The sequence below is a fragment of the Bombus flavifrons genome, chromosome 15, assembly GCF_040668555.2.
Source record: "Bombus flavifrons isolate JBK064 chromosome 15, iyBomFlav1_principal, whole genome shotgun sequence".
In the NCBI taxonomy this organism is placed as follows: domain Eukaryota; kingdom Metazoa; phylum Arthropoda; class Insecta; order Hymenoptera; family Apidae; genus Bombus; species Bombus flavifrons.
The window spans coordinates 420,095-492,183 of NC_138456.1; the positions used below are offsets into that span (position 1 = coordinate 420,095).

General features: G+C 37.7%; 2 protein-coding genes, 1 long non-coding RNA gene and 1 pseudogene across 5 annotated transcripts; 2 read left to right on the forward strand and 2 right to left on the reverse strand.

Annotated features, from left to right (window-relative positions):
* Positions 1-3,856: 3,856 nt before the first annotated feature.
* Positions 3,857-5,261, forward strand: LOC138187570 (uncharacterized). Its single transcript, XM_069128490.1, has 2 exons — positions 3,857-5,048; positions 5,125-5,261. Exons 1-2 carry the CDS (start codon positions 4,026-4,028, stop codon positions 5,155-5,157), a joined length of 1,056 nt encoding a protein of 351 aa, XP_068984591.1. The 5' UTR covers positions 3,857-4,025; the 3' UTR covers positions 5,158-5,261.
* Positions 5,262-27,066: 21,805 nt separating this feature from the next.
* LOC138187524 (uncharacterized) lies at positions 27,067-37,739 on the reverse strand. Of its 3 annotated transcripts, none has more exons than XM_069128428.1 (5): positions 37,482-37,739; positions 29,471-29,604; positions 28,506-28,768; positions 27,670-27,927; positions 27,067-27,252 (listed from the first exon to the last, which is right to left on the reverse strand). In XM_069128428.1, the coding sequence occupies exons 1-5, from the start codon at positions 37,503-37,505 to the stop codon at positions 27,098-27,100; spliced, it is 834 nt and encodes a 277-aa protein (XP_068984529.1). In that variant the 5' UTR covers positions 37,506-37,739; the 3' UTR covers positions 27,067-27,097. The 3 variants fall into 3 exon arrangements, with proteins under 3 accessions (XP_068984529.1, XP_068984528.1, XP_068984527.1); XM_069128427.1 differs by lacking the exon at positions 37,482-37,739 and adding an exon at positions 33,717-33,872 and having other exon boundaries at positions 27,691-27,927; XM_069128426.1 differs by lacking the exon at positions 37,482-37,739 and adding an exon at positions 33,717-33,872.
* A 7,908-nt stretch (positions 37,740-45,647) lies between these two features.
* Positions 45,648-47,484, reverse strand: LOC138187572 (uncharacterized). Its single transcript, XR_011175207.1, has 3 exons — positions 46,734-47,484; positions 46,387-46,459; positions 45,648-45,758 (listed from the first exon to the last, which is right to left on the reverse strand). It is a non-coding gene; the product is annotated as an uncharacterized LOC138187572 (long non-coding RNA).
* Positions 47,485-65,310: 17,826 nt separating this feature from the next.
* On the forward strand, positions 65,311-67,156 carry LOC138187562 (alpha-glucosidase pseudogene; annotated as a pseudogene).
* The last annotated feature ends 4,933 nt before the right edge of the window (positions 67,157-72,089 follow it).

The following is a 72,089-nucleotide window of genomic DNA, read 5'->3' on the forward strand; positions in this document are numbered from 1 at the left end:
TAGGGTTATCTGAAAATACAAAAATCCTTGTCTTCGACGGAGTCAGCATAATATCGCCGTTTAGAAAGATGATTCCGGAAGAAGCATTAGACGCGCAAGCAAACTATGTTATGCAAATAAAAGACACAAAAGAATTTGAAGAAAATAACAAGTTATTGTCCTGTGGCGGATCGGTACCAACAGGACGCCGAAAGGTGGAGGCATCAACGCGGTCGTAACACCTCCCGGGCGATCCGGGTACCAACCACCAACACCAGAGGGCCATTACGACGACAACGAGTCTGTCTCGCTAGCGGTCGAATACAATACAGTGTCACGATACAAATACCGCACCTAGCTAGACTCCCTCTACGTTTAAGGCGGGGACTACCGGTAGTCCCGGGACGAAACGCTCATTCCCTTTCCACCAGGCAGCAACCACCAATTACTCCTATTCCCCAAAGTCCAAATTGTCCCGACTAACCTCAGCTATGTATAGAATGCTTTAAAGTTTTACATTCTAAATAATTTTCTTGATAAACCATTTTCGTATTACTTTTATAACAATTCAATAGTTTTATTATTATGGAGTATCTTTTCAAATACATACGACGATCCTTCGCAAGTAGTCAAATAAGCGACACCCGAATACGGGTTACGCGGCCCTATCGGAAATTTTGCTGACACCCGAATACGGGTGTCGTGGCAGTCAACGTGTTAACACAGCGAATAATCGTTTTATTGGTAATACTTCCACGCTTGGAAAATAATTGTTTTATCATTAATAACTTTGTGATATCATAAGTGTAGAATAAGCAAGAACGAATACGTCAATTGGCAACGGTGTTTTCTGTGGATAGCCAGCGTGGTTTCGTAGATCTCTCCCAAAGATGGGCAATATTTGCTAGGAATTGGAAGAGAAACACGAAAACCCGTAGGTGTTTTCGGTCATTGAAAGCACTGTAATCTGCGCAACGTCTTCGCCTATGTTAAGATCACTAGTTAATACAGCGAACGGTCGTTATGAGTTCTACGTACGTAGGTACGTAGAGAGTGGCGGGCTGAATACCGTCCAGGGCAACAAAGTCAATTTCAAGTTGAAACCTAAGGCAGATGCTTCGAAATCCACGATGTTCGAACTATCCAGGAGCAGTTTTTCCTCAATCAGCGCTCCCACCGATGAACTCGCTAGTAAGGACGAACCAGCGCATTTATTGCATAGTCCCAGCATAGTGACACTTCCTGGAAAGAAACACGACCTAATGCTGGCCAACTGCCCCCTGAAACCAGAGTCCAGTCTGGACAATCCGTTTAACGCACCAGCGAACGCTATCACATATAATGCGATAATGTCAAGAAGACAATTTCGGAAAAATCCAGCACCGGATAAAGATCGACACAATGAAGCAGAATGGCTACAAACGCCTGCAGCTGTAAATCCTAATCCACTGCATCCAATCGAGTGGAAGGAATATAACAAACGGAAGGTATGATGCCTCTGATTTCGTCTTCCCCGAAGAATTGGGCCAAGAGACTCGGCACTATCGAGACGAAGAAGAATCCATGGGCAAAGCCAGTACAACCAACAAGGATCATCATCAAGAAAACGCAATTCGGTTAGGTCAACGGAGAGAGCCCTGTCTCCCAATCAGCCGTAAACATCCTTCACGCCTTCACGCCTTCACGTCGGATTTACATGTGGATCTCCTGCTTTAATGAAATCATCGGGGTGTTCAACGATACTTCCAGTTTCGATGTGTTCCACGACACTTTCTGGGTTGTGCACTTCAACTGGAAATTTCTTGGCAACGACGGCAACGGCGGCGATCCAGACTACGAGGTAAACAACGTGCCCTCAACGCAACAGCTCTTCGGCCGTGTCATCAAGTTCACTCCGGAGACTACTACTACATCATCCAGACGGGCACAGTCATACGGAAACGAGCATCCTGTACCGAGGCTTCAAGCGGCTCATCTCACTACCGAGCCAACCCAATCCAGCGGACTACGGCCAAACCACAATCGATAAGGAGTAGGATGGGAAATCCAATTAATTTCTCTTTATATAACTTTTAATGGGTACCCTCTCAACGGGGGGAGGATGTTACGTCCGGTGATTCTTTACGTAGCCCGGAATCCATCCCTCAGTCGTGGCGGCCACTCGCTACGTCAATATAATTAGTGGGACCGTAATAATCATAAGGAACTGTCGTAAAACTAAGCATTTCAATTTGCCCGTTAAGGCCGTTAAGTGGTATAAAACATCTTCGAGTCAGGAGATTCCTTATGGTTATTGCTCCTGTTAGGGAAGTGATACATTTACACTGTACATGAGAGAGTGTGTGTAAGGGTCAGAGGGCGTCCAGGTCTTAGTTGAGACAAAACACTGTCGTTAAGAAGCATCTGGAAGAGTCGGTTGACAACAAGCGTGCGTGCGAGTAGGATTACGAGGTCTTCAGAGTATAAGATATGTGTATAACTGTTGTGTGCTAAATAAAGTAAACTATTTGTATTTCCGAATCCCACCTATATCTTAACATGGTAGCAGAGCGTGGTTTATAGTTTTGCAAGTTATTGAGTGCGTGGCTTTTCAATCTTGCGAGTTAGTTCGAGTGAGTTTCAATAAGGGAAGAAACGTTCAAAGAAAGAAGAGAAAAGATATACTTCGAGCACGTGGGAACGCTTGAGTAAGATATAAGGAATCAATTAAAATGGAGAGATCGAAAATCATGATACCTATATTCGATGGTGAGGATTACGGTATATGGAAGCAGAGAATAACAATGTTTTTGAAGTATAAGGAATGTGATATTGTTATAACGAGAGTGAAGACCGAAACAGATAATCCAGACTGGGACAAAAAGGATCTGAAAGCGACAAATATAATTTATAGCGCCATAACAAATAGACAATTGGAATATATTAGGGAAGAAAAAACGGCGTATGAAATAGTAAAAAAGTTCGATGGAATATACTTGAAAGAGTCGACGGCACTACAGATCGTGTGCAGAAGGAGATTGGAAAACATAAGACTGGAGAACTACAGTGATTCAGCATCATTCTTTAACGACTTCGAAAAATTAACAAATGAATTGAAAAGTGCGGGCGCACAAGTAAGTGAGAGGGAAAAGCTGAATTACATGCTGAATACGTTACCCGAAGAATACAGCTACATAGCGGACATAATAGACGCATTGAAAGAAGAGAATCAAACGGTAGCGTATGTGAAAAATAAAATAGAAATAGCAGAGAAGAAAAATAAATCCAATCGAGGAGAAAGGCAAACCAACGCCTTTTCTGCAAAAAAGGAAGGATGCTTCAGATGTGGAAGATTAGGACACTTTGCGAGAGAGTGTCAAAATGGCGTCCAAGCGGGAAGCAGTAACGGCTATTGGCATGGGCCAACACGTGGTCGCAGCAGAGGACAAGGAAACAAAGGAAATACGAGCAGGGGACGTGGAAACTTCCATCGTCAATCGGCACGAGCGAGCATGGTAACTCAGGGGCAGGCACATGGATAGTGTCACGACCGGCTCACTTTAAAATCGGAGATAAAGATGTGGCGGCACTCGGCGACAATGTATATCGCTGAAGTGCCTAATGAACCATCAACATCCCAACGGTCCTTCCACCGAAGGTTCTAGAAGAAAGAGCACGTGGCAACGGCCGCGGACGCCTAGCAAATGCATGGACGGTGGGGATGTTGAGGGATGACAAAAGAAAGTGATCGGATCCGATCGAAAGTCAAAAAATCATAAGAGCTTCAGTCTTAAAAGGTCACGCTTAGAGCTCGGAGGTAGATTGTAAAACCAAGTGCTAGAAGAAAAATAAAGTTTCTTTTTTTTATTCTTTTTTGTTGTTCTTTTGTGTAATTTTACGTGACATTTTGGCGATCCTGCCAGGATAGTGAAAAGTGTTTGTTCGGAAACCAAAAGACATTCATCATCTACGGAAGATAGAATTATTTGGGACTACGGTCATCCGCAACAACAAAGTAACTATCACGAACCAAGCGAAGTGACAATAAAAGTGAAATCAGCGCAATAATGTCTAAGGCAAACGAATCTCAAACTTCAACCTCAACTGACCCAATGTTGCGAGCAATATGGGACAGTATTCAAAAACAGAACGAGAATATTGCCCTTTTACGAGAGGAAATGTTACGTTTGTCTATGCAAAATGACGAAGAGAACAGACACAGGGCAGCAGAAATCGAGAATCTCGGGAAAACCGTCGCAGCGCTACAGACTGGGTTCGGATCCCCTGCGACCGATGACTTTGCTTCCATTATCACCGAAGACAATGAAAGTGCATCGACAGCAATCAATCGCACCGGGAATATGGCAAAAGCACGCAAACTGTCAGGGTTAGCAGCTCCAGACATCCCACCTGTTCACCTCAACATCGAACAACCCGAGGTGGAAGAAAGAGGCTATTTTCCGCCCGCTTCTCCCACTCTACGAGCTAAGGATGCAATACGCTACATCCCAACGCTCAACGGAGATGATGATGTAGGAGTTGAAGACTTCATCAAAGAAGTGAGAAGTATGAAGGATCGCTGTATGGAGCAAGATCTGTTGCTAAAAGCAATAAAAGTGGAAAAAATCGTGGGGAAAGCAGCCCAAAGTATTCGCAACATTCCTATTGAGTGTTACAGTGATCTGTACGACGCACTAAGAAATAACTTAGCAGCACAAGTGACTTCGGATGAGTACCAAGAACAATTACGAGAGTTGAGACAGGGGCGCGAGGAATCAGTGCAAAGTTTTAATATTCGGTTTAGAAGAATACTCAACCGTTTGCTGTACGCAGTAACTAATGAGTACCCACAACCACTGACACGTAAAATTATGACCGAAGAAATCACGAAGAAGACTGTTCGTGTGTACCTAAAGGGACTCAGACGCGACATAGGGCGAATATTATTAAGCAGTGAACCCTTGAATCTTTCGGAAGCTGAAAAAAAGGCAGCCGATGTAGAACGCTACTTGCGAGAAGAACGACAACCTAATTGGTCATGTAATCGCTTACCTTCCGCTAGTAATCGCGCAAACAACCAGCCAATGCAGGTAAGACGACCTAATGTACCATCAAGATCGCCTAACACGCCAGCAGCTCAGAAACCTGCTACATTTAACCAAATAGAAAATAGACCACCTGCTGAACGCGCGCAGATGAAGTGCTTTAAGTGCGGAAAGCTGGGACATATTGCCAACAAGTGTCAAAATTTTCTACTACCGAGCCAGCGCGATCGACCACCCGCAAGGATTCAGGCAGTCCAGGAAAGGGGCGAAATACAAGAAACAACATCGAACCAGGAGATGGACGAACCGTACGAGACGTACGAGTCAACATCGCCACGGGAAGACTACTCGCAATACCTTTGTCAACCCGAACCGAAGAGCGAGTATTTCTGGTCGACACAGGAGCAGGGATAAACCTGGTGAAACGTAACAAAACTGTCAACGCGATACAAATAGGGCCTAAACAAAAATTTTCTATGGGACGAGACAAATACGAAACTAACGAATACGTAACGAAACGAATTTTTGGACAAAATCACATTTTTCACATAGTACCGAACAACTTCCCTATTATCGAAGATGGAATCATTGGGCTACCATGTTTAGAGAAGTATAACTATTCAATATCCAATGACAAAATCCGACTAAACGACAAAACCATTTTATTTCAGAAACCAATACACTTAACTCCTGGAGAAAACAGAGTTCAAACAATCTATCTGGAAGGCAAACCAACTAAAGTATGTTTTATCAACACTGGTGAGCAAAACATTGAAATTTCTAGCAATATTCAAAATTCTCATGACTTTTCCAACGTATCAAAACTAAAAAGCCTAGTGAGAACAGATCACATTGAAAAACCAATCCGTGAATCCATCGAAAAGATTATTCTCCATTATATTGACATCTTTAATTTAGAAACCGATCTTTTGCCCTGTACTAATTTAACTCAGCACACAATTTCGTTAACTAAAGACAAAATTATTAACACACGATCGTATAGACCACCGGAATGTCACCGTGACGAGATTTCGCGACAAATAGGAGACATGTTGAAGAAAAATATTATAGAAGAATCCGAATCTCCTTATAACTCTCCGGTATGGGTAGTTCCAAAAAAATTAGACGCCTCAGGAAAACAGAAATGGAGGATAGTTATCGATTTCAGGAAACTAAATGAACTCACAGAACAAGACGCTTACCCTTTACCCGATATAGACGACATTTTAACACAACTAGGAAACGCAAAATTCTTTTCGGCACTTGATTTATCCTCAGGATTCCACCAAATTCCAATGAACGAGAAATCTAAAAAATACACCGCTTTTTTGACACCGCAAGGGCATTTTCAGTTCAATCGAATGCCATTCGGACTTAAAAACGCACCCGCTACCTTTCAAAGATTAATGGACAGAGCCTTGACTGGACTTGTAGGAAAATACTGCTTTGTTTATTTGGACGACATAGTGATATTCGGAAAAACGATTCAAGAACATAACGAAAACCTCGCGATAGTATTTCAGAGACTCAGAGAATTAGGACTTAAATTGCAACCGGACAAATGTGAATTCGTAAAACCGGAACTAGAATACTTAGGCCATGTAGTTTCATCCGAAGGAGTTAAACCAAACCCCAAGAAATTAGACGCTGTAAAAAACTTTCGATTACCCCGCAATGCCACGGACGTGAAATCATTCTTAGGTTTAGCAGGTTATTACCGCAAATTCATTCGAAACTTTTCCAAAATCGCGAAAAGCCTTACAGACTTAACAAAAAAGGACACACCATTTCATTGGACTGACAAACACCAGACTAGCTTTGATACTTTAAAAGACAAACTCTGTAATTTCCCAATATTAGCTTATCCAGACTTTAACAAAATCTTTACCCTAACTACCGACGCAAGTAACGAAGGACTAGGAGCAATACTGTCACAGGACGGTCATCCTTGTTGTTACATTTCAAGAACACTGAATCCACCCGAACGAAACTATACCACGACAGAAAAAGAGCTTTTAGCCATCGTATGGGCCGTGAAAAGATTAAGGCAATACTTGTTAGGACGACGCTTCATTATTCGAACCGACCACCAAGCTCTTAAGTGGTTGCACAATTGCAAAGACCCTTCTAGCAGACTGATTCGTTGGAGACTTAAACTCGAAGAATATGACTATGAAATCGAATATACAAAAGGTAAAGATAACACAGCTGCAGATGCTTTATCCAGAGTTCACGCGGTAACTCGCGACGAAGTAGTTAACCTCGACCTAGTAATTGATCACACTAATTCATTCAACGCATGGAAAGACAACAACGAAAATCCGAAACTCTTAGAAATTAAACCGAATGACCAAACATTTTACCAGTTAACTCGAAACGACTTAGGAGAATACGACGAGACACTTTGGATCAGAAGACTTTACAAAATTCTTAAAGATACAACAAAAATCGGCATAGGAAATAACGATTTCACTGAATTAGAGAAAACGCAGATTAAACTCATGCTAATATATTTTAACGACACGTACAAGAAAATTACTTATGCACCTAATCCCATCTTAAAACTAGATGAAAACGAAATACTACAAGCAATAAAGGAAAACCATAACGACACCGTAGGACATTTAGGGATACAAAAAACGTATCAACGGATCAAGGATAAATTCAAAATTTCCGGACTTTTAGAAAGAGTAGAAAACTTTGTGAAAACATGCGACACATGTCAAAAGGAGAAACTAACACGTATCAGGCCCAAAGAATCCCCACAAATCTCAGACACGCCACTTAACCCTAACGACAAAATCGCTATGGACATCATAGGACCGATGACGAAAACCAAACGCGGAAACCAATACATACTTTCAATTCACGATGAACTTACGAAATATCTGATACTAGTTCCCCTTAAAACGCAACGAACTGAATCCATAATTAATGCGCTCATTGAACACTATATTTACATATTTTCGGCACCAAAAACGATCCTAACAGACCAGGGACAAAATTTTGTTAGCGATTTAATGACGAAATTTGAAGAAGCTTTTAAAATCAAACACATCAAAACAACTTCATTTCACCCACAGAGTAACGGATCTCTCGAAAGAACGCATGCCTCAGTTAAAGATTTAATTCGTACTGCATTACACGACAATGACAAAGAATGGGACGAAGTACTTAATTTCATTTGTTTAGGGTACAACACCGCGAAACATGAAGGAACAGGATTCTCTCCCTTTGAATTGACCTTTGGGCGAAAAGCTAACTTACCTTCCGCAATATCCAAATTCCCCACACTTACCTATGATGATATGTACTCACTTTGGCAAAAACAGTTGAATAAATATTGGGAAACAGCTCACAAAACGCTTATTCAGAATAAGCAACGATACAAGCGAGACCAAGAAAGAAAGATTGTTAAAACTCAGACCGTGTTTAGAAAAGGAGACTTTGTTTTAATTCACAACGACCATAAAAGAGATAAGTTGGACATTGAATGGTTAGGACCTTACAGGATTAACGATGTGAAAACTCCTTATTACATTATTTCTATCGACAATGCTAAGAAAAAGATACATGGTAACCGACTGAAAGCGTACTTTTTTCAGGATAATGCTGACCCTAGCACTAGTAATAATACCCTTAATTAGATGCCTTAAATTCACGGGATAGGAATTACGCTTTGTAAACAAACCCAACCAATTCACGATCGAAAACTACAACATGATTACGCTTCTGAAATTATTAGCTTCCCGAACACTAACAAATATTGTAAAATTGCTATATTTAAGATTAACGAAATAACTTTTGTACCATTACATGAAGAAAACCAATTCATAGTGATCCCTGAAAAAAAAAAGGGCGTAAACATATCCTTCGATCTACATTTAAATAATTCCATTCTACTAAGATCTTAGAGGACCAAGATCAATCTAACCAGGGGGGTATGTCACGACCGGCTCACTTTAAAATCGGAGATAAAGATGTGGCGGCACTCGGCGACAATGTATATCGCTGAAGTGCCTAATGAACCATCAACATCCCAACGGTCCTTCCACCGAAGGTTCTAGAAGAAAGAGCACGTGGCAACGGCCGCGAACGCCTAGCAAATGCATGGACGGTGGGGATGTTGAGGGATGACAAAAGAAAGTGATCGGATCCGATCGAAAGTCAAAAAATCATAAGAGCTTCAGTCTTAAAAGGTCACGCTTAGAGCTCGGAGGTAGATTGTAAAACCAAGTGCTAGAAGAAAAATAAAGTTTCTTTTTTTTATTCTTTTTTGTTGTTCTTTTGTGTAATTTTACGTGACAATAGCAACGGCGCACGCAGCACACAACAGCGAGACGAATGAGATAAGTGAGAACGAAATAATGTGGCTATTAGATAGCGGTTGTACCGATCATATAATTAATAATGCAAAGTATTTTGAGAAATGTATTGACCTTAAAGAACCAGTAGATACATATTTAGGCGATAATAGACCGATAAAAGCGACAAAAGTTGGGAATGTTATAAGTTATTTTGAAGCTTTCGGAAAACAAAATAAAATAAATATGAGGAAAGTATTTTATGTGAAGGAAATGTCCGCAAATTTGATCAGTTTAGGTAAACTAACAGATAATAAGAATATGGTTATTACAAAAGGAAATATTGCGAAAATAATAGATGTAAACAATAGACTTACGGCTGTAGCGTTCAAAGAGAATGGGACATATAGAATGAAAAGTATATTGAAAGGGAAGGAACACTTAGTAAACAGTGCCAAATGTAGTGGTATGAGTAAAAGAGAAAGAGAAAGAGATAGGAAACGTGAAAGAGATAGGGACCGTGACAGGGAAAGAGAAAGAGAAAGAGATAGGGAACGTGAGAGAGATAGGGCAGATTATGCCACACATATAAAACAACATATTAAAGTAGGTGAAAAAATGGTACCAGATGGATTACCACCAGACAATAAAACCAAACTTGATTTGGATTCTGACGAAGATGAAGAAGAAGAACAATATTCAGATGGAGATGATGATTACGAGCCACTAGCATATATTGTGAAAAAGCTTCCAAAACCACTTAAGCCATCAGAACGCGAAGAGGAACAAGAAAGATCAGAAAAGGAAAACAGCAGTGTAATTCACACAAAGTAATATTGTAAAGTAGATATCCCTTGTACATTTGAGGAGGCGATTTGTTGTGAAAATAGTGAAGATGGTAAGAATGAAGAAAATTATAAGAAGAGGAAAAAGAATAGAAAATTGGAGAAGGATAATGACGAAGATAGAAGCAGGGAAGGTGAAGTATCTGCGAGGAACAAGGGCGAAAAATGTAACAAAAGTAGAACGAAGCGAGGAAAAGAAAGAGATAAACAAAAAAATAGGACATTGTAAATAAAAGAGAAAAGAGAGCGATGTTGCAAAGAATATGATATGTAGAATGAATGAATAGAGTTTGTAAATTATCGAGAGCGATTTATGGGTTAAAAGAAAGTCCGAGGGATTGGTATGAGTGTTTTGATAGGTATGTGACGAGATTAGGTTTTAAGAAGAATAATGTAGAATTGTGCTTATATACTCATGGAGAGGGAGAAAATGTTGTTTATTTGCTAATATATGTAAACGATTTGTTAATCTGTAGTAAAATAAAAAAAAGGTTTATTAACAGATAAATTTAAAATGAAAAGATCTAGGCGAAGTGAAAGAATATCTTGGAAAGTTATAGTGTGAATTATCTGAGTAGATTTCAATATTGTTGTAACGAGACACATTTTAAATATGCCCTGCGAATATTGAAATATTTGTACCGGACTAGAGATTTAGGGCTACATTATAAAAGGAATGAAAAGTGCGAAACGATAGACTGTTATGTGGACGCCGATTGGGCAGGAGATCATATAGATAGGAAATCGACTTCTGGGTATGTAATTAGATTGTATGGAAATGTAATTGGATGGAAGTCTAAAAAACAAAGGTGTGTGACAAAAGCCTCAACGTATGCAGAGTATGTAGCTCTATCGGAAGCGGTGAGCGAAGTAATGGCTATCAGAGAATTAATGAAAATCTTCGATGTAAATCTAGACGATAACCCTGTAAAAATTTATGAGGATAACTCTGGAGTAATGAGTATAGCAAAATACGGAACTTTTACAAAAAATTCGAAACACATTGAAGTTCATTACCACTACGTTCACGAGTACGTAAAGGAAAATAAGATAAACATAATAAAAGTAAGTACAGAAGAAAACACTGCGGATATTTTTTACGAAGGCACCGTGTAGAAAGAAATTCGAAAGGTTTAGGTCATGGATGAATGTAAAATAAGAGAAATGTAAATAAAGCGATAAGTGTTAAATATTTTGTTAATTCGACAAGTATGTAAATAAAATTAAGTGTACAGTATAAATGTAAGGAGGCGTGTTAGGGAAGTGATACATTTACACTGTACATGAGAGTGTGTGTGTAAGGGTCAGAGGGCGTCCAGGTCTTAGTTGAGACAAAACACTGCCGTTAGAAGATTCTGGAGAGTCGGTTGGCGACAAGCGTGCGTGCAAGACGTTCTTCAGAGTGTAATATAGATGTATAGCTGTTGTGTGTGAAATAAAGTCAGTTATTTGTATTTCCAAATCCTCTGATTTCCTTAACAGCTCCATCAGGTAAAAAGTGGGGAAACGTGGGTTTTCCCATTTTTCCCGGGATTAACACCCGCAAGTGGCCGGTGATGGGACGAGCAACACCCAGCAAGAGCATTGTCACTGAACTTCACTGGTTCAACATTTTCAGAGCAGTCAACATCTCTGCACAAGGTTCACTTCTTTAACTCAGTCAACATCTCTACATTCTCTATATCTACTTTTGATCACCCATCTAATTAACATATAAATACGCACCGAGCATAAGCATCTTGTCTACAAGTTGTTGGAATAAAGAATAAATTATAACTTGCCACCTCAGCGTTATAATCAATTCAACTACCTCTATTACCTTAAACGAAATAGGGGATTGATCAGTTTCATAGCGTCCATTGTATAATCGTAACTAGAATTTACGACTCCTGTTGACGCACTTCCTTGAGATCGCGTCTCTCCGCGAACGATCAAACAACCGGTAATGGTCGAAAATGCCATAACCGGTAAGAAACTGCATCGTGTAGCAATCTATATTGCGCTCTTTCCTATAAAAAAAACTATTAGGTCTATTATTAATATCTTTGTCTAATTGTCAGGATTATAAAATGCCCATTCTATCCTCCACTAATCTTCTGCTTCCTAGTTCTAATTTATCTGGTCAGCCTCGGTCAAAAATTCTTCTCGCAAATGTTGTACGTCCTGTCCGGTTAGTACGGCGAGGCTCTTCCTTAGCTCGTATTCTTTCACCCGCTATGTATGGGCATACTGCTCGTCACGACACATAGGACCTAGTGAAACACCGTTCATCGTACGTCGTCGATGTGCGTATTAGCCATCTGTGATCTTTTCAAAATATTTTTATCCTTTTCGACGCTCAGACGGAGGTAATACAATAGAGAAGGATAAGAAGTCTGCGTATCAATAGGAGAAGAAGCCTGCATTCATATGCAACTTAATACAATAAATGACAAAGAGAATTTCACGTAAAATAAAAAAAAAGAAATCGGAGATGAAAACAAAAATAAAATATAAAAAAATTAAAGAGAATTTATTTTTAACACTTGGTTTACGCTAATTACGATTTGCTTCTGAACTCCGGCTGTGATTTTCCAAGATTGAAGCTCTTACAATTTGACTCTTGATCGGCTCTGTTTCTTTTTCCTTTGTCACCCTTCAATATTCCCACTATCCACGCGTTTGTTAGGCGAATGTTCTCGAACATTCGGCGGAAGGACCGTTGGGATATCGATGGCTCATTAGGCACTTTGGCGATATATATTGTCGCCGAGTGCCGCCACATCTTTATCTCCGTCAACAGTCCATCGAATTTGAAGTGTGTCGGTCGTGATAAGGACAAAGAAAATGAAGGAGTACTAGAATATGTAATGCTTTCCTCTAAACTTTCGTAACCAGGAAGAAAGTATTAATGTCTGATGTGGCAGAAAACACATCGTTTTATGAAAAGACGTCAATTACGTACTTTTCCGGCTATATCATGAATCATACAATGAAAAATATGATTGCATTGAATGTCGCAATAAAATTATGAAAATCCCGTTGGATTACATCTGTAGCGACACAGGAGTCAAAGGACGACACGAATCAAGTGCGACTCATGCTGTTGTTTTACCTCAGGACACTGACTCAGCCTTGACGCAGAAATGTAATGATAAACAAATTCCGGGCAAAACAATGTCGCCGCTACATGCAACCGTCGAATGAAGACGAATTTGAATTTTCCGACTCTCCCCTGACCAGTATAAATAAAAGGGCGCGATCGCGAACGATTTAGTATCGAACAGCATCGTACAGTATCGTACAGTATCTACAGAGTATCTCCGAGTATCTCACGAGTATTTATCGAGTTACGCTACGAGCATTAACGAGTATTTATTCCGCGATTTTATTCTGCAATTTATATTTTGTACTAACGACTCGCGTATTCGGTTGTATGTTAATTTATTTATTTATTTATTTATTTATTCGAAATATATTTGACGGATTGCGACAGCAATCTCTCGCTCTCGTTATTTCACATTATCTATCCTCGACCAATCCTCCACACATCGAAAAAATTTTTTTTTTATTTAATTGTTTACATTCACAATTCGTGCAGTTTGGACATTTGGTAGAATTTTTTAGCTGTTAGATTATCATGTGGGTGGCTACCCCCAGTGGGATACCATCTTCGTGTTTGTTAGGCTGCTAATTTCCTCTTTGACGTATCATGCGTATCTTTGACGTTTCTAACGTATCATGGGGCGTTTACTATTGTTCTAAGAATTTTAGCTTGTAATGTCCCTATTTTGTTTATATGGCTCATTGCTGCTGTCCCCCATAGTGGTATTCCGTACGTCCAGATTGGTTTTATGATCGTTTTGTATATTTTTAATTTATTTTCTATGCCTAATTTGGATTTTCGACCTGTTAGCCAATGCATTTGTCTCCTTGTTGTCTGTATTTTGTCTATTATTGATTTAGTATGCTGTTTCCATGTGAGTTGTGTTTCTAGGTGGAGTCCTAGGTATTTGACTTGCCATGTTTGCGGTAAGTGGGTGCCGTTCAGTAGGATGTTTAGTGGTGTCTGTTTTCGCAGTGTGAATGTAATATGGTTGCATTTATCGGGGTTTACTTTCATTTGTTTACTTTGCAGCCACTTTTCTATTTTTGTGATATGTTCTTGTAGTAATTTGACTGCTGTTTCTGGGTTAGTGTGCCTGACTAGTACGGCTGTGTCGTCAACGAATGTTTGCTATTGGTAGTTGTTGGTATGTTGGCCGTGTATAGTGTGTATAGTGTTGGTCCTAAGACGCTTCCTTGCGGAACCCCTGCCTTGATGTCTTTGACTTCAGAGTATGTCACCATGATTTTTATTACGAAGGTTCTGCTGCTTAAGTAAGATTTTATTGATTGGTATATTTGCTCTGGGAATTGTTTTCTGATTGTTTGTAGTAGGCTTTCGTGGTTTATTTTGTCAAATGCTTTATCTATGTTCATATAGAGGTCTGTGCAGTATTATTTTTTTTTAATGCTAGTATTATTTCATTAATGAGCCTGTGCATTTGCTCTATCGTGGAGTGTTTGTTTCTGAATCCAAATTGGTGATCTGGTATTAATTTTTCCTTCTCCATTATTGGTTTTATGCGGTCGTATATTATTTTCTCTAGTATTTTGGAAAATACAGGAAGTAGTGATATTGGTCTGTAAGATGTAGTTTGATGTGAGTCTTTGCCTGGCTTAGGTAACATTATGATCTGTGCCAGTTCCCATAGTTTAGGAAAGTATTGAATTCTTAGTATTGCATTGAATATTATTGTCATTAGTCTTATCGCTTTTGGCGGAAGGTTTTTCAAGATTTTACCATTGATTAGGTCGATTCCTGGTGCTTTATTATTTTTTATTTTCTCGATTATGTTTCTAATTTCTTGTGCTGTTGTTTTAGGTATGGTGTAGTGTTTGTCAGTTGAGGTACTACTGGTTTGCGCATCCTCATCCGTATGGTATTTGGGGTTGCTGTTGTTGATATTATGTGGTGTAAATGTGTAGTAAAGGTGGTTAGAAAATTCTTCAGCTTGCTCTTCGTTGCTTCTTGCCCATGTGTTGTGTGCTTTTCTGATTGCTGGGACTAGTTTTATTGGTTTCTTTATTTTTTTCGTGGCTTTCCATAGGGAGTAGTTGGAGTTCTCGTGTGCAGAGAGTGACGCTATGAATTCTATGAATTCGTTATTGTTGTACTCTTTTATTTTGTTTTTTATTTCCTTTGCAAGTTTAGATAATTTTTGTTTTTTCGTGTTCTATGTTTTTGCCATCTTGCATTCGCTTTTCTTTTTTCTCTAATTTTTTCATGTATGTCTGGTGGAATTATTTTTGTTTGTCCGTTGGTTAGTTCAGGTATAGTGGTTGTCCATGTTGCTTCTTGGATAGTTTCTGTCAATGCTGTTACTGCCTGTTCGATGTGTTCGAATGTTTTCAATCGGATGTTGCAGTTGGTTTTGCTCTCGATTATTTCTTTAAAAGTTTGCCATTTGGTGGTTTTGCTACATAATGTCTCTGGATTGCTATAAAGTATTGGTTTGTTTCTGTATGTAATTATTATGGGTGTATGATCTAAGCTCGAGGCTGGGTGTTATTTTTAGTTTATTTGCGTTTAGTCCCTTTGTAACCGCAATGTCGAGTAGGTCAGGAATTTTGCTCAGATTTGTCGGCCAGTAAGTCGGTCTTCCTGTGGATAATATATTGAGGTTGTTGTTTCTAATGTATTTTTCCAGGGTTATACCTACCTGCTAGTTTGTACTGTGACGGTGGTTGCTTGGGTATATTCCTTTCTTACTTTGCTGTGTAAGTGATGTTTGATATAGTTTCTTATTATCACTGCAGTCCCTCCGTGTGCTTTTCCTGAGGGGTGTTTGGTATCATATATGGTGTAGTACGGTATTTTCATGTAGCTTTTTGGAGTGAAGTGTGCTTCTGAAACTAGTAATATGTCTATATTGTTGTTATACAGGAATGTTTTAGTTTCTAGGGCCCGTTGTTGTAGGCCGTTTGAGTTTCAGGCTGCTATTTTTAGCGTGTCCGTTTTTATTTTTTGCTTAGCATGTTTGTAAGAAGTTGTAGCATGACTGTGATTTGTTGCATTTGCTGTCTGAGAACTGCGTTTTGTTCGCTTATCATTTTTGTTAGCATTTCGGTGTTTTTGATGGATTGTTTGAGCAGTTCCTTGATTTCTGTAGTGTCGTTGCTGTTACTGTTCTGATTTTGGTTGCCTAAGGATGGCGATTGGTTGACTACTTGCGCGTAACTTCGCCTACCAACGGTGTTGGTGTTACTGTGGTTATTGTTCATTACGTGCTGTAGATTTGGTGTTGTCACAGTTTCTGTGCTATCCTGTTGCGCGTGAAAGTTGTTGTGTCCTGTTTCGAAGCGGCCGAAACAGTTTACGTTGCAGTTGCTTTCCGACTACACAGCCTTTGTAGCTAGCTGGATGATTTTCATTGCAGTTATAGTATTTTACTTCATTTATTTTTCCTATGTATGGACAGTTTGTTGTTAGGTGCTTTTCTGACAATTTGACACTCGCCGGGATTCTGTTGCAGTAATTTTTTGTGTGTCCATATTGCTGACACCGTGTGCATTGCGGTATGTCTTTTTTATGTCTTGGTGGCACCACTGTTACTATTGTGTTTAGAATCTTTTTAATTGCAAAAATTTCTTTGTTATTGTTTTTAGGTTCGAGTTCTATTAGGAATAGCGGTAATGGTTGTTTAGTACCGTACCTGGTTATGTTGTTTATTGCTCTTACCTGATGCCCGATTTTAGCTAGTTCCTCGCATATGTTACTTGTATTTGTTTTTAAATGTAATCCTCTGATTACTGCTTTATAACTTTTATCAGCTTTGAGCTGGTAAGTGTGATACCCGGCGTTTTTTTCTTTTAGTGCTTTTGTCACTTTTCTGAAAATTTCTGGGGTTTTCGTTTGTATTTTTACCTGATCTTGTTTTAATTGTTTTATACTGTAATTTTCTTTTCCTGCCGTGTTGTTAAGTAGTTCAATGATAGGGTCTATTATTTGGGCTTCAATGTAAATTGGCGGTGGATTATTGGTTTTTCCGGCCGAGTCTGTTTCTTTCTCTTCTGGCAGTGCGCTGAAGGAGTTTCGGAGAGTGATTTCTTGTAGCCATTGTTGTTTTTTTGCTTCTATAGCTTTCCTAACGTTTGTGTTTGATGTTATTTTTCGTTTTTTGTTGTAACTTGCCACCTACCAGCTTTTATCCTGATGGGTTAGATCGTTACTCATTTTATTCTCTTCATTGTTTTGTATTGGTTCCATTTCAATTTCGTTTGTAGTTGAGCACTTCTGTTCTTCGTTTATTGATTGGCTTGGTTTTAATATGTTTGTTGCTTTGTTTATGTAGTATGTTTCATCTTTACTAATTATTTTTATCGGTGGGGTGTGATATTGCATTTTAGATTTGATAATAGTCTTCTTAGTAGAAGACACGGATTTCCACCATTTGGCTATGGGCGTTGACGTTCGTAACTTTCTTTTCTCCACTTGCCGCACTTTCTCTGAAGCACTGTTTTACACGTCCGTTTAGCTCGGCTGCTCAGGCAGAACTGACATCGAAAATTAGGAACAATATTTTGTAGGCTAGAAATATTCGGATGACGGCGAAGATACTCCAGCAATCATAAAATTGTCAAGAGCGACTGATGAAATCGTAAAAATTATTACACTGCAATTCCAAATTTATAATGAATATTGGAAAAATTTTTGGAGTTCACAAAATTTATTGCACAAATTATGTATTAAAGGAGAAAATAGAACAAACGCCCAGTATCCTATATGTTTTAAAAGAGAAGAAAGTAGCTGCCAACATCGAGTAGCAGCTTTAAAACATTTAGTTAAGGTGAAAATACATGACCAAGTATGGAGAAGAAATGAAGAAGCGAAAGTTGCACAAAGATGGGCTAAGAGACAAACTAAAAAATTATATTTCACCGGTAAAAATTGTGCAACTAAAAAATCCCTTGTGGATGTATTATTAGAAGAATCAAGAAAAGGAGAGGTGAGGCTTCGTTGCAGAAGGCGAAAGTGCGATTTCCTACTAGGAACTCTCTTATTCATATGCTAAGACAGAACGATCACTATGAAGTCAGTCTATAATTCGATCGTGTTCCAAATTCCACAGTTTTTGAAGAATCAGTCCTTTCAATGATTGTAGGAATACCCGAAGGAATTTTTCGTTAAAGGAGATTTCTGTTAAAGTTGAAGAAGATCCACACCTGAGAAGACATCAAGAAAAAAGGACGCAGATCTCAAGAGTCGAGAGGAAGGGCCAGGAGCAGCTGGGATTTTCTCGAAAGCAGAAATTTACACCTGAATAATACAAATATCAGACTCAAACGCTTTGGGTGGCCAATCTTTATATGGACTATTGGTACAGAGATATACATACATATTAGATATATTTAATATTTGTAGATTCATTGCCTATTTTCTTTGTTTTTTTCGGTTAATAAATGCTGTTGTCAAATTGTTAAATTCTAGAACGCAATGAATATGTACGTACAGGGTGTTAGGTTACAAGCATAAGAAAATTTATTTAAAGCCGAAGTCAGACGAAGATCAAGAATACAAAAATTGCGTTTTAAATTTTGTTTTTTAGTTATTGAAAATTAAATATCAGCCAAAATATCCCTAAATGCTATTATATTATATTATACAAGAAGCAACATCGGCAACTACTTTTTTAACATATTAAACAACATACTAAACAGTAACATACTAAATCAATTATAGAGACAAAATACAGATAAAAGGAAGACAGATGTACTGGCTAACTGGTCGAAACTCTAAACTCAGCATGGAAAATAAACTCAAAATTTACAAAATGATAATAAAACCAATGTGGACGTACGGAATGTCACGTCCTGCGATCCACACGATCCGTAGCGCGAAAGTAAATTTGATAATTTAAAACGAGGTAATTTAAAACGTTTATTTGAAACCATGTTTACAGTATTTTAAGTGAAAGGCAGTTAAAGCCGCTAAATGCTATATCTTGCGAAAACTTTGTTATTTGATGTGGGTTTGGGGTTGATAAATAATCGATTCACACAGATTCGATTTTCTCCGATATATTTCTCCGCCTCGTACAACACGTCTTAACACACAGAATACACTTGGTCAATTAACACGTGGTCGACTTCTAAGATAAAAGAGCGTCGTTAGAAGTCGTACCAACTTAGCTTGTAGTAACTAGCGATCATACCAACCTAACCTTTCTCAACAAACTTATCTAACCATGTTTTTATATTTTCCTAATTATGTTTCTATAACGGTGTTAAGACAATTTAAATTGTAAACAATGTCGGCAGTTGTACAAACGTTGGGAATCTTCCCAAACATTTTCAAAAGAAAGACCCCCGACGTTTTTTCATCTCCGACGGTTATAAATGTAGCGACTCAGAGAAATCAGTGAGAATATTTACCGTTCGATAATCGAGTAAGAATATTTACCGTTCGTTTATCGAGTAGAATATTTACCGTTCGTTTATCGAGTAAGAACAATCATTACTGTTCGTCTATCGAGTAATTACCGTTCGTGTATCGAATAATATTAATTAATTACCGTTCTATCGAAGAGTTAGTTATGATTTCGTCAACCGAAGAATTTTATATCCGTCAATCTGTCAGTCAATTGTCAATATCGAAATCAAGTAAGATTTGAATAAATCATTACATATTGTAAATTTCCTTTCGAACGACTTTAATCTTCTCCCGTGCCAGTATTCCCGCACATAGCAGGTTAGCCGAAAGTGGAGCTTATTGCCAGTTGCATTAAACGTCAGTTAACGCTACCTTCTCGTCGGCAACTAAATAGAACGTAACGCGGAATACCACTGTGGGGGACAACAGCAATGAGTCACATAAATAAATTAAGTCACTACAATCGAAAATACTCAGAGCAATAGTCAACGTTATGTTATGTCAAAAACGAGCATATACGTAAAGATCTAAAATTAGCAACGGTCACAGAAGAAATCGGCAGGTACGCAAAAAAATACAAGGAAAGAATGGCAACATATCCAAATCAACTGGCTGCTGAAGCGAACAAAATTCTTATAAGAAGAAGACTAAAGAGGAAACAGCCCACTGACCTCACTAAAGAAATAAAATAGACAAACTCGAAGATGGTATCCTGCTGGGGGTAGCCATCCACATGTTATTTGTTGAGAAATGTTAAGTTGGTATGATCGCTGGTTACTACAAACTTAAGTTGGTACGACTTCTAACGACGCTCTTTTGTCTTAGAAGTCGACCACGTTGTTCTATTGACTTGAAGACTCCTGTGTGGTAAGACGTGTTATAAGACTGAACTGTTAGACTAAATATATTGGAGAAAACGAATCTAAGTGAATCGTTATTTTATAAACCCAAAACCTTATTAAATAACAGGTTATGGGCCCAGGGCAGTAAACTGCGGGGAAAAACGTTATTATTTTTGAGTTTTTTGTGTTTTACGAGATAATCCGAGAAGAGACCACGCCATGGCCGATCACGACAGAGTAAGTGATGTGGACAGCGATATGAAGCCGGTCCTAAAAAGTGACAATTACGAGTATTGGAAGACAATGACGGAAGCCTCGCTGGTTTTCCTGGGTTGCTGGGAGGCAATAGAACCAGGATTTACGGCAGCGCAAAGGCTGGACCCAGAATGCATGAGGAAGGACAGCATGGCACGTGTGTATCTTTTCCGACATGTTCGCCCCGAATTTATCGGAGATATTAAGTCCTTGAAGACAGCGAGGGATTGCTGGAAGGCGCTGGAGGATGTCCATGGGAGGTCCACGTCGATGGACACTGTCCTTTACATACGGGAACTGGGTACCATGGAAAAAACCCCTGATATGAAGGTCGGAAAATACTGCGGTAAGATACACGACCTATGCGAAAAAATTTCCAACGCAGGTCTAAGAATCGATGATCACGTGATGGCGTGCTTCATCTTAGCCGGCCTCGTGTCGGACCCAAACTACGCGACATACCTGAGGACGGTAAGGCTCGATAAGAATCTAACATCGAGGGCCGTGAAATCCGATCTCCTACTTGAGGAAAGGAGAATGGAAGCGGCTATGGGTCCATCCGAAAAGAATAGTGCAATGGCGGCTTGCAGACAATCGCAGACCAAGCCCCAACAAGGTCAAGATGGCGCTAAGAAGAAGTACAAAAACCCAAAAGATAAAAAATGCTACAAATGTGGAAAACGAGGCCACATATCGTACAACTGCCAAGAGGGAAAGGAAGACAAGGAAGGGAAAGACCCAGAAAACAAGGTGGAAGATAAACCGAAGTCCAAGGGACTTATCTCCACACTGGCTTTATCATCTATCAACCACGTGGAAAGGGACAGGATCAGCTATCTCGACTCGGGAGCCTCAAACCATATGACTCCGGATAGATATCGGTTCGTGGACTTCGTGCCTGCGGCCGGACAGATTCGGATTGGTAAGGGATACCTGGAAGTCAAAGGAAAAGGCACGATCGTCGTGAAGATGACCAAGGCTTGCGGCGGGTGGAGTCTATCCTTGTCGAACGCCCTGTGGGTACCCGATTTGGATGTAAATCTAATATCGATCAGGCAATTGGCAGTGAAAGGCGTCACCACAGTATGTACGAAGGATGAGGCCGTCGGCACACATGATGATGGGGACATGGTATTCAACGCAAAGGTAGGAGACAACGTGTACTACCTAGAGACAATACCACCTGAGAGGCATGCAGCAAACGTTTCCATGGGGAACGATCAAGAAGAACCTGGAAATGACAACGACCACGCCGAGATTATTGAAGCTAAGGCGTACAAGGGTATCGTATCATGGCATGAGAGGTTAGGTCATCTACATGGGAATGCGATGAGAAAAATCCCTGTAAGGAGCGTGAAGGAGGATTCTAGGATGCACGAGGAACCATGCGGGGTCTGCGTGAAAGGGAAAATGACGAAAGTACCTTTTCCGAAGACCGCCCACCACATGTGTCGGCGTCCTCTAGAAATAATTCACAGCGATATTAGTGGCAGAACACAATGTAAATCGCTGGGCGGAGGTAATTATTTCGTAACGTTCATAGATGATTTTTCCCGTTTCACGCACGTCAGGATCATCAGTAGGAAGAATGAAGTACTCAAGTGTTTCAAGGAGTACCAGGCGGAAGTGGAGGCCTTACATCAATATAAGATAAGTGCACTTCAAACAGATAACGGGGGTGAGTACACTGGAGAAACTTTTGAGAACTACCTAAAGGAGAAAGGTATCTTACACAGGAAAACTGTCCCTAGAAACCCTGAACAAAATGGGGTCTCCGAACGAGCGAACAGAACCCTGGTCGAGATGTCCAGATGTTTACTCATCCAATCTGGACTCCCTGACTATCTGTGGGGGGAGGCTGTGAACACGTCATGCCACATAAGGAACCTATGCCCATCCGCTGCCATCGGAGACAAGATCCCACTGGAATTATGGAGGGGTAAGAGATGTGACCTCCAAGGGGAGATAAACAGACTGCGAGTGTTTGGATGCAGAGTCTGGTATCTAAAGAGTCCAAGCGGAGGAAAATTCGAGAGCAGAGCGGATGAGGGGATATTTGTGGGATATGACAGACAGGTCAAGGGTTATAGGATTTACCTACCGAAGACCCAAAAGGTGATAATATCCTGTCACGTCAGATTCGAAGAGAACACGTTCCCCTACAAGAGCGCTAAGGTGGAAACGAACCATATAAAGGATAAGTCCTCGGAATGGATATGGGATGTAGAAACCTTTGAACATAGGGGAGAAGCCGGTCAAACTGACGTCGAGACACAGAGTGATGGAGAAAACGACGAAGGGGAAACCGACTACTTTATGGATAGTTTAACGTGTGAGGACGATCCAGTGGATACTGTGAGTGTACCGTTTGTGCCGAGGAGGTCGGCAAGGCTACACGAACCAAGAACATGTGATTGTTGTGCTCGCACTGCGATTGTTTGTAAATCTCAGAACATGTGTGTACCTGTGAATGTGCATGAAGCCCTGAGAGGGCCAGACGCTCAAAAGTGGACTGATGCAATAAAAAAGGAACTAGACAATCTAAAAAGTAAGGATATGTGGGACATCGTGCAAAGACCCTTAGATAAAAACGTTATAGACTGTAAGTGGGTGCTTGCGATAAAGAGAGACCCTGATAGATATAAGGCTAGGTTAGTAGCTCGGGGATTCTGGCAGAGGCCTGGAGTAGATTATTCAGAAACCTTTAGTCCGATAGTAAAACGCAGAACTCTAAGAATTCTGCTTGCTCTATGTGCGGAGAATGAGTGGGTTTACGAGCACATCGATGTGGAATGTGCATATCTCAACAGCCCTCTGGATGAGGATATATACATGGAGCAACAGAACTCTTTAGAGTTCCAGGCAAAGACAGAACTAAATTTGTGTGTAAGCTCAAAAGGAGCCTGTATGGACTAAAACAAGCTGGAAGAATGTGGTTTAGGCACATCAATAGCATTTTAAGGGGTATGAGTCTGAGCCCATGCGTGAGTGATCCATGTGTGTATGTGGATGCGTCAAAAAGGTTGATCGTAGCTGTGTATGTGGACGACATCCTTGTGTTTGGGACGAATGAGTGGATTGAGATATTCAAAACTAGGATTAAGGACAAACTAGATGTTAGGATGCTAGGTGTAGACACTCAATTTCTGTCCATCCACCTGAGTAAGCCAAACAGCATCACGGTAGTATTCGATCAATCTGTACAGATAGGTCAAATACTGGATCTGTTTGACATTACTCACGAGGCTGGAGTGGTGGGAGTGTCGACACCGCTAGCTAGGGAATGTGAGGCTGGTTTTGATATTGAACGCGATGAGCCTTTCGACAGCAAATTATATGAACAAGCTGTGGGGCACATTATGTATGTCGCTACTGTAAGTCGTCCTGATGTCGCGTGTGCAATAGGAAAATTGAGCCAAAGATGCGCGAATCCGACTGTATCCGACTGGAAAGCAGTGAAGCGGGTATTCAGATATTTATTAAAGACCAAAGACTTAACGTTAGTATACCAGAGGACCGGGCAACCTCTGAAAGTATTTTGCGACTCGGATTTTGCGGGTTGTACGGTAGACAGGAAATCCAGGAGCGGATATGTGTTCATACTCGCTGGCGCGGCGATATCCTGGCTATCCAAAAAACAACCGATTATAGCTCAGTCGACGTGCGAAGCGGAATTCGTGGCAATGCAGGAAGCAGCAAGGGAAACAGTGTGGATTTCTTTACTGTTAAAGGAATTGGGTCAACTGTCGTATTGTCCTCGTCCCTGTAAAATATTCTGCGATAATATCGGAGCTATTTCATGGTCAAGGGACGAAATAGTTGCCGAGAGTTCTAAGCACGTCCAAGTGCGATACTTTTACGTTAAGAACTGCGTATCGAGGGGGATACTAGAATATATTTATGTACCTAGTCCGGAGAATGTCGCTGACATTCTTACCAAAGGGTTAAATAGGATTAAGACTCAGCAATTTACCAAAGCTATGGGGCTTGTAGAAACTAGCGATCAAAGGGGAGTGTTGAGAAATGTTAAGTTGGTATGATCGCTGGTTACTACAAACTTAAGTTGGTACGACTTCTAACGACGCTCTTTTGTCTTAGAAGTCGACCACGTTGTTCTATTGACTTGAAGACTCCTGTGTGGTAAGACGTGTTATAAGACTGAACTGTTAGACTAAATATATTGGAGAAAACGAATCTAAGTGAATCGTTATTTTATAAACCCAAAACCTTATTAAATAACATTATTTAGCAATAAAACTAGAAAAATTTACCGGCTGTCCAGCTGGACAGATAATAAAAAAAAAACATATAATCTTTATATTCGTCATGATGAACTTTTTCGACGCGTGGTCATCGAATTTTTGTAGTCATATCTTTTTATCACGTTTCAGTCTTTATACTGATTCCATATTCCATATTTCTTAATTTGTTGGGATTTCTTAATAAAGAAAATGTGCTGATATAAGGAAGAGATGAAATATTTATTAAAAACTTGATAATTCCTTTCTTTCTCTTTATCGTTACTTCAGCTTACTACGCTATTGTGACATCATTTACCTCTCAACCCCGTCAAAGATAAGACCTCGACTCCCGTGTGACATCAATCACATCTCAACCTACATCAGGGATAAGACATCGACCGCCGAACTTCGGATTCCTTTGGACACATCACCACCTTATCATAGCACACACCAAAGCTGTGACGCACCTTAGTCCACATCAGAGATAGGATATCGATCCCCGACCTTCGGACACTTTTCCACATCATAACCTACACCTAGCCCCTCAAAATCCTAAAACCGAAACGTATATAAACCGAGACTTCACCCAGCTCGGGCAGTTCTTGTTCTAGTTGCTGTTCTTGTACAACACCCCTTTTTCGGTTCAGCGTTATTCTACTGTTGTAAGTGCCAAAATTATAATAAAGTTCGATAAAAGGAAATTAATAGTTGGGTTACGACTCAGCTTTCTTTTCTCTTACAACCCAAGTATCGATTTTACGTGACACTATCGTGACCTATCGACTTAATTTATTTTTTAATTTTGACACCAATCTCCAGTAATAAGCAGAATAACAGATTTATCTTTCGTCTATAAAATAACAATTAAAAATACATATCATTTTATATTGAGAAGAGAATTATTGAATGCTCAAAAATTGCTATACGCGTGAGGAAATATATTTTACATGATTTTTACAAATTACTGAAGATCATAAGATTTTTATACGGTGGTATTATGAGGTATGTATAGTAGAACTAGAACGAAATGATTCTAGAACCTCAATTTGCCAGCAATTCGCTATAACATTCGTTAAAAATTAAGGTACTGATGAGTTATCCATTTTAACTCGAGCCTGTGCTTGTGAAACAACTCCCATTCTTTGTCGATTAGTTCGAACGGACTCAAACACTGCATTATGAGAATTAAATTAATTTCTATTTTTTTAAATAGGTCTGTCTAAATATGAATTCTGTGAAGTATTTTACTTTATCTCAATTCCTTTCCTTGTTTCTTATTCTTATATTCGCCGTATTCATAGCAGAGCGACCCAAAATCAGATCGTCAATAAGAAAGTTATCATCAATAAATTTTAAAGTACGCGTAGTAAAATGTTTAATGCGATAAAAACGAAAATTACCAGACAAAATAGGAAAAGGACCTAGATGCTTGTAAGAATGTGAACAATTTCATTGTAATTCGCTAATATCTCTGGAAGTTGAGTGCGATTTTAGATAAAAAGAAAATTATATTGTAATTATATTTCAGATGGGCATAATCTAAATTATCAGTTAATAAAAAAAACTTAAGGTATTTTATTTTATGGTGTCAGTCACCGATAATTGACTGAACTTTCCGACTATATAATGACTGTGTAAAAACATGTAAATACAACACGTAATACGTATCATATTTTATGCAATATAATAGTATAGAATTAATTGTATATTTCATTGTACATTTTGAGTTAAAGTAAAGTAATCTGTATGAATGAAAAAGCAAACGATATCGGCGTTCTATGGTGTTAATAACATAGAGGTTGTTAATTGTTTTGTATTCTAATTTGACACCTTTTTACATAAAAAATATAGACCTGTTATAAATCTTAATAGATTATACTTAACTCATATCAAATAAGATTTACAAAATTATTTAAAAATATAATTTTGGGCTACAATTGATATATTATAGGATCGTACGCATACAACTAATTTGAATGAAATTACTTAGGTATATTATATTATCCTATTATTAATTTATATTTTGTATTTTAGTTGATAAAATTACTAATATATTCTAAAACTTAATACACGTTCGCTTCTAAATCTCAGTTATTCTTAGACAACATTTTAATCTAGAGAATTACGAAGTGAAATGAAATTTATTAAAATTTTTAACAAGTATTTATTTTTATATTTTTTATTTCGTTTCTAAACTTCTTCTCCAACGTTTTTGTATCAGCTTCTTTTATTAATTTTACCAATTCATTGACTAACTTATGATTACCGGCTGCCAATACTTTTGGTGACATGATATTGAATTCCCCTCCTGGAACAAATCAGTTCTTTTATTTAAAAAATCATTAATAACCGTTATTGGTGTTGTTATCAGTATTATTAAATTATTAATTTTTCGCAGAGCTATTATCTTGATTTTCTATAGTAGGAAATATAATTTTAATTATCTAAATAATTAGAAACAGAAAAGGGACACACATACAAAAAGCTGTGTTAAATGTTAATTTAAAAATATATCACACACAATGAAATATACTTTTTACGTTGTATTCATGTAATGTATTAACCAGAAAATATAATATTAATATGATCTAAAAGATAAAAATGTGATATAATTGTTTAAGAGAGAAAAGGGAAAATATGAAAGGATGTGCTAAGTCTTAATTTAGTAATATTTAGTATGTCGAATTATTTGAGATTACTGCAAATTGCGTTAGGAGTTATCTACCATTTGTATCTATTACTACACCTCCCGATTCTCGAATGATAAGTACACCAGCAGCTACATCCCATGGCATCAAATTGTCGGTGTGGTACCCTTCTGCTGCACCCATTGCTACATAACACAAACTCAATGCCGCTGATCCTATTGTTCGTATGCCATGTGCTATCGAAACGAAAGCTTCCACTCTGCCAAGAGTAATGTCCCTGATATTCTCGATTGTTGCATAAGAAGCCTCTAAACAAAGTAACGAATGCTCCAGTCCTGAAAACACGTTATACGTGTACATTTTAGTAACTATTCAGTTATTAAATTATGCTATAGGAAGTAGAGATATTCTCTTCGCCAGTTGAAAATTGCAATGAGCTCGATGTCAAAGCGTTATCATAGTTTTACCATTTTTCGTTTATTTTCCATCTCAACGTTTGCTGTGTTTTAATTTATCGGAAATAATAAATTAATGGAATTAAACCTAACAGATTAGAATATAAAATTCGATATAAAGTATATTCGAAGCCAAATATAAAAAAGTAATTAATAAATAATAGTAACAAAAATATTAATATTACTATATTATACGAAATAATCCATAGCGAATAAATTTGAAATATCGTTGAGATTTGTAGTCATTTTTTTCAATATAAATGATATAAAATATGAGAATCAGTTCAACTTGTTCTACATATTTTACAATACCTTATATTATGTCAAAACATACTAAAAATCGGAAGAAAACAATATTTTATTTTGGTTTGTCAATTTCGATAATTAATTGTATATAAAATGTGCGTTGTATTAGATTATATTAGAGAAATATATAAAACATATATTTGTAAACTCACTTTCTATACTAGAGCTTTTAATAAGCTTCCCATTTAAGTAAGCTCCTCGTCCTCTCCTAGCTGTGAATAATTGTTCTAATACAGGATTATAAACAATACCAATTTCTAGTTCTTTTTTTACTGCCAGTCCAATTGATATACAAGTGAAAGGAAAGGAGTGTACAAAATTTGTGGTTCCATCAATCGGGTCAATGATCCACGTGGGATCGTCTGTTAATTCTGGTAAATGATTTGTGGACGAAACTGTTTCTTCAGCAATAAATCTATAAATGATATAAATATGACATCAATTCATTGTTACATGTTTCATAGTACAAAACTGTATATATAATATATACAGGGTTTGGCCAAATAACATGTAAAAGTGTGCAGGACATAATTCCTTGTAGAGAAATAAGAAAAAATACAGAATAAAACTTTTTCATTCTTGGCTTAGTTTACAAGAAAATCGTGTTTGAAAATTTATCAAGTATATCTGAACATGACTAATTTCAGACTATACAGGACTAAATAATCGATAGGAGGCCATTCTGCGTGTGAAAATAAGTCGAAAATGCAGAATATAATGTTTTCTCAAGACGGTTTGTTCCTGAAAAAATAAATTTGAAAATTTATCACAGGCATATAAGTACGAGATCGATTCTTAACTAAACATGATCGATCTCTATTTTCTTGAAAATAAAGCCTTAAACGGAAACATTTTATTTTATATTTTTCGTTTATTTCCGCTCTACAATAACATCATATTGATTATTCACTCATATCCAGTCGGTCATATTAGCCATGTTCAAGTATAAATTGAAATTTCAAACTAAGTTTTTTCGAAAACTAAGCCGACAATGAAAAAATTTTATTCCATATTATTTTCTTATTTTCCCATAAAGAATCACGTCATACCAGCTTTTACGTGTTATTCAGCCGGACCCTGGCAGGTAGAAGAAAATGAATATTTATGAGAAACATACTTGTGTGTTGGAAACTCTTTAGCCAAGCTATATATTAAAATTTCTTCAACTTTCTTGTCAAATTGAGTTACTAGATCCCAATCTCCAGCTTTAGTTTCGATATTTTTGCATCCTTCAATCGCATCCCGAATTACCTAAGCAATACAGAAAAAAGTTGCTTCTTTCTTTGTCAATTGTTTTCACTTTAGAATTTTTATTAATTTAACGTCAAAAGACCATTCGATCTTATTTGTTGAAATGTATCAAAACATTCTGAACAGTTACGTAGGAAGCACTCGTATTTTACATACATATAAAATTATCATGTACACACGTGATAATATAGGTATGATAATCGTATAACGCATTCCACTGATTAGAACTAAATATAGTGATAAAGGCTTGTAGAAAATAATAATAATTTGACGTATCGAAGAAGAATTTCTTTTACTTATGATATATATATATACACACACATACATGGCACGACTGAATAATAGTCCTGTCTAGCCTGAAATTAGTCATGTTCAAATATACGTGATAAATTTTCAAACTCGATATTCTCGTAAACTAAGCCTTAGATGAAAAAATTTTATTCTATATTTTGTTCTAATTTTATCATAAGGAACCACCTCGTCCTCGCTTGTACACGTTATTCGGCCGTACCCTGCATATATATTATTTCATAAATATTTATAAATATATATAACAAATATATCATATTATACTGTATATGTAAATATACAATAAAAGTGTGTAATGTAGTTAAAAAAAAGGAAAAGGAATATATATACAAAAAGAGAAAGATAATAACTGTAACTTCATAGACAAATTATGAAAAACTATCGATTTAATTTATTCATATATGAAAGTTTCGATCCGCTGCCATGTCACAATTATAAAGTTTACTCTACAACTCGTGGAAAGGGTTGGAGCAAGAAACAATAACAAAGAAACGTAGTGTAAATCTTTTTTGTTTTTACGTTTTCCCTGTATTTCATGCAATAAGTTTTACAACATTAATGCTAATACATCATTTAAACTAATCATTTTTCAACGCAAGTATCTTAATATCTTTTTGCAAAATACTAAAAATTGCATCGAATGGGGTATGAGAAATGTACTGTTCCATTTTAAAAAAATAGAGATGATTTTCACTTTTCATCAAAGTAAAGTTTTTTTCGAAATTCATAATATTGCAATTTGTAGTCGATTGAAAGCTGATAAGCATTTATTTGATATATCTTTTTGTCCGACTGTAATTTTATCATATTATATTTTTTTTACCATATTATTATTTACCATGTATATTTTACTATAGTCATCAGTATTCGTATTTATTTTTACTTTAATTTTTTATTGACAAAAACATCTACAATCTTTGTCACCCCTTTTACACCTCAGTCGCCTATGTCTGTAAAATTATTTAAAGAACGACAACTATAGTATGATATTAAGATATAAATCATGTGAAGTAAGTCAAAAGTAATGGAGTGAATTTTGTGCATCTCATACGTTTTGTAATAAGTGGCCATTTCTGATTATTTAAAATATTTGGCAATTTGTTGACAATTATCTATTGTGGCCAGTCAGCTTTTCAGTTCCCTGATTCGTTTTGTATTCCAAGTTTATTATTTTTGCTAAACTTTATTTAATGTAGCGTAAACACAACATTGACTTTTAACTTTCCTTTTAATATCAGAGTTGAATAGTAATTCGCTTGAGAATATATTACATTTAACTTCAAAATCCTCAATCGCCTAATCACAATTCACTGTTAAATAATATGATAGGGGAATTTATTGTTCCTAAGAAATATTCGTCTAATAAAAGTATATGTCATTTGTATTCATAGATATTTAAAGAACGTCTTGCATTATTTAAATAAAGTTATAACTGAGTTCTGAGTGTTAGAAAATAAAGCATGCAATTTATGTATTTGAGGTTACAATAAAGAACGCAAGATTAATCACTAACTTGTTTATATAAGGTATAAATATACATTAGTTTTAAAAATGAAATGATTTTTGTTTTTAAGTATAACTGATAATTGTCAAAATTAATAGCTAGTTCAAATGTAACTGACAATTATCCAGACTAGTAGTTAGTTTGTTTGTAATTTAGCTGATTACAAATTACTGTTGATGTATGATATTGAATGTTCAAATTTTGGAAACAATCTTTCAGAAAACTAATTATTGTTTAATTAACTCCTTGTGATAAAAAGTGTGAAAAAGATCTTTTCCCAAAAAGTTTTAAATACAGTTAATTGCATAAGATTTTTATAGAAATCTCAGGCCCTAGAGACCTTTTCAATTATGCGCAGATAATTTTTTTAAAAATACCGAAAAAATTACATGCTTACAAAATTATTTACTTGTCTAGCCAGTTTTATAGCAATACCAGCATGACCTCTGGTATACCTGAAAATTGTTATAATTCTTAAAATAAATGAATAAGTGCGAGAAGAAAATTACTGCCAAATAATTCCCACTTTTGTAAGATCACACAAAATATAAAAAATATTATAGAATTCAAACGGATTTTTACGATCTCTTATCTCTGTCTTAAAGATACCAATTTTTCTAATTTCTACATTTTTACATTTTAGAACTATCATCATTCCGTCAGTAGATATGAAAGAAAATATAAAAGATTCTATCTTTATACTTCTTTCTCTATTCCCTGCCTGTGCCTCTTTCTTTTATTTTTTATTTCTTTTATTATTTATTTTATTTTTGTTTTTATTTCGTTTTCTCTGAAAATCTAATAAATATGTCTTAAAACCATTTACAATTAGTTTATGCACCATAACGAAGTGGAATGATTCTAAATAATTGTATCAAATGTGCAACTTTGTCGGTAACTGGCTTTATTACATATCATATATTTTTATAATATATTTTATAATATAATATAATTTTGATAATATAATTATATATGATTTATATAGTTATATATTTTGGAAAAATTTCAGAAGTATATATATATTTGTTAATAACTTTATAGTTGTATCGCAAATAGCAATGTTATATACTTTTTAACTTCAATTCGTGTAATTGTATAATTTAGAGTACATCTTTTGTTATGTATTCAACATATACGTAACAATCCATGAAATTTTTTGTACGATTATAAAATATATGATGTATAAATGTCATTGTAAATAAATGGAGCAATTGTTGCTAAATAGTATTCACATTATTTTTTGTATCGCCAAGTTCCTTTCGTTTTCGATAAATTCATTTTAGTTTTTCCAAAGTACAGCCTACTTTTCCTTTAAAAAAAGTTAAATTGTGACATTTTACTTGAAAACTGTAAAAATACTTTCGCTGATTTTAATTAAATATTTAATGATGTAGTTCTCTGAAAAATATTTGACACGTATTTTCTTCGTGCTCCTAATCATGTTGAAGGAGTGAAAACAGCTCTGGACGTTATGGGTTGGAAATACATTTCATCAAATATTTATTTATTTTATAGTTAAACGCAAGCTGTGGAAGATGTAAATGATATAAGATGGTTTCAAAAATTTATATCAAAAATCAGTAACAAACGATAAGTTATACACTATTAGACCTCCACAAAATTTTGTGACAGGTAGAATTCAACATTAATCAGAAAAATTAAATTGTGAAAGTACTGAAAAAATATTTTAATTCACAACTTGCGTCGTTAGATAATATATGAGCCGTACTACTTAATTTCAGAGTATTAACTTTCAATGTCAATTTTATTTTTTATGCAAAATATTCAATTGATCATTTCTATTGTGTAAAGTACAAAATCTAGATTAAAATAAAGTATTCTAAAGCTAAGTAATTCCACCCAAACTTCTGTGAGCCACCTACATTCAATGGCACCAGTCGAAGCTATTGGAGGTTAATAACAAAAAATCGAAAATCTTACAGGGACGAACAAACAAATTGCTGGATATTTAGAAAAGAATTATAGATAACAATCAATATTTTATTCAAGATTGATTATTAGTCTAAGGAATTCTAGTTACAAAAAATCAATTCATATATTTTTAGAAAAAGCAGACAAAATTTTCGGATCATTCCAGTAGTATAAACATTTCTATAATTATAAATATTCTTGTTGGTCATAAAGCATTTACGTATTGTTATCTGTATCGTTGAATTATTCAATGAAATGTAGGTTGTATTCCATAAAGTGAAGTAAACATTTCCATTTCCACAGTTCCCTCCCAAATAAATTTTTTAATTTGTTAATCTAACTGATTTAATTTATAAATTAAAAATACCTTCCCAGTTTCGATGGTAAGCTTCAAAACGAAATCGTAATAACAGTTTAATTCTTGCTGATCGATCATATTGACTAAATAGGGATCACTGACTTGCTGCCACTGTACTAACAGGTTGTTTAAACTAAACATTCGTTCGCGAAAGCTCTGCTTTTATGCTGCGATGTGAACCCCCACTATAAATTTGTCGTCGCATTATTTAATATGATTCCATTGTTGTATTGATTCCATGAGTGCTATTCCATTTCATGTATGGTATATGTGATTAATACTATCTGATTTCATGTAGCCGTAATCAGTTTGTAAGAAATTGTTGATTATTACTGAATAACAGAAAACTGTTTTCAAGCCTATATCATGCTATAACCTTTTGTTGTTCGAAATACCAATATTAAATTCAAGTATGTTGTGATCACCATTCTTTTTTGTAAAAAAAGAAAAATGGGTCAACTTGTCGATGTGATGTGTGATGTATTTTGTTGTGACGTGCATATATATATATGTTATATAACATGTATATTATATGTTATATATAATGTTATGTTATATATAATGTTACACACACACGCGCGCGCGCACACACACACATCGATAGGTTGACCCATTTTTCTTTTTTACAAAAATGAATTGTGAATAAAAACGTGCAGTCGGACACCAATGACGTTGAATAAAATAATATAGCGTTCAAGATTAAACTTCGTTCCAGAGCATTACGATTTTTTAACCTTTTCTTGATATTACTTTTTATTTTCTCATATTACTCGACGAATAAAGTCTAAATATATCAGTTTTAAGTATAAGAATCAATTTGTTCAAATTTATGCGTATTTGAAATTTGATACCCTTAGTTTACTGCATGGCTTACGTTGTCTTAGACATTAAAAGCAAAAAACTCCTTAAAGCGTTAATCTTTATTGATACTACAAATGATATTGCTGTAGTATTGGTAGATCATTTTTCCGACCAGCGGAAGGCAGTCGGTAACTCTTGTCCAAAATGATATTTAATGTATTTTTTGGAAGTCATTAGGATCTAACCGCTATTTTCATTATTTTTCAAAACAATTAAAGGAGGCTTCATTAAAATCCACGAGAACGTCACACACATCTCTGATTATTAAATAATGTAAGAAAATGTAACATATTTAATTGAAAATATTTGCACTATTTTACGGAGAAATGTAAAATACGGATATAATCTTGAAGGGAAATTTCAATTTCAGAACTATATTACAAATAGGTCGAATTTTATGGCGTGGAATTATTAAGATGCCAGTAAAATTCCATTTATCCGAACTCTGTTTATTGGCACGAAATTCTAGTTAGATCCAATTAACTGAAGTCCTATGGAGAAATTGAATCCACTTAACTGGCCGTGAACTTCTATTATTTAAATAAGAAATCATAGGTAGTGGGGAGAATCAATAAATTCCTATTATATGAGCTCTAGTTATATAAACTGTTTGTCGCTTGAGGGGGTCAGATAAATAAAGCATTATTTAGAAAAATTAGATTTTACAGTTTATTGCAACGTATTATCTACGTGATATTAAATTATTTAAGTAAATTACTCACAAACTATGTTGATCGACTTTATAAATTGAGAAGTAAAAAAAAATGATGATGTTAAAAAACCTTATATTTTCTAAGGTATCTTGATATTTCCAATTATTTCGTCATGACCTGGAGTATATACATATAGGAATAAGTTTATCTTTTATTAGAAGCTATTTTATGTTTTATGAAATTGCAGTAAGTAAATATGATTAATTTAACCTCTGTGAGACTTATATTATTCATACATTGTACATTCCTGTGCTGTTACACTGGCTCATTGGTATATAAAATTGAAGGATAATTTCTTTAATGAAAAATTAATGATATTTAAACTGTTATAATTTCATTGAAAAAATAAAATTGTACAACTACATGAGCTCATTTTAATCCTCTTTCACAATTCTGTGTTTATTCTTTTAACAGGTAGTAAAGCGAAGATATTTTCTCTTTTCGAAAATTTTACAAATTCAGACAGCTCTACGGAGTTAAAATTTGTTTTTCTACAACAAGAAGTGAGATTCGTGGTACTTAGTTCGGACCAAACGTAAACACGAACCTGGCTCGTGGTATTTCATTCAGAACTAACGTAAACAACATGAGTCAGACTCGTGGTTTCATTGTTCTCGATATTTTCTTACTTTAGTTACGTGTAATTGTTCGTTACGCTCACACGTTTAGGTTATAATTTCCTAAAAGAATTAAACAATCCTTATACCTATCATGCCAATAAAAAAGAAAATCTAATATTGATGATGGTAGTGAGAAATATATTATTATTGCGGATAGTGATTCGGTAAATACTTCTGATAGTGATAGTAATGGTAGCGATATTGTGTTTCCTATTGTGTTTCATTGTTTCGAAAAATATCACACAGTTGAAGATAACTAATTTTCTACGAATTTTCTCAAAACATTATTAATTTAAATTAAGTATTAATTTACAAATTACTATTGATACATTTGTAACGGCGACATTGTTTTGTCCGGAGTTTATTTGTTCTTACATTACTTGTAACCTAACGGTCTTGATACTCCGAGGCAAAACAACAACAGGATTTGAATTGTCCTGACTCGTGTGCCGCTACATCACAGCCCTTCCAATGATAACGTTTTTATTGAATTGAACTTTTAAAATATCTACAAAGTTTCTCTTGTCGTCGTTATTTTTTATTATCGATACACACGATCCGACGATCTGCGATATCTAACCGAAACCTGCCTGGAACCAATCGGGAAAACAGACTCGACGTCCGGACCGAGTAACATACCTATTCCTGGTGTTTTTTTCCGCGGTTCGATCGCTGCATGCGCTGTTTTCGTCGTGCGCGTTCGCTTGCTTTACCGGAATTAGTATGTCACGAGGTTCGGCGGTCTTTTCTTCTAGATCGTCTGGGACTACAAACGCCGGTTTTAAACGATCTATGGTAACCGTTACGTCACGATTGTTTATTTTAATTGTGTAGTTTTTCTCGTCTCTTTTTACAACCTTAAACGGTCCGTCGAACTGAGGCTGTAAAGGACCTCCTATCGCGTCATGGCGCAAGAAAACATACGGCGGCGATTCTAATTCTTTGAAACGAAAATTTTCTTTTCGCCATGACGCGTGACCTGATGTGGCCTGACCTTCCCCATCATCATCTTCTTCAAGCCGATTTGCGTACTCCGAGTTGGCCCGCTGCTCGGTTGCTATGAAAAATTCCGCCGGTAATCGTATGCCGGTGCTGTAAATCATTTCGGCTGCCGTTGCGTTTAAGTCCTCCTTTATCGCGGTTCGAATGCCTAATAATACAATGGGTAAAATTTCGACCCAGTTGCTCATGTCGTGGCACTTGATCGCCGCTTTTAGTTGTCTGTGTAAGCGCTCTACCATCCCGTTAGACGTGGGATGATAGGCGGTCGTGCGTTAATGCTTGACGCCGAGCAACCGGCATAATTCCTCAAACAGTCGCGATTCAAATTAGCGTCCTTGGTCGGTCGTGATTCTTAAAGGTACGCCGAAACGAGCTATCCAAGTAGAAGGGGGGGCGAAGCAACGGTTGGCGCTTCCATATCGACGATGGGAATGGCTTCGGGCCAACGCGAGAAACGATCGATACACGTTAGACAATAGCGATAACCTTGTGAATATGGCATGACGATAATGTCTACGTGTATGTGTTTGAACCGGCCTGCTAACGTTTTGAACGTTCCGACTTGCGAGGATACGTGCCTGGTGACTTTGCAGCGTTGACATGGTATACACTGTCGCGTCCAAGTTCGACAATCTTTATTAATGGACGGCCAGACGAAACATGTTGTCACCAATTCTTTTATCAACTTTTAAACAATAAATCATTTTTGTTCGCTGATGAATCGATCATAATTACTTCCCAGATATCTTAAAAGTATTAGGTGTGCTCAAACATGTTTATTATTTCACAATTCCTACTGTTCAGCCGAAATAACGTACATGCCATAAGACGTATACATTTTGCGCAAGTTCGAGCACACTGCTAAATAGCTAAATGGCTCGACGCGTGACAGACCTTCTTTTTTGTTGAGGCCCAAGCAATCGAGAGTTAACGAGTAGGACAAAGGGTCAAATGAAAAGTGTACCGTCGGCATTGGAATAATTCGAAGTATATCACGAGGAGTAGTGTCGGACTCCTACCGACTAAAACTCCACGATGACCATCCTACGCGTGTGACAGGAGTGCTCTAGGAACTTCTTATGAATTAACTTCCGTTGCAACCCCTTCACGCGTCCTCTTATTCGAGCCAGTCCTAATATCTCCCGACTATTGAATTGGCGTTAGGGGGGAGGGGGGTCATTGCCCCTAGCACTGTCGCTCCTTCCAGTTGTGATCCGTTGGGACGGCAATGTAGCGGCTCTAGGTCGTCTGACTGCCATCCTTCTCCATCGTCTTATCCTACAAGGGTGAGAGTTTTTCTTTCTCTCCCCTTCCGCTGGCTCCTTCGCGAGCATAACTCGCTCGCAGAAGAGGCGGACTGCCTCGTATTCCTGTAACCCTCTCAACATCCCTTCTACAATGTTTCAATGTTTCAATGGGTCAATGTTTCTCCTATGGCGTGCCGCAGAGTATAGCGGGGCAGCTCCCACTCCGGACAAGGCTCCAGGTTGTGCTGCGCTGTGTCCCTGCCCTCTCCGCAGTGGTGGCAGATGTCTGTCATCTCTCGTCTAATTCTCCTCAGGAGCTCGCCGAACACGCCGTGTCCGGTGAGCACTTGGGTCATCCTGAATGTGAGCGGGAGGCCGTGGCGGCTTCTCCATGCCTCCCAGTTTAGGAGGACCGCCTCCGCGCCTCGATGTTCGCCTCCCTCGTTGATCAGCTGGGATCGCCACAGGTCCCACGTATCCTCCTCGGCAGTTTCTAGGTCGTTTGGAGCCACCTGCTCGGTCAGATCTTCTCCCGGATGCCATACTCTCCGGTGGGTGTATCTCCTTTTGAGCGCCAGCGCCCGCAGCTCACACGGGGGGGGGGGGGGGCTAGACACCGTCCGGTATCCCCTAATGATTCTGATGGCGGTTACCCTGTGCAGCCTCCTCAGGAGCAGGATGCTGCGACGACTCGTCATCAGATCGTCCGCCCATACCGGATACATCACTCGGGACCGCACGATGCCCTCGTAAAGTCGACGCACCGCGTCTCCCGCCCCGCCGATGTTCGGTAACAGGCCGCACAAGGCATTAGCAGCCGCCGACACCTTCGGAATCACGGAGTCGAAGTGTGGCTCGAACGTCCACTGGCTGTCGATGACGAGACCCAGATATGTCATCTGCGATCCCACCCGGACTGTTTCGCCTGTCATGTTTATGCATAAGCTGGGCGGTGGGGTCCCTCGCCTCTTCTTGTCGTAGAACCAGATGGCCTCCGACTTCGCAGGGGAGACCCTCAGGCCCAGTTCGCGCACAGCACGGGTCGCGCAGGCCGTTGCGATTTCGCCGATGCGCAGCGTCTCGTGCCAGCCACGACCCCCGACCAGGACCAAGGTGTCGTCCGCATAGCACATCATGGCCACGCCTGGGTGTAGTGGGTATCGCAGTACCTCGTCGTACGCAACGTTCCATAGGATCGGTCCCAACACCGAACCCTGCGGGACGCCGCGTTCGACGGGTCGCCTTTCCTCCCCTTCCTTGCTGGCGTAGCATATCCACCTGTCGTCGAGGTAGGCTCGGATCAGCCGGACGAGGTAGCTGGGAACCTCGAAGTGCTCCAGGGCCGTCACTATCCTGTCCCATGGCATGGAGTTAAACGCGTTGACGATGTTCAAAGAAACCGCCAGCGCCACGCCGTTCCGGGAAACCATGTCCTCTGCAAGTGCCGGCGCGCGTCTGACCGCGTCAATCGTTGAGCGTCCATTCCGGAAGCCGTACTGGCTTTCGTGCCAACCTGGCACCTGACCCGCTATGTGTCGCTCCAAGCGGGTGGCGACTACCCTCTCGAGTAGTTTGCCGACCTCGTCTAGCAGGTATATCGGCCGGTACGCTGACGGCGAGGTCGTCGGTCGGCCCTCTTTACGGAGCAAGACCAGCCTCGCCGTCCGCCATGCCCGGGGGTAAACTCCCTCTCTCAGGCATCTTGTGTAGAGGCGCCGAAGTCTAGGGGCCATGACCCCCATCACTTCCCCCCAGATCCAGCCCGAGTTCAGTCCGGGCCCGGCGCCACGTCGCGGGAGGCCATTCTTCTGGTCGCTTCCCATATCTCTTCCTCCGTGACTTCCCAGTCGTCCCTCCATTCCAACGGCCGTGTCATTTCCCACGACCGTTCTTCCACACTGTCTTCTTGCGGGGGGAAGAGCGTGCCGATGATCCGCAGCAGCAGCGCAGGTTCCATCTCCACGGGTGACCGACCTAGGTTAGAGCATATGGGCACTAACGGTTCATCTAAATCAGGACATGTAAATTATGACATGTCAGTACAAGCTTCCCCAGGTGCACGAATGAATCACGATTATTGAGTTCAAATGTTCCTGGGCAAATGAGCACAAGAACACTCTTGTTACAAAGAGAAATAGGAGTTGGAAGTCAGTTGAGTCCAGAGACAATGATAAAATCAAATACAATTAAGTTAGACAAATAAGCAGTAGCCGGAACGGACCCGAACGGACCGAAAATCATTTCGGGCATTACAGCAGTGAAGAGTAAGATTTTATCCTTTTTAAAAAAAGGAACAAAGGAAAATGACAATCCCTTTATTCCGAAAGAAGCCCGGCGAGAATTCCTGTCAACAAGAGCAAATATGCTGATGAAAGTGAGTTGCATATAGACACACCTTCGGAATATTTCGAATATAACGATTATAACACCCCAATGGCAGTAAAAAGAAAAAGAATTAAGGAATGAAAGAATTAAGGGGGGGCGGGAAGAAATAATCAAATCGACCATGAGGAGGCAGAAAAATATAAGAGATCTTACAAAAAGCGAGGAGGAAAGGATATCCTCGCAATCAGAAAGAAAAATAGTATACTCCAAATAACAAGTGGAAGTGAATGTGTTAATTAATACACTAACTGAAGTGATTTTAAACACAAACAAAATAAATACGAGACTTCGCCTATTATACAAAAAAAAAAAGATGCGGAAGTAGCAGAGATCACTAAAGAGAATAACGAACATATAAGTGGCACTTCTGTGTGGATCCAAGGATTAAATAAAAAATGAAGGGTAAGTGTTATGTCGCGTAAGACATCTGCACTCCATCCCTCGCTGCTTGACAGCCAACGGTCCATGTACCGTCATTCCGACCCTCAACAAACCTAAGGACCCACCATAAACCATTAACTTTTAACTTCATTGTTTCAACACATGTTTGTAGCGGAACGCGAACAGGACAATTCAAATCCTGTTGTTGTTTTGCTTCGGAGTAGCAAGACCGTTAGGTCAAAGTATTGTAGAAAGTAACGAACTCCGAGCAAAACAATGTCGCCGCTACATACAACCGTCAAACGCAGCCGAGTTCAAAATTTTCCGGCTGTCCCCCCGACCGATATAAATAAACAGACGCAGTCACGACAGACAGAGTTTATGATACGCAATAAAGGATTACGGACATAAGCGAACATACGAAGTTACTCTGAGATATCATCGAATCATATTTATATTTTGTACCTGTGGACTGTGTTATACTCTATAACGAAATACTCAGCACAAATATATATATTGACGGAAATAACGCGATTCTGTTATTCCATTATATTTTAAATAATCCAATCCTCCACATGTTTTTCAGTTAATCTGTTTGTAATTTCGACCAATCGCGGGGAGACGCAATCGCGAGGAGAGACGTCAACGGGAGTCGTAAATTCCCGTTACGATTATACTAATCGACACCACGAGCTGATCGATCCCCTGATTTCCGTTAAGATAATAGGGGTGATTAAGTTTACATAACACTGTGATTCACAGAATTATAAAAATATATATTTCCAACACTTAAACTACACTGTTGAGTAGATATAAATCGTCGATAACAACTTGTCGCACGAATATGAGATAGATATGAATAGTAGAGCAAGGCTCGTACAGTCGAATTTCGTATGTTAGTGGACGTAGCACTAGAGGATACTTGATAGACGTTAGATTTGGATGTTAGACTTCGACGTTGTAGTATGTAGAAGAAGTAAGTTGACTTGACCTAGCGGTGTTGACGAAATAAGTTGATTTGACCCTCCTGATGTAGCAGGAGAAGTCTGCGACTTGACCCTCCTAGAGTCGTAGGAGAAGTATTCGACTTGACCCTCCTAGAGTCATAGGAGAAGTGATGAGTAGGAAGCCTCCGACCAACGTGGTTCGTGAGTGACCTTGTGCATGGGAAAACCCAGCCTGTTCTATTAGACAGATGTTCGGTTTTTCCTAATGGGCGCGTACCCGCTTTCTCCGTGTTTTTAATTGCGCCTAATAAACCCAAGGACCTTTCTAAAAACCTGATGTGCGTCGCAAATATTTTTAGCCTTAAGAAATCTTTCAGGACAATGGATTGAATGAAGATACATGTGTACACAATGAAAGAGAAAAGTTATGGTTGGTCCTTAGGTTTATTGAGGGTCGAAATGACGTTACGCAGGCCATCGGCTGCCCGGTCGCGAGAGTTGCAGCGCCGATGTTTTAGGCGACGTAACACTGTTTGTCCTGAGGGATTTTCTAATCCCAGAAATTTTTTCGGTTTATGGCTGGTTTTTAGAGAAGTCCTTGGGTTTATTATACGCTCTTAAAAATTACGGACAAAGCAGGTACTGACCTAACGAAAAAAGCGGTTATTTATCTAACGGAAAATCCGGTTCTTCCCTTAAACAATGACACCAACTAGCAACATTGGTAGGAGGTTCCTTTCCCTCTCATCTCTCATTAACATGGACTAGAACCAATGGACATCGCAGATCGTTGCCCTCGCCTTACTAACGGAAAGTGTAAGCAACGAATCCGCTTTCTCCATTCAAAAAACCACACCCACGCCGAGCTTTCCTCCGTAATTGCATGAGAACGGAAAGTCAGTCAGTTCAATTGCTATTCCTGCTATACCAAGAAAGTCAACTTTTTCTTATATTCAACTGCAAGGGCCTTGCTCTACTACGAAAGAACAGTCAGTGCTCATCTATCGGAGTGTCATACTTCAATGTATCGTTTACGACATTGATATCATGACTCTTGAGTGTATCAAGTGTTGGAAATATAAATTTTATAACCCTGTTAATGGCAGTGTTATACCGCATCAATCACCCCTATTATCCCACAAGAAATAAGGGGATCGATCTGTTCGTGATGTCGATTCTTATAATCGTAACGGGAATTTACGACTTCCGTTGACGCGCTTCCTCGCGATCGCGTCTCCCCGCGATAGATCGAAAATACAGTAAGGATTACACCGGTCAAGGAAACGGTTACTCATAGAAAGTCGGTGGCAACGTCGCGCCCTAAATAGTAGCTACAAAACACAGATTGATACAAAAAGGACACTACCAAATTAGTAAAAGGAAACAGACCTGCCCAGTGGAAGACAAAGGAGAAGATCTTAGGAAAAGATCTAAGAAAGGAGCGTTGGCATAGATAAAGATTACACCGAGAAGAAAAACAATAGTAGTGAAATTAATGAATGGAAAGTTCAAATAAATAAGAAAACACTTAGAAAAGAGAAGATTAAAAAAAATCGAAGAATATCAACACCAGCCCAAAAGGAACAGCAGAAAAGTGAAAAATCAGCAAAGAATTCGCAATAGACCGGAGGCAATACTTGTCAAGGTTGAAAGTGGAAAAGAATGTGTCGAAACCTACAGAGAGCTTGAGATCTAGGGAAGCTCTCAAGAAAACGACTGGTGTTAGGAAGACAAGGTACGGGAATATCTTGGTCGAATTAATAAAAGCAAAAGCATCAGCAAATGAGATTTCAGAGAAAATAAAGACGGTTACGGAAAACCGAGTACAGTCAACACCACTACAAACTATGGTGTCATTGGAAGTCAAAAACATCGATCCGCTGAGCAAGGAAGAGCTTAGAAGCGACATTTGTAATGACTTAAGCATAAGTAACAGAAACTGTGTCAACGTCAAAACACTGCCAATAAACCTATGGGGAACATGACAAGCCATAGTTGTTATCCCCGCATAAACTGTTCCTGCCAATTATAACAATTTAAAAATCAGAGCAGGATTGACGGTAACAAGCATAAAAATCTTGCCGAAAATCAATGATGTTTTAGGTGTCATAAAATAGGACACACCTCAAATCAGTGCAAAGAAGTTAGCTCTGGAAAGGCACTTTGCGGGAAATGTAGAGTTAGGGGTCACAATATGGAGAACTGTATTAACGAACCACGTTGCACCATGTGCAGCGCTCATGGTTTAGCAAATGAAAAACGTGTCACTGGGTCATTGGCGTGTCCTATATACAAAGGAGCGATGAAAGAGGGAAATAGTAGAATAAAAAGATAAAGATTTTGCAGACAAATTTAAATGGCTGCAAGTTGGCACAGGATTTAATGTACCAATGCGCCTATGAAATCAGAGCAGATATCGTTATCATCCCTGAACCAAAGAAACAATAGATGTACTGGTACAAAGACATAAAAGGTGATGCATCTATATAGGTTACATTATTCAACAGTGCACTCCCATGTGATGATATCATAATACAGGAAGACGGTATGGTGGGAATAAGAATAGGGGATATTTCCTACATGAGCGGATATTGTTCCCCTAACATCAACAAAGATAGTTACTATAAATATGTTGACAAATTAGAAAGCTTAATGAAAAGGATATATAAAAAACGAAGTAAAATACTTATTGCTTATAATACTTATAATGCAAAATCGGCAGCATGGAGCGGAGATAAAACCGACAAAAATTGTAGAACCTTAATGGAAGCTTTGGTAAAAAATGGAATTACAACCATAAAAGTCAACAAAAAATATACCTTTGTTAGGGGCAATAGTAATATCTTGACATAGTGAGCGTAAATAATAACCTAGCTAGGCTTTATAAAAGAACAAAGGTCCCACAAATTTTTAATTTAAATTTAACAGAAATAGATGTCATTATAAATTTTCGACGAAGGACTTCGATCCAGACAGGTTTATTAATAAATTTGACGCAATAAAAAATAATATAATAATAAATTTTACAACTTACAGGATGAGCCATGGGGAATTTCTCCAAAATATTTTGGAAAAAATGCGTGAAGCCGAATTAAAAAAAGTCTTTCTACCAAGGGTAAGAAGAACGAGAACTATTGGTGGAATGAGGATATAGCCCCACTTTGAAAAATGGAAAATAAAAGTAGAAGGGCTGTATTAAATAGCCAACAATGCAGAGGATCTTACCAAGATATATAAGCAGAATAAAAAGGAACTGAAAATACAAAGAAAAAACGTGGAAGAAATTCGTTGCAATCTTAGAATGGGATCCATAGGGTAAACCCTATAAAAGCGTTATAAATAAACTAAAAAAGCAAGAAACCAGTAGATAACATAAACTCAAATAAAATTAATAGCATTATAGATACACTTTTCACCACAAAAACAAACATAACTGCCGAAAAAGAGAGACGGGATGGTAGTTACGAGGAAGTAACAGACGACGATGTATGTATCACCGTCCAAATGGAGGAGTTAGCGAATGCCATTGGATGATTAAATTCTAAACAGGCAGCTGGCATGGATGGGGTCTCTGGAACAATATTTGAATTATTATTTAAGCATAAAGCTCACAACATACTAAGCATGATTAATACTATATGCAAAATAAATAAAATACTTAAAAAATGGAAAATTGCCAGAGTAGTATTGCAAAACCAGGAAATATTCCCCTCCTTCCTACTTCCTATTGGCTCATAAGTATACTACCTGTGATGAGCAAGATATGGGAGAATACTTCTAAATCCTCCACTGAGAAATATCTGGGGCAGGAGCCATATCACAAAAGCCAGTATGGTTTCTGCAGAGGCAGGAGCATGGTTGGTCCCATCATATAGGTTAAAAAATTTGCAGATTTCTGCAAAAAGAAAAATTTAGTATACATCCAGATGGCTGTCGACATTAAAAATATTTTCAACACCCTTAGATGGTATACAATAATTAAGGATGCCAGGCAAAGAAAACTTCCAGGAAACTTATTGATATTATATGATTACCTGAAGGACAGAGAGAGATTATAATTAAAAGCATTAATGGAGAATTCAAAAATAATATCTACGCTATTATTATGGAATTTAGTGCACAATGGACTTCTCAATAAATTTGATAATATAATAAAATTTACAAACTGTAGCCTTTGCAGATTATTTGGCAATTCTAATGAGTATCAATAAAGAAGAAAGTATAGAAAATAAACTAAATATAAACATAAACACAATTATGACTTGGTGTAATAACGCTGGGATTGCAAATTACAAAAGAAAAAACAGAGATTATTCTATTGACTGATATGCTAATACCTAAGATAATAAATGTAAATATTATAAATACGCTAATTACTACAAATAACACTATTATATACTTGGGATTAACAATTGACAACATCAGAAATTACACTGCGCATCTGGAAACATTATGCTATAGAGCTGATGCATTTAGTCAGAATGTTAATAGTACTACTTCCCAACATAAATGGTCCTACTAACCTAGTTAGAAGATTGTTCTGGCAATCGATGGTACTATATGCCTCTCCTGTATGGGCTGAGGCTCTGAAAATGACTAAAAATAAAAAAAAAATTGAAAAAGGTACAAAGATCGGCCATAATGAGGATGTCAACAGCTTATAGAACTATCTCCTATGCAGCTCTATGCGGGTTGACAGGCAACATGCCAATACACATTAAAGCACAGCTGCGAGAAAAGATATATGAGGTGAAAAAAGGCACATATTAAACACGGCATATAAAAGAAATTGGACAAGAAAATTGATAAACAACGTGGTCTTTATAAAGAATAAAAAACTTATTGACCATTATACAATGCAAATACTTACCATACATGGTATCTTTAACACATATTGACTCAGGATAAATAAAGAAAGCAATAACCAATGCTGGGATTGCATTGAAGAGCTCGATGATGCTGAACAGGTATTGTTTAAATGTTCAAGATGGGCCTCCCAACATATAGTCTGTGAAAACCATGCTGGTGAAAGTTTAAGCACCAAGAATATGATTACATTAGTTACAGCAGACAATGATATATGGAATCACTTCCAAGTATTTTGTGGCTCCATAACTTTCTATAAAGCGTAGACACAGGATATAACACATAAAAGCTATTTTAACCAAGAAGTGAAGAAATTAATTATTTGTTATCTACTTTTATTTATTCTGTTCTGTCCATCTATTTAATTAACTATTGTAATTGTTTATTTAGTTATCTTTTTATTTATCCATTAATTAATTAATTAATTAATTAATTAATTTATAATTTGAATTATTCATTAAAATACCGCTTTGCTATGTTATTTATTTACTTAGTATTTATATACACTAATTTGTAGTTACTTAATGGGTGGAACAGTAATACAGATTGATATGTTTCATAACTTAACCTATACACAATGGAATGGTAGCACCGTTGTGATAAATTGAAAGTTTAGTAAATTAAACACTGTTCATCGACATTGCACTCACACGCGTCCAGCGATGACCACTTAGAAATCAAGTAACCACTTAATTGTGTATGAAAGTTTAATTGTAAATATTATATTGTTTCAACTAGATATGGAGCTAGCACGTGGTGTAATAGAATGCCACTAATTATATTGAGAGTATTGAATATGGCAATACCAACATGACTAGTTTCTAACCAATCACCGCAATATTGTCACCAGTAGCTATTTATTTATTAATTATTAATTCCTGATGCTTTATCTAGTAGTTAACATCTAAATAAATGTGGCTAATTTAGATATATCTTTACACTACTGGAAATTATTCAATAAGTAATTACTCTTTTCAAAGAATGTTTTCATTTATAGGTACTTTAATATTCGAACAAATGTCATAATTTAGACATATGTTACATGTTGCCAGCAACTTAGATACTTTATTACATTTTATTAATTATTTTATTTATTTATTTTAATAATAACGAATTCTGAATATACTAATTTTAATTATTATAAATTAGTTATTTAATAAATTAATTATTATATAATTATTATGATAAACTAGAAAACGTTGAATTATTATTTTAGTAATCGAACAAGGTGCCGCAAATTTAGACGTATATGACACGATGTAAGTAAATTATTCTATATATAATGAATAATTATTATTCATTTTGGTGACTCATCTTTACTAAGTATTTAACACCTGATCAAAATGTCACAATTTTAGACACATATATGATGCTCGCGGCCAGGGCCGAAGCAAGGCAGATACAAAACATTTTTTTAGTAGTAATAATTCAGTTTAAAGGAGTGGCAAAAATCATCAAAGTTCAGTGTAACTCCATAAAGTCCTCATATCCTGGAAACTACTTTACATAAAAAAATCCAGGCGCTTTCGGAGAAATGTACTTTTTAAAGAAATTAAACTACACCAATAGTTTTCTGCTAAAAGTCTGCAAATTATGAATGCGAAAAAATATTACTTGGATTTGTTTAAAAAACTGCTTAAAAAGATTGAGATAAGACTTCCCAATTTTTAGAAGTCTGTCGACGAGTCGCAGCTCCTACGAACTTGCATAGGGACTGGGTATAGCAATGCCTGACATTTACTAGTGGTTGTGTGCCAGTTGTCGTCTTGCGATTCGTATGTTTCAAACAAAAACACATCAGGCTATTGCATTGCTACGGTCTTCGATGCTGAGCGTTAGTCAATCTCTTGTCACGTAAACTTGAGACTTAGATTATAAAAGAAAAGAAGGTTGAGTCGTAACCCAACTATTAACTTTCTTTTATCGAACTTTATTATAAATACAATGGTTTTACGGAGGTAGAATGATACTGAATCAGAAAAAGGCTGAACAAGAACTGCCCGAGCTGGCAGAAGTCTCGGCTTATATAAGTTTTGATTTGGGGATGATGTGCAAAAGAGTCCAAAGGACGATGTTTTATCTCTGATGTGGATTAAGGTGTATCATAGGTTCGGTGTAGATTATGATGATAAGGTGGTGACGTGTGCAAAAGAGTCCGAAGCTCGGAGATCAATGTTTTATCTCTAGTGTAGATTAAGATGTGGTTGATGTCACACTCTCGACGCGTAGCAATCGTTACGTTTCGGTAAATTTAAGACGACGAATATTTTTCAAAGTTATATTGTAGTATAAACCGTGACATATACATTTTCAAAACGTTTGATTTCAGGTAAGTATTTTCTTTTCAATTATTTCCTCTCTTTTAAGTTAAAATCAACCCTAACTGAAATCGCGTCGCAGAAAAAACGTATGACAATCACACAAATGAAATCCAATACATATAATTAGTTGAGAATTTGAATTCGTTATTATTAAATAAATCTCTCCTTAAATGTTAAAATTTCGATAAAGTGAACAAGAACAGAGAAATGTTTCAACAACAATGTACAAACTAATAAAATATGTAGTTTATCCTATCTTGCAGTAAATGTTTTTTGGCAAGCGATTTTATTCATTTTTGTAACAGACAAAATTTTATACACAGAGATATGTTTTTTTAAGAACCTTGTTACGTCGCCTAAAACATCGGCGCTGCAACTCTCGCGACCGGGCAGCCGATGGCCTGCGTAACGTCATTTCGACCCTCAATAAACCTAAGGACCAACCATAACTTTTCTCTTTCATTGTGTACACATGTATCTTCATTCAATCCGTTGTCCTGAAAGATTTCTTAAGGCTAAAAATATTTGCGACGCACATCAGGTTTTTAGAGAGGTCCTTGGGTTTATTAGGCGCAATTAAAAACACGGAGAAAGCGGGTACGCACCCATTAGGAAAAACCGAACATCTATCTAATAGAACAGGCTGGGTTTTCCCATGCACAAGGTCACTCACGAACCACGTTGGTCGGAGGCTTCCTACTCATCACTTCTCCTACGACTCTAGGAGGGTCAAGTCGCAGACTTCTCCTGCTACATCAGGAGGGTCAAGTCAACTTATTTCGTCAACACCGCTAGGTCAAGTCAACTTACTTCTTCTACATACTACAACGTCGAAGTCTAACATCAAAATCTCACGTCTATTAAGTATCCTCGAGTGCTACGTCCACTAACATACGAAATTCGACTGTACGAACCTTGCTCTACTATTCATATCTATCTCATCTTCGTGCGACAAGTTGTTATCGACGATTTATATCTACTCAACAGTGTAGTTTAAGTGTTGGAAATATATATTTTTATAATTCTGTGAATCACAGTGTTATATAAACTTAATCACCCCTATTATCCTAACGGAAATCAGGGGATCGATCAACTCATGGTGTCGATTAGTATAATCGTAACGGGAATTTACGACTCTCGTTGACGTCTCTCCTCGCGATTGCGTCTCCCCGCGATTGGTCGAAATTACAAACCTGGTTAGCAGGGATAGAGATCGTGGACGAAAATACTTAAGTGGGACTGAAAAACTAAAACGGAAGAAGTAGCGAAACGATTATACTAAACAGCAAACAAATAACATTTTGAAGTATGTAATTGAAACTACTAGTCATTCAAGACAGCCAAACGAAGGTGAAGAACATACGGCAATGAATCAGATCCCTTTGGAAGAGAAAAACCAAGAGTTGAATACACCCGTGGAAAGGAAAATGAAGAAGACACCAACGAAACTGAATTGGACGAAAGTGGAAACAACATATTTTGCAAGAATACTGACGAATGGACAAACGACAACACGAAGATGGCTAATTTATTCTAAATCTAAAGATAAGGTTTACTGTTTCGCTTGCAAATTATTTTTCGCTAGTGATATTTTATTAGGGGCAGACGGATTTTGCGATTGGTCTCATTTAACACAGAAAATCAAAATGCACGAATGATTTGCAGTACATTTACGAGCTATAAATAAGTGGCTTCAAACTGAACAAAATTTTCGCACTGGCATTCTGTTCGATCACTCGCGGAGAGACGCGATCGCGAAGAAGCACGTCAACGGGAGTCGTAAATTCCCGTTACGATTAGATAATCGACGCCACGAAATGATCGATCCCCTATTTCGTTTAGGATAATAGGGGTGGTTAATTGAGTAGTTACACTGATTCAACAGGTATAACTTTATATTTATTTCAACAACTTCGTAAAGAAATGATTACACTGATGCGAATGTACAAGTCAATAATTGATTGATCTGCGGTGTAAAACCCGGTTACAAGATGTTGACGGTTTGAAGAAGAGAAAAAGAGTGCGAGCTTCGACGATGAAGCTGTGACGGAGGAAAACTAAGGATGGGTGTGTCTAGCGCACGGGATCATCGGATTTGTTGGTGACGATTTTGGCTAATAGAGTGAGGGAAATAGGCTTCGTTGTTAATTGGTTATTTGCTATGGTGGTGGGTGAGGAAGGATGCTCACCGCCCTCAAGATAAAGTCGTTGGTGGGAGGCCTCATACGTGAGAAACAGAAACTTTCCCGTGTCAACCCGTGGTGGGCAATAAACTTTAGGAGACAATGCAGCGAAAGAATGTTTGTTAGGTTCGAAGGACCTCGACTAGGAAATTGCTGAGATTTATGGAGGGTACTTGAGAATATTGAGGGTACGCAGTAAAGACGAGCGGACATCTGGTTACCATCTTGCCCGCGGTGTGTGGCCTGGTCTGGGTAGAGTGTCGCCCGGCGTAACACATTCTACTTGATAAAGAGTGCGAAAAATTTTTAAGATTTGAAACGGCACTATACGAGCAAGTTTCCCAGAGAATAACTGCTGTTATTTTATATTTGGTGCAACATAATTTAGCTTCCCGAGGAAGTTCCGATACTTTGTACACACTGCACAATGGTAATTTTTTGGATTTAATACAATTAATTGCAAAATTTGATTCCGTTCTAAATGATTATTTAAACAGAACAGCCATACCAACTGAGCTAAACAATCAATTGAACAATGGTGAAGCAAATTGCTTGGAGCATCAGTGAATCAAGCGAGTCGGTTTAGTCCCACTGGATCTTTTTTTTTATACGTGGGGCAATGCTCTTGGACAGCCCCCGTTTTCTGGGAAGCGGCGGGGTAGTGTCGGACTTTACCTACTAAAACCCCATGGTGGTCAGTCAGACGCTCAACTAGGGTGCTCCGGGACCTCATTCAAATTATTACCGGAGCACTCCTGCATCTTCTCCCGTCTAAAGGAGTCGTTCCTAGATTAGTTCGGGCATTGGGAGGGACCAGCCCTCTCAACGCGAACCCCTGGGCCGTCGTGTATAGTCTGAGGAGATCCCAGATCCTCTTCGCTCCTTTACGAGCAATAGTCCTTCGCAATAATAGCGGACTGTGAGGAACTCTTGTTGCCCCCTCAGCATCGCTTTCACAACTGACGAGGGGTCCAATCTCCCACTAATCGCTAGCCGTAGAATACGACGTGGGGCCTCCCACGCCGGACAAAATTCACCTCTCTTCCAATTTTCTACAGGTATTCCCCAAATACTCCATATCCTGCGAGCACCTGTGTCATTTGGAAGGACAGCGGAAGTCCTCCGCGGTCTCTCCAAGCCTCCCAGTTTGGCAGGGCCGATCTAACGACTCGATGGCCACGGACCTGGTCTTCGGCTAGTAGGTCGGAGCGCCACCACTCCCACACCTCTCGTCTAGCTTCCTCCCTCGAGGAAGAAGTTCTCGTGCTGCCTACTCGGCGAGGAGAGAGTCTTCCCTCAGGTTTTCGTACACTCATCGGAGCGCCAAGGCCTGGAGCTCGAACGGAGGAGACGCCGCCAGGATCCTGATGGCGGTCATTCTATGAAGCCTCCTCAGCAAGAGTAGACTGCGTCGACTTGTCATCAGATTCCCTACCCACACCGGAGCCCCGTACAGGATCCGAAAAGGGACGACTCCCTCATATAGTCGGCGCACTCCGACTTCTGCCCCCACCGATATTCGGCATCAGGCCACATAGAGCGTTGGCTGCCGTCGTCACTTTGGGAACCAGGAGCTTGAAGTGCGGTCCGAACGTCTATTGACTGTCGATGGCGAGGCCCAAATATTTCATCTGAAGCCCTACCTCAACCTCCTCTCCGCTTATGTCCAAACACAGGCCGGGCAGAGGAGACCCCCTACGTCGGTAGTCGTAAAACCATATGACCTCCGACTTGGCTGGGGACACCCTCAGGTCCAGCCTGCGTATAGCCCGTATCGCGCAGGCGGTTGTAAGCTTTCCGACGGCAAATAAAATACTAGTGTTATTATATATAAGTTTCATGTTGTACGTAATGATTTTATGCGTTACGATTTTTCTGTGGACAGCCTGGATACTTGCTGAAAGAATTGCGGTGCGGGTATGAATTTTGTATAAAAATTGTTAATATGCGCTTTGATTTATTAATTATTTATGGAGGCAAAAGATTAAAGGAAGGACTAATCTCTACTAGAAAATTCCATGGCGCGGGTTTTGATATGGCGTTATAGGTTTGAATAAGAAGGCAGGTATAATGTTTAATCTATGATTATTCTTATAAAATGTCGCGCAGGATGGTTTATATCTCTGAAAGCCGTAGTCTTCTTCTCTACAACTTGTACGAGGTAAGCTGCTGCCTATGTATCGTTCGATTTGAGAATCTCTGTGTTTCATGCTGCGTGATCTATCCTACTTTCAGTCGTGTAAAAAGGTTTGCTCGCGCACAGAGATGTTTTGACTAACTTGGTTGTCAATAACTAAAAAACAAAGCTGAAAAGGCAATTTTTTATTCTTGATTTTCATCTTATTTTAGCTTCAAGAATCACCCCTTAAATATTTTTACACCTGTAGCCGCATACCCTATATAATTCTGCAACGCGCGATTGAGGCGCACACCGAGCACGCACCGGACCAGATCCTAAGTGGCTAGAGAGTTCGCATCGAAAAGGAGTACCGAGCAGCCAACGGGAACAATTGGACTGATCCGTGAGCATACGCCTCAGAACACCCGCACGAACTACTCATAGCCTACTCCTCCTCGTGAGCACACGCGGTAAATCTATGAGAACTGCAACTGACCGATTTTAAGCATGTCATCGTTTCTTGGCTACTATCTCGTGAACACATGTGCATTGACATCGTAATAATACTGTAAGCGTAAGCCCGCTAGTGTATAATTTCGTATTGATGTAAATTAGGTTATCTTTGTAATATAAGTTTAGAGTAGCATATCGTAACTGTATCACTAAGTCTTTATATTGTATAGTCCAGTTTAAACATGATCTATAGCATAGTCATAACACACACACACGCGCGCGCATGTATACACACAACTACAAATAGATGGTGGAGTGCGAAGCACAAGGACGATTTGCAACAGTATCTTGTTTCGGTCCTTTTTCTATTGTACGAACAGACTTTACATTGTTTGGTTGGGAACTTCTTCTTACCTTTACTCGTTATTGGTTCAAGTATATGCTGTTTCATATTACCAGAGAGTCTATATGGTGGGTCGATGCGTAGATGATTTGTTGCATTTGAAATATTTTGTTCCATACCCATAACTGTATCCATTGATTTTTCTTCCGTCGTCCATAATTTCATTACATCAAATAGAAAATCTTTACATTTCATTTTTTCATTATTACAAAAATTATAGATCTTGAATGCATTGAAGAGACCGCAGTTGATGAGATATAATACTACCTTTTTCGGCCATTTAATTGTTTTTCTAAATATTGAGTAATATGATAGATACTGATGGTCGACACCGTCCATGATTAAATTATAGTCTGCAATACATTTCGGTTTCTGCATGGTTTTGTATTTTCCAGTACATTCAACCATTTCAAATTTATGAATTGTCGAAATCATTCGTATTTCTCTTTTATCTTTCCAAATTTGCAACAAAATATCACGTTTCCGTTTGAAAATACTTTCCCCTTTTTTTAGATTTAACGATTTTATTTTCAAACATCTTGGCAATTTATTGGCGCGTATTGTGCCACATATTTGTATTTTATTTTGTAATAAGAATTCAGCAATATTCAAAGTATTATATCTGAAATCCAATATCCGAAATATGGTGTAAGAATGGTTGTTATAATATCCTGCAGTTTTTTCCCTTGTCCACAAGTATGTAGTGGCACACGAGCTAGAAGACGATTCAAATCGTGTTGTTGTTTTGCCTCGGGGTAGCAATATCGTTAGGGTACACATAACGTAATAATAAATAAACTCCGGGCAAAACAATGTCGCCGCTACGTGCAACCGTCAAACGTAGACGAATTCGAATTTTCCGGCTCTCCCCGGCCAATATAAATAAACGGACGCGATCGCAAACGAGTCAGTATTTACAAGTATCTACGAGTATCTATCGAGTGTCTATCAGTTACCAACGAGTTATCAGCGAGCAATTACACACTGTCTTAGCGAATTTGTTAGTACGAGCGTCTTGACGATATTACCTGTATTTATTAATTTATTTATTATTTTAAATACACTTGACGCATCCAACAACGAGTTACTTCGTTATTTCAACAACCATCATACACAATCCTCTACATAACTAACCAAATACCACCCTTAAATACCAAAACCAAAATAACAACAATAACGACGCTACAGAAATCAAGGAACTGCTCATGCAATCCATCAAGAACACTGAAATACTAACAAAAATAATCACTGCGCAGAAAGATGCAGTCAGACAATAAACACAACACATTACAGTCATGTTACAAGTACTTACATACAGGTAAAGTAAAAAATAGAAATAGACACGCTGAAAACTGCAGCTTGGGACTCCAATGGTCTACAACAACGGGCCCTCGAAATTAAAACATTTCTGTATAACAATAATATTGATATATTACTTGCTTCAGAAACACATTTCACACCGAAAAGCTACATGAAAATACCATATTATACCATCTATGATACTAAAAACTCCTCAGGAAAAGCACACGGATGCGCCGCAGTGATAATAACAGTGATATCAACAACCAAATACATGGCCAAATTAGTCAGGAACACGATCAAGAAACCATCATTACAATGCAAACCAACAGCAATTATTTCGAGATGTCAGCACTATATGCACCACCGCGACACAAAATGACATTACAAAAATGGGAACAGTATTTTCAATCCTTAGGTGACAAAAACGTCGCAGCGGGAGACTTTAATGCAAAGCACTCGTTATGGAGCTCAAGACTAATACCTCGAGGTAGAACACCAGAAAAATATATTAGAATTAGTAATCTCAACATATAATCCACAGGAAGACCAACATACTGGCCAACAGGTCTAAACAAAATTCCTGACTTGCTTGATTTTGCAATTATAAAGGACTAAACGCAAATGAATTAAAAATAACACCCAGTCTTGAGCTTAGCTCCGATCATACACCGATAATAACAGAATACACAAGCAAACCAATACTTTATAGCAAACCAGAGCCGCTTTGTAATAAAACCAGCAAATGGCAAACGTTTAAAGAACTAATTGAAAGCAAAATCAACTGCAATATTACATTAAAAACACCCGAACACATCGACCAGGCAGTAACAATATTGACAGGAATTATATAAGAAGCAGCATGGGCAACTACTATTTATGAACCAAACAACAGACAAACAAAAATAATTCCAACAGACATACTTGACAAAATCAGAGAAAAAGGGAAAGCTAAAGCAAAATGGCAAAAACATAGAACACGCAAAAACCAAAAACTTCTAAACAAGCTCGCAAAGGAAATAAAATGTAAAATAAAAGATCATAATAATTACGAATTCTAAAAATTCATAGAGGATTATAGGAGGAGGTATATAGAATTTTTGACCGTGAGATTTATTGGAGGTTATCGTTTGTTGTCAAAACCGTCGAATATATTTAAAATAATAAATTAGTGCACGGCCTATATTCGCTGAGACGCTAGTACAGAGTATAAATCGCATAATAAAATCGTGGATAAGTACTCGATAAATGCTCGTCAATAACTCGGTAGATAACTCGTGATAACACTTAGATCGCTCGTTGATACAGAAAGATGCTCGTAGATATTAAACTCTTATCGGCTGCGACGAAAAAATTCGTCGCGAAAATTCAAATTCGCCTTTGTTCGATGGTTATGCGTAGCGACGCAATTGTTTTGCCCGGAGTCTATTTGTTCTTACATTACTTGTGTCCTAACGATCTTGATACTCCGAAGCAAAACAACAACATGATTTGAATTGTCCTCTACTCATGTGCTGCAACAAAATTAATCCCAGCAATCAGACAGACAGACAACACATTGGCCAGAATCAGCGAAGAGCAAGCTGAAGAATTCTCCAACCACTATTGTAACACATTTATTCCATATAATATTAACAACAGTAAAACCAAATGTCATTCAGACGAAGATGTGCAAAATACTTATAACCAAACTAATAAGCGTCACATCATACCAAATACAACAGCACAGGAAATTAGAATCATAATTAAGAAAACAAAAAACAATAAAACACCAGCAATCGATCTAATCAACGGTAAAATCTTAAAAACCTATTCCCAAAATTGTTTAAAAGCTTAGATGAGCTTAATCTTTTTATACATATCTTGACTATAATTGATTTAGTATGTTGCTTCCATGTAAGTTATGTGTGTAAATGGAGTGCGTAGGTATTTAACTTACCTTGTTTGTGTTATGTGCGTGCCATTCAATTGGATATTTGATGGTTTCCGTTTACGTAGTGTATATATAACAAGGTTGCATTTACTGAGGTTACTGAGGTTTGCTTTTATTTGTTTATCTTGCAGCCACTTTTCTATTTTTGTGATATATTCTTGTAGATGTGACTACAAAAATTCGATGACCACGCGTCGAAAAAGTTCATCATGACGAATATAAAGATTATATGTTTTTTTTTTTATTATCTGTCCAGCTGGACAGCCGGTAAATTTTTCTAGTTTTATTGCTAAATAACATGTGGATGGCTACCCCCAGCAGGATACCATCTTCGAGTTTGTCTATTTTATTTCTTTAGTGAGGTCAGTGGGCTGTTTCCTCTTTAGTCTTCTTCTTATAAGAATTTTGTTCGCTTCAGCAGCCAGTTGATTTGGATATGTTGCCATTCTTTCCTTGTATTTTTTTGCGTACCTGCCGATTTCTTCTGTGACCGTTGCTAATTTTAGATCTTTACGTATATGCTCGTTTTTGACATAACATAACGTTGACTATTGCTCTGAGTATTTTCGATTGTAGTGACTTAATTTATTTATGTGACTCATTGCTGTTGTCCCCCACAGTGGTATTCCGCGTTACGTTCTATTTAGTTGCCGACGAGAAGGTAGCGTTAACTGACGTTTAATGCAACTGGCAATAAGCTCCACTTTCGGCTAACCTGCTATGTGCGGGAATACTGGCACGGGAGAAGATTAAAGTCGTTCGAAAGGAAATTTACAATATGTAATGATTTATTCAAATCTTACTTGATTTCGATATTGACAATTGACTGACAGATTGACGGATATAAAATTCTTCGGTTGACGAAATCATAACTAACTCTTCGATAGAACGGTAATTAATTAATATTATTCGATACACGAACGGTAATTACTCGATAGACGAACAGTAATGATTGTTCTTACTCGATAAACGAACGGTAAATATTCTACTCGATAAACGAACGGTAAATATTCTTACTCGATTATCGAACGGTAAATATTCTCACTGATTTCTCTGAGTCGCTACATTTATAACCGTCGGAGATGAAAAAACGTCGGGGGTCTTTCTTTTGAAAATGTTTGGGAAGATTCCCAACGTTTGTACAACTGCCGACATTGTTTACAATTTAAATTGTCTTAACACCGTTATAGAAACATAATTAGGAAAATATAAAAACATGGTTAGATAAGTTTGTTGAGAAAGGTTAGGTTGGTATGATCGCTAGTTACTACAAGCTAAGTTGGTACGACTTCTAACGACGCTCTTTTATCTTAGAAGTCGACCACGTGTTAATTGACCAAGTGTATTCTGTGTGTTAAGACGTGTTGTACGAGGCGGAGAAATATATCGGAGAAAATCGAATCTGTGTGAATCGATTATTTATCAACCCCAAACCCACATCAAATAACAAAGTTTTCGCAAGATATAGCATTTAGCGGCTTTAACTGCCTTTCACTTAAAATACTGTAAACATGGTTTCAAATAAACGTTTTAAATTACCTCGTTTTAAATTATCAAATTTACTTTCGCGCTACGGATCGTGTGGATCGCAGGACGTGACATTCCGTACGTCCACATTGGTTTTATTATCATTTTGTAAATTTTGAGTTTATTTTCCATGCTGAGTTTAGAGTTTCGACCAGTTAGCCAGTACATCTGTCTTCCTTTTATCTGTATTTTGTCTCTATAATTGATTTAGTATGTTACTGTTTAGTATGTTGTTTAATATGTTAAAAAAGTAGTTGCCGATGTTGCTTCTTGTATAATATAATATAATAGCATTTAGGGATATTTTGGCTGATATTTAATTTTCAATAACTAAAAAACAAAATTTAAAACGCAATTTTTGTATTCTTGATCTTCGTCTGACTTCGGCTTTAAATAAATTTTCTTATGCTTGTAACCTAACACCCTGTACGTACATATTCATTGCGTTCTAGAATTTAACAATTTGACAACAGCATTTATTAACCGAAAAAAACAAAGAAAATAGGCAATGAATCTACAAATATTAAATATATCTAATATGTATGTATATCTCTGTACCAATAGTCCATATAAAGATTGGCCACCCAAAGCGTTTGAGTCTGATATTTGTATTATTCAGGTGTAAATTTCTGCTTTCGAGAAAATCCCAGCTGCTCCTGGCCCTTCCTCTCGACTCTTGAGATCTGCGTCCTTTTTTCTTGATGTCTTCTCAGGTGTGGATCTTCTTCAACTTTAACAGAAATCTCCTTTAACGAAAAATTCCTTCGGGTATTCCTACAATCATTGAAAGGACTGATTCTTCAAAAACTGTGGAATTTGGAACACGATCGAATTATAGACTGACTTCATAGTGATCGTTCTGTCTTAGCATATGAATAAGAGAGTTCCTAGTAGGAAATCGCACTTTCGCCTTCTGCAACGAAGCCTCACCTCTCCTTTTCTTGATTCTTCTAATAATACATCCACAAGGGATTTTTTAGTTGCACAATTTTTACCGGTGAAATATAATTTTTTAGTTTGTCTCTTAGCCCATCTTTGTGCAACTTTCGCTTCTTCATTTCTTCTCCATACTTGGTCATGTATTTTCACCTTAACTAAATGTTTTAAAGCTGCTACTCGATGTTGGCAGCTACTTTCTTCTCTTTTAAAACATATAGGATACTGGGCGTTTGTTCTATTTTCTCCTTTAATACATAATTTGTGCAATAAATTTTGTGAACTCCAAAAGTTTTTCCAATATTCATTATAAATTTGGAATTGCAGTGTAATAATTTTTACGATTTCATCAGTCGCTCTTGACAATTTTATGATTGCTGGAGTATCTTCGCCGTCATCCGAATATTTCTAGCCTACAAAATATTGTTCCTAATTTTCGATGTCAGTAAAAGTCTTGTATATACGTGTAAATATAATCTCTGCTTCGTAAAACGATGGCTAATCCAAATGAAGAATCGTTACGCGCCCTAAATTCTAATGTTAACCCAACATATATATACCTTTTAATTACGTATTTGTATCGTACTTACAGGATATCTTCGCAAGAAATTTGGTGGAGATTAACATTTGTAAAAGCAGCGAGCTGTGCTTGGAAACATTAATGTGTAATAACAATGCTATTTCAGTTACGCAACTGATCAATGCGAAAACTAACGACAATTGATTCGTAGAAATTCGCGCTTTTTTAATTTAATCTTAATACGTAGAACAATGTTTTGCAACCCTCTATATCGAGCAAACAGGTTTCTAACAGTGTAGAAGGTATTAGATTATTATGGTTTTACTTTTCCCTGTCAGGATCATGAACCTGATATACTGTTCTACGTAGTATATTATTAAGCGCGATTGAGAATGTGACAGTTCGCACGTCGGAAAAATATAAAAGAAAGTTAAAAAATGGAAATTAGAAAAAGGAAAAAAATGTTATAAATCATGAGAAACAGCAAAATTTCATAATGTCTAAATATTCATACATTTTCTGAAAATTTGTATGAAAATATTATGATGAAAATGTATATTTTCGCGAATGAGGAAAATCCGGCTGTTCCTCTCTCTTTCTCGCGGTCCCTGGTTCGATTCAAGGTGGACCGATTGGGTGCGTGGAAAGTTCGCGGCCCGAGCAGAGATGGAGAAAGATGCGTCATTACTATTATTATTTTGTTTTTAATAATTCTATATAATAAATGCTGTTTGATATCAATATTTTTTCATTATTAATAATCATTATTTTCGCAATTAATTTTTTTTCTAAGATAAAAAATTTAGTAACATTGAAAAATTTCAGTCATGAAGGTTTTTACAATATTGTTAGGTAGATGATACATTTACACTGTACATGTGCATGTGTGTGTAAGCGTCAGAGGACGTTTCAGGTCTTAGTTGAGACAAAAGACTGTTAGAAGCTTCTAGAATAGTCTGTTTGACAACAAGCGTGCGTGTAAGAAGGTTATCGAGGTCTTCAGAGAGTAATATATATATGTATCGATGTTGTGTGCAAATAAAGCATTTAATTTATTATACCTTAACAAGTATCAATAAAATATTTCGGACATAATATTATTTACGTTATAAATAGTATTAATAGTTATAAAATTTTGTAATAAATTGCAAAAAGATTAAAAACAAATTTATTTTCCAGTAGGTGCATCTTATATATGTATGTATTTACTATAAAAGGAATTATTTAGAAGAGTTACAAGAAGTTCTGGCTAGCACAAGAAATATTCAAGAATTTTGAAAGAAGATGAAAGAATTCTTAGGTACAAAATGAATAAATATAGAATATTAGGTAAAGAACAGATAGAGAAATTTTATACAATAATATATCCATCTCGAATAGTCCAAGTAAGCATTCAACCTAGACGCAGAAATTTCATGTAATAAGATAAACAGGATTCTAAGGAGACTAAAGCCAAGGAAGTCACCAGGACCAGACGGCATACCAAAAAAGTTCCTCAATGGAACTCGTGTCTTCTCTAGTCTCTAAGATGGGACAGGAAGAAAATATTCGGCAAGGTTATGAATAATTGAAATATATCAGGTAGTTGGTGTGAATTTGGACAAATACTATTAATTTACTATTAATTTACTATGAATTTAAAAAAAGGGGTATCAATGACTCTCGGAATTACAGTTATATAACTTTGGCAAACACCTCCTGGAAAATCTTTATAGCAATTTTAGTCAATAGGGATATAGACTGGATCTTTGTTTCGAATGTTAAAATTTCGATAGTCCTGGCGGAAAAAGGAGGAAATTAATAGCAGCTTTTACAAACTTTAGAAGAGCTTTCAAGTCAGTAGTGCTCACACTCTGTCAGAAACTATTTCAAATGGGGCTATGTTCACAGTTCGTACAAACTCTAAAAAATCTGTATGAAAGAGCTAAATTGACGGTCAAACTGAAGAAAGGGACGTAACACAAGAAATATCATAGGTCGCTCGCTTAGCTCAATTCTTTTTATACAAAAGTTGCATGATATAGATTGTATTTTCGATCAATCGCGGGGAGACGCAAATGCGAGGAAACGCGTCAACGGGAGTCGTAAATTCCTGTTACGATTATAATAATCGACGACGCGAATAGATCGATCCCTTGATTTCCGTTAAGATACTATTATCTTATTATACCCCGTTATTATTATACCCCTATGGGTGATTGAGGTGGTATAACGCTGCGATTAACAGAGTTATAAACTATATATTTTCAACACTTAAGAGTTACACCGTAGCGTATGATATACGTCGTAGATGATGATTTGACGTATAAAAATACGATACACATGCACAATAGAGCAAGGCCCTTACAGTTGAGTTTGTTGTTTTAGTTGACGTAGCATTAGAGGAGACTAAGTATAGATATGAAGTGACTGTTCTGTAGTTCCGAGAACAAGTTTAGAGAGATGACGTGATGAAGACTATTCTAACGATGAAGAAGAAGTGAAGTTCGTTATTATGTAATTACGGAGGAAAGCTCGGAGTGGGTGTGTCTTTTGAACTAAGGACGTGGATTCGTTGTTCATACTTTTCGTTAGGACAGTGAGGGTAACGATCCGCGATGCCCATTGGTTATAGCAAATATTAATAGTGAAGATTGGAAGACGAAGCCTCCTACCGACGTGGCTCGGGGGTGACCTTGTGCATGAAAAAAACCGGCTTTCCCGTTAGACACCCATCCGCTTTCTCCGTAATTTGTAAGAACGTGCAATAAACCTAAGGACTGCTTTAAATACCAGTTATAAACCGAAAATACTTGGAGGATTAAAGGTTCCTGCAAGCTAATAAGATTCGGTTTATGGCGGGGCCTTAGGTTTATTGAGGGTCCGTCGAATGGGGCTTGGGCCTTGACGGTCAGACACTGAAGGACGCCGCACGGACCATTTCACGCGACGTAACATAGATAGTTTTTTTTTGAAGAAAGTGAACATCATACAATAATTAAAGAAATGGAACTATTACTATTTGCAGACGATCTTATACTGTTGATAAATAACGTAGATCTACAAGACAAACTTGAATTCTTATCAAAATACTGTAAAATAAGAAATCTAGAGGTAAACATAGAAAAAAATAAAATACTGATATTTCAGAAAACAGAGACGAAGAACAAGTGTAAGGAATTTAAGTATGGAGATCGTAAATTTGAGATAATAAAAGAACTATATCTATTTGGGAGTACCTTTCTAGTACATCGGAGTTGTTTAGTCAGACAGCTAACTACTTTGTACGTAAAGGTAAAATAGCTTTATGTATGATACGAAAACTGATGGTAGGAGCGAAAATGGGAGATTTGGATAGAAGATTGAAACTCTCTGACACTATAGTGGCAACTACAGTGTTATATGCATGCAGTATTTGAGAAATTGGGCAAGCTGCAACGATTTAGAAAATCCGGTTGCGTTGTTTTGCACAATAGCCATGTTCTATTTCAGTGATGTATCGTTGTCCGCGTACCACTAAAACAGTACATAACAGAAAACATTTTAGCGACCAATCCGGGAGGTGTTTCATTTATCCGTGACCGGTAAAAAAATTGGTTGTAACTCGTTTTTTTTCTAGTTAAACTGCGATAACATTGAAATTTTATGAGTACTGACATTAGGTGGGTGCCCTAGTTTGATTATCTTTACGTGAAAATTTCAATATTATGGAGAGTTGAAATTTTGATAAATCATTTCGAATTCATTGCATGGATCCAAAAATAAAACGGGGCAACGTTATACTCTAATTGTCAAGAAAAAGCAAATAGATAAATCCTTTCAACTTCTGATTTGAAATACTTTCGACCAACTATTTATTTCTTTGTAAGTAATACTTATCGCTGGTTCAACTGTTTTTCTTTCCACTTCGATTATATAGGATTGTTATCGATAACAAAATTAGCTCTGTTCCCAATGCGATGTATGAAAACAGCCTTCACATAGAGGCTTCAATCTATTGTGGCCTATTGCATTCTATACAATATTATATCGTTCTTTCTTCTTCACCTATCTTCTTTCATTAAATATTTCTATTTGAAACTGGAATTAACATTGCTCGGTAATAAATCGAAATCCTCTTTTACATCGAAATATAGCGATTCGTTGTCATAGTTTAGTATTTACATATCTCCATCTTAAAAAATTGTTCATTTTAACAGAAATGAGATTGTATCTTTATACAGGTTCTTTAATTAGCTAACGTTAAGCTAATGCTCTTCGTAGTTGGAAATTTTACATGAATATCGCGTTAACGCGTCGATAATAGATTTCCTACAGATGTAAGAAGGGGAAAAGATTGTAGTGACGCTGATGAATCGCGAGTTTATTTGCGACGGCGGAACTGCAGCTTTAAATAATTAGCCTCGATGAAAAGAAGGTAGGTAAATGATTTGCTCGAGTGCAGTTGGCCATGTAATTAGTCAGAGAACGACAGAAACCAGATTGGCACATATAAACGCCTTGTACACACGAGATCATGCGGTTTTGAGAGTTAACCGTCTCTCGAGTGGCTTTATACTTCGACGAATCTTAGCAGAAGTTGTGTTCCGTACAATATACTCCACTTATAGAAAAAACTTGCGATCCCTCGCGAGCAGTCAGTTTGTTTAAACTATCGAATGTGGAAAAAAACAATTTTGATATAAAAAATTTCTTTCCAAAGAAGCATCAGATAACAAAAAATAAATTGATACACGGTGCATGATAGTATTCAAGTACCTAACTATCTTTTCGTTATCATTGACACTTATTCGAAACGAACTTATCTTTTATTAACTGAGTGAAAGAAATTTAATAAACAGATAATTGAAGCATACATGTAAACAGATAATCAATAACGTCGCGTTTTATAAATGGTCGACCGTGTTTCTCTTGGTTCAGTAATCCATCATGTTTCGACTAACGATTGTAACGTGTTCCTTGCTATTCGCGCTAAGCGCGGGAGTGGATGTGGATTGGTACAAAAATATCATCGTGTACCAAGTCTATCCGAGGAGTTTCAAAGACAGCAACGGAGATGGTATCGGTGACCTGAATGGTATCACGAGCAAACTGGAACACGTTAAGGATATTGGTGCTAAGGTCGTCTGGCTATCGCCAATCTATAGGAGTCCACAAGTTGATTTCGGTTACGACATCTCCAACTTTACGGATATTGATCCAGATTATGGAACTTTAGCGGATTTCGACAAATTGGTAACTAAAGCTAAGTCCCTCGGGCTCAAAGTGATCATGGACTTCGTGCCTAATCATAGCTCTAACGACCATGCCTGGTTCAAAAAGAGTATTCAAAGGATCAAGCCGTACGATGAATACTACGTCTGGCACGATGGCAGAATCGTAAATGGCACCAGACTGCCGCCAAATAACTGGCTGAGCAACTTTCAGGGATCTGCCTGGCAGTGGAACGACGTCCGCAAGCAGTATTACCTACATCAGTTTGCTGCAGGTCAGCCAGATTTGAATTATCGCAGTCAGGCTTTAGATCAGGAAATGAAAAACGTGTTGACTTTCTGGATGAATCGCGGGGTCGACGGTTTCCGCATTGACGCTATCAATCATATGTTCGAGGATGCCAAGTTCCGGGACGAGCCGAGCGCAAACAGGACCGATGTCCCTAAAGACGATTACGATAGCCTGGTGCATATTTACACGAGAGATCAGAATGAGACATACGAGACGCTCCGGAGCTGGAGGGAACTGATGGATGAACACTCCAACCGTACCCGATCCGATCCAAAGTTGATCCTCACGGAAGCCTACACCACTCATGACCTAACTATTAAATTCTACAATGCTGGCTCCAATGTTCCCTTCAACTTTATGTTTATTAGAGAGCTGAACAACGAATCTACCGCAATGGACTTTAAAAATTTGATAGACAAGTGGGTCAATACCGTGCCTCAGGGTAGCGTGCCGAACTGGGTCGTGGGCAACCACGATAATCATCGTGTGGCTTCTAGATTCGGAAGTCGACGAGCTGATGAGATTACCGAAATGGCGCTGCTCCTACCTGGCATAGCGGTTGTTTACAACGGTGATGAAATCGGAATGATAGACAGACAATTCACGTACGCCGAAACTGTCGATCCAGCTGGTTGCAACGCTGGTCCCGCCAGATACTTTCTGAAATCCAGAGATCCCGAAAGAACACCGTACCAATGGGACAACAGCACCAGTGCTGGATTCTCCACCAGTGCGAAAACCTGGCTGCCCGTGCATCCAAATTACAAGACCTTGAACCTGGAAGCTCAAAAGGAGAAATATTACTCTCACTACCAGGTATTCAAAAGTGTGATGAGCCTAAAAAGGCGACCAGTGATCGCACACGGTTCCTTAAACGTTACCGTATACGACCAAAGGGTTTTGAGTATTACTCGCACTCTAGGAAATGACACTGTAATTGTTATGTATAATTTTGCCAATGTACCTGTCACCGTAAATGCTAGAGCAGTCCTGCCACTTTCTCCTACTCTGATAGTTCATACCGTCAGCGTTGGTTCCAATCTTCGTCCAGGTACCACTGTCTTCACAAATTCGATAACTATTCCTGGATCTGCTACTGTCATGTATACTACTCCTAATATATTTTGGTCAAAGGATGAGTATGTTTGATTTGCATTTCTTTACACGGTTTTAGTATTGCTGAAGTGTCAGTGCAGTGTTATTAATGTAGAAGCGATCTAACTTCAATAAATCTTATTGTATCTTATAATCTAAACTTTATGATTTTAATTTTATAATTGTATAATTTCCTTTATCCTTCTTTTAAATTTACTGTGATGTTTTCTTCTACTGATTTTTCCGTTTCTACGTAGAATTATTTGTCGATAGTTCACGATTCATAGTAGACAATAAACTTCCGACGCTTTCGTGCAACTCTTATGAAAATTTAACGATCCTCCAGCGTCACAAGTAGTGAACTTCTATAATTATTTTCGCCAAAAATGGCAAAACTACGCTGATATTAAATGCAAAATCCTGTTAATACGATCACTGTCGTTTAAAACAAAGTGATTAAATATACATTACAATTTTTATCGTATCGCGCATCGTCGGTGTTGAACGTTTGTTCGATTAAAAAACTTAATCTCCATCTATGTATGAAATATCGAGATGCGCGATTTTTTACCACATATCTAATAAATACTCTAATAAATAAATCAACGAGTACATGTTAAAAGCGCGATAAATTACTTTGGTTTCGGCTCGTTATTCGGCTGAATCGTAAATTTCTTCGAATTTCAAATGACCACGCACGTTGGAGAAAAATGTCGCTACACAATAAATTTAGACTCGCTCGCGAGCTCTGATTGAAAATAATTGATTAGAAATGTAGCTGGTCGCGAATATTTCCAATCGAATTTTCTACATCGCGGATTATAGAAGAATCGAACGCGGTTAAAATAGACTTTCCCTATTCTATTTCTTTTACAGATATACTCAGATATGAAGAAAAAGCATTACGGCTGTCGATTCATAACCCGTCAATCAATTGTCCATTTACGGATTTAATGTGATTGAATTATTTGCCGCAGAAGAACTCGTTCATGAATTTTCGAATGTTCATAAAATCATTACAGTGATATTCTTAAGCCATGATGTCCGCGGTAAGGGACTATCACGGTAGAAATCAATAGAAATCACTTCTGGCAATCATTATCTCCGAATGTTTCTCCCTTTAAACGTTCGTGCACTTTTAAATCTTACCTTTTTACGTAGTTAGTAATTCCATCAAGCTGATAGCTGTAAAAGGAAAGTAGAGAACATTATTTAATCGTTCTCTGGAAAACACAGCGAGCGACAGGGAGTGGATGTGAGATCTGGTGAGAGGCAGCGTACTATCGGAGGTTGCATACGCATACAGGCGCCTGTAGGCAACCTCCAGTGTACAGCATTGCGGCGCTGCACCAATCACGTTGAATGCACATTTATCCTCCTGTATCTTGTTACCATTATTTCTCTTCTTCTCTTAGACATCGCCCAGACACTTGGAAGAGATGCATCCTCGGAAATTATATGTCGCAATCATCGTAGCGTGATTCTATACCTCTGAATCGGTACAGATTTGAAATTCAAGGTCAAATTTTGTTGCATCGTATTCCAATCGCTACGAGGACCACCTTTATCAAGAGAACCATAGGTCAAAATTCAATCGTTTTTCTTAATAATGATGTTAACGTTTCAGTAGTACTTGCAGCTATTTTACTTATGAAATGAATATATTCACAAAGAAAATATACAATATAAATATTATGTTATTGACTATAATATGAGCATTGTTGATAAAACAGCAAAAAGCTACGCAATAGCTCAGGAAATAGTAGAGGGTCACTATTAAATAGAAAGTCCAGATTGATGCGATCGGCTAGACCAACAATTTGGTGACCAAGAGGTAATACTGCGCATTCTCGTATCAACGAAAAACTAAAATTTCATTACTGTGTGTGACAGTAAATTAAGAGGGAAATTATTAACTATTTACGTGGTATATCGTCCAAATGTAAATAGTTTATTAAATGTAAATAAATTGACTACTATATTTTAACTATGAAATAACATTATAAAGCACATCAAAGATAAAATAGATGCAAAAGCTATTGAAAGTTAAATTTTCAAGTGAACTCCGTTTCATGAACTCCGATTCCATGTACGTAGAAAAAAATTTGCAAAGGTGTAGAGTCACGTTATAGTGAATCCGGCACGTAATTTCCTTCCCATACATGTACACACCCCGTATGTATCCGCAACATGCTTTCGCATCCCGTTGAGTATCGTCGTAGACATCGTTTTCTTTTGTCTACTTTCTCTGTCTTACCTTTTGCACGTGGCATTTATTCTTCCGTCACAAGTATTATGACGCCACTCGTCCACGATAGGATCAATCATTAGTAGTTTGCTCCTCTCTGCCCTCTCGAAATCTAAAGAACAATCGTTGCGGTAAATAAATGATAAGATGGTATCGACCGATCCGCAAGTATTATGTTTTCGTTCCTATTGTGTTTTATTCGATGAACCGTGTCTGATATGGCGAATAAAGAGTCTGTTCTATTCTGATGTTAACGCGTGCATTAACCATCCAATTTTTTGTTATCTACGATGCTACTTGCGTTAGTATAACGAAGGAAACGGCGTTGATAACGAGAAATTTAATCAGTTTACGTCACTGGTTACGAGGCAACATCATACCTTTACTCATTGACAATGTATCGAATAAGAAAGTCTCTGGTTTTCGTGGAAGTACGCGAATCGTATTAAAATACTTTCCGTGTTAACTAAACTCCCTACAATTTAATTCCCGGCTAGGTTATGCAACGTTACTTTGCAATCATTGCTGACGTTCCATCGTTCACACAGCAATCTATATTAAATATTTTGACACTGAACATCCTGCAAGCATCATCTTACTTGTTGCTCGGTAACTCATCAAGACTCTTAATTAGTTCTTTCAGTGCCTGTTTCCTTCCTTTCATTTCACGAACTCTGAATTTTCGTGGAGATCTTACACTGTTTCAAAAGATTTCCTTGTGATGGAATTCTCCTTCACTATTTTCCTTTTCCTTGTCTGCTTTGCCTTTAATTATATCTCTCAAAGAAGGAAAAGAAAAAGGAAAATGTTGCATGGAGAAGAGTTCCGTGCGTTTCACAAGAATCACGTGAAAATCATGCGTACACCGAGGTTTTCGCTTGTGCTTTCATTAATCCGTTAGGAAAGATATCCGTTAGGAAAGCGATATTGTCATAACCCATGGCTATGATTATCAGACGATGAATGTTAATTGTTTAAAAGAGGCTGCATTATCAAAAATCGAGACACATAACGAGCGAACTTAACTTAAATACAATCAAACTCACCCCTGTTCGACGCGGGAATTCTATTCTATTCTGACAATCCTTGACTGATTGAACGAGCCTCGTTGCCCGATGCATAGCCGGTATACGGTACATGGTACGTTAACGTAACACATAATCTCAAAATATTCCTTACGCTCTAACTACTAAAACAAATATTTTCGGTTTTAACAAATTCTTAAAATATTAAAATTTACAATTAGTACTTTCATACTCGATATACTATATACTATACGCAACATACAACAAACGATGAATGTACTTCTCTTCAATAAAACGCTATCGGGAAAGCGAATGAACCAGCTCTACTGTCACGGCTCGTGCAGAGCACAGTGAAAGAAATGCGTCGTAAATTGCGAATTGCGCGAGCCTTAACTCTAGGCAAATGGAATTAAAAACACAAAAATTAAGGGAAATAAGAAATATGGCACATACAAATATTTTAATATCGTAATAAATCAATAAACAAGTACACAACATTATTGTTGAACAAATTTAAAGTCTAAGAATATCGAAATAGAAACATGGAACAATAAGATGTCCACTGATACGCGCCGCATTGTGCGCGCCCTGCCACCACAATACACAGTGCAATAAGCAGATAATAGAAGCTGAGATGCTGCGATCCTCTCACACAGCATTTGTAGCGACAAACAAACACACGCGCCAAAGTATGATGTATCGGTATCATCAAGATGACCACGTGTTTAGCGGAGTACGACCTGCCATCAGCAGAAACTAATACTCCATGAAGAATGAAGCAACAAGGACTTCTAGAAAAAGGCGACTTCAATAATAATTCCACGAAAACTACATCAGCTGAAACACTAACATTTGTGAAAGGACTCCAGTAGAACGAAAGATTCCAGCGTCCGCAGATGAAATCACGAACCAAAACTCTGCGCTATCATGGAATAATCCGTCACGTGACATTTGGCCATGATAGTCTCATCATAAAAATAAGTATAGCCATTTAGAGACAGGGAGTTCAGTAAAAATTTTGTAACAGTTCAGTAAAAATTGTCAAAGAGTAGTTCAGTCAATTGGTTTTCAGTTTAAAAGTCAGTCAGTTAAAGTCAGTTTTTAGTTATTGAGTCAGTCATTCAGTTTAGTTATAAAGCCCAATCCAGTCAGTCGAAGTTTTGTTGAGAGAGTCTTGCAGTTCAGTTTAAAATTTGGAAGAGTTTAGTTCAGTTAAAAGTTCAAGCAGTTCCGTTAAAATTTATAAGGGTCCAGTTGAAATTTTGTCAAACCGCAGTTCAGGTAAAAGTTTGTTAAAAGTTCAGTTGGTCAGTTGTCAATTCAGTCTTCCAACAATTATGCTAACTCAGTACGATATTCCAAGAGTGCGATCGACCATACGCATTCGACCATATTCATTGGATATTATTGTCAACAATTAAGACGATATCAGAAATATTTATTTATTTCAAGAAAACTTTAGTCCTTCCCGTACTAGTACTCTTGCACATAGCGGATAAGTCGAAACGTGGAATTTTATTTACCAGTTGCATTCATACGCTAGTTAACGCTACCCATACGGTTGCATTAACGAATTTAAAACATCAAGGATGCAACAGTTTGGAAATTCAAAATAGTGCTGCGCTCTAGAAGAGTGCGACATGTTTTTGAATCGATTCGGTTGTCGCGGAGGTAATTAGAGCACAACGTCCTGGGATATTCGGAATAGTGTCGCGATCTAGAAGAGTACAAGTTTCTGAAATCATTCCATTCAGTCGTTTGCGTTGTTTCAAAGACAACAAATGAAAGTCACTGTAATCGATATAGTTAATAAC

Bases quoted from the DNA above. Each gene is read 5' to 3' on its own strand.
- LOC138187570 (XM_069128490.1), top strand. From the start codon at position 4,026: ATGTCTAAGGCAAACGAATCTCAAACTTCAACCTCAACTGACCCAATG. The intron at 5,049-5,124 runs GTAAGACGACCT...TTAACCAAATAG, and splicing joins CAAACAACCAGCCAATGCAG to AAAATAGACCACCTGCTGAA.
- LOC138187524 (XM_069128426.1), bottom strand. From the start codon at position 33,848: ATGTTTAGTTTAAACAACCTGTTAGTACAGTGGCAGCAAGTCAGTGAT. The intron at 28,769-29,470 runs GTATGTTTCTCA...TATCATTTATAG, and splicing joins AAAGAGTTTCCAACACACAA to ATTTATTGCTGAAGAAACAG. The intron at 27,928-28,505 runs GTGAGTTTACAA...ACGTGTTTTCAG, and splicing joins TAAAAGCTCTAGTATAGAAA to GACTGGAGCATTCGTTACTT.